This window comes from Mustela lutreola, chromosome 5, assembly GCF_030435805.1.
Source record: "Mustela lutreola isolate mMusLut2 chromosome 5, mMusLut2.pri, whole genome shotgun sequence".
Classification (NCBI taxonomy): domain Eukaryota; kingdom Metazoa; phylum Chordata; class Mammalia; order Carnivora; family Mustelidae; genus Mustela; species Mustela lutreola.
In genome coordinates this window covers 13,793,030-13,865,118 of record NC_081294.1, presented here as the reverse complement: position 1 = coordinate 13,865,118, position 72,089 = coordinate 13,793,030, and the positions used below count along the sequence as shown (strand labels likewise).

The 72,089-nt window shown below is 43.2% G+C and overlaps 1 protein-coding gene across 2 annotated transcripts; it reads right to left on the bottom strand.

Annotated features, from left to right (window-relative positions):
• Positions 1–14,221: 14,221 nt before the first annotated feature.
• BASP1 (brain abundant membrane attached signal protein 1) lies at positions 14,222–69,854 on the bottom strand. 2 transcript variants are annotated; one of them, XM_059173690.1, is made up of 2 exons: positions 69,733–69,854; positions 14,222–15,807 (listed from the first exon to the last, which is right to left on the bottom strand). In XM_059173690.1, exon 2 carries the CDS (start codon positions 15,796–15,798, stop codon positions 15,133–15,135), a length of 666 nt encoding a protein of 221 aa, XP_059029673.1. In that variant the 5' UTR covers positions 15,799–15,807; positions 69,733–69,854; the 3' UTR covers positions 14,222–15,132. The 2 variants fall into 2 exon arrangements, with proteins under 2 accessions (XP_059029673.1, XP_059029672.1); XM_059173689.1 differs by lacking the exon at positions 69,733–69,854 and adding an exon at positions 68,945–69,169.
• Positions 69,855–72,089: the final 2,235 nt, after the last annotated feature.

Here is a 72,089-nt window from a genome sequence, read left to right as displayed (position 1 = left end):
ATTAAAAAAAAAAAAACAAAAACAACCTCAGAGGGTCCGGTCTTATTTCCATTCTTGGTTCTCCTCTGGTTTAATGGGAAAAAAAATGTAAACTGGTAGTTCCAGAAATTACCATTAATATAGCAATAATTCTTATACTTTATGGTCTCAGGAAAGCGGAAAGTGATGGTAGCAATGTCATTCTTCCTCTGATGCACTGATGTCAATCAACCCTTTCTTGTGATCGCTGATGTCTTAAAATTATTTCCCATTCCTTCAGCCTGTTCCTTTCCCACCAACTTAAAAGCACCTATACACCTGCAGACATATGTATGGAGACCTGCCACTCCCCATTGTCACCTGTTTGCCCATATACTAAGTTAATCTAAAGTTCAAGTCCGAATCTGCAATGTTTCCATCCAATTTTTCTTTTCTTTTTCTATCTCTAATAAATGTACATATCAACTTCACCCATATCTGAACTCATTATCTATAAATAATGGCCCCTCCCAAACTATGTTAGTACCTCTCCAGGAATGTTGCCCTTTTAGAGGTCTGATTAACTAGACAAACAGGGCATGGAACTCCAGCCACATTTCCAACACGAAAAATAGCCTTTTGTTTTAAAATGTGATTTTTTTCTAGTGAAAATTGAATATGACTTATGGTGACCACGGAACAATTCCTCAAGGCAATAATTAAGAACCATTTTTTCTTATTCTGGAAGTCAGACTTTTTGAGAAATCCAGCCATCTTGAGCACAGATATGAATGCAGAAATAAGTTCGTCATTACTGTGGAGAAGTCCAGATTACCAAGTCAGAATGTATTCCTGACTTTGTATTCATGGAGTCACCTGCTTGCCGAGAATGCACCAACCACGTTTATGCCCAGTGCTTGTGTCTTCGCCCTTGCAGTAATTCAGACAGGAGAAAACATTACTTTCAAATAAAATGGCAATTCAATCAAGAACAAGTGGGGCTTTGAGGCAGATTTAAATTAAGACACTAGCCATAAATCCACAGAAAGTCAGTAATATAAAAACATGTGGATGCTGTCAAACATCGATTTGAGATTGAGATTTCTATGTAGTAAAAAAAAAAAAAAAAAAAAAAAAAGGCACAAAAATGTAAGCAGTACTTACCAAGGACCTGGCACTGTTCACTCCATTCGTCCCCACAGGACCCTCCTAGGGTAGATGTTATTCTCATTCCCATTTTACAGATGAGGTCAAGGGTAAGTGACTCAGCCAGGATAATCAGCATTTAGAACCAGAACTCGTAAATCACCAAGTGAATCCCCAGCCTGTTATTTACCCCCATACCATCTACTTCAAGAGCAAGAGAAATAAATCTTTTCTTTCCACCTGGCAATATGGCTTTTAGTAAGGACTTTGGAGTATTAAAATATGGTCTACGTGTTGTTGTTTTCTTAAAAACACTTCTGGTCTTATGTCCATGACGTTATATTTTACACTCAGGCAAGCTTCCCTCCTCTGCTATATAACACATGAGCTGATATTTAGGACAGGTCTTACCATCAGGCAAAGATGACAGTCCTCCTTTCAGTGGATTTAAGGATGTCCACTTCCCAAAAATATCTCTCCCACCCACTGATTACACTGAGTAAAATTGCATCCCCAGAAAATGTGTGGAAATGGCCACATACTGACAGCTTAATGTAAATGTGTCTTCAGCTTGATTTCTTCCATCCCAATTATTCTGCACCCATGGGCATGGTCGGGGGGATGACAGGTTCTTGTTGCAGCAGTGGCAGGTCATAGGCGATGTTTCAATCACCACCTCCTCACCTCCGGGTAAGGAAGGAATCCCCACCCAAGAGTCATGCAGGGGACCAAACACATGATGCTCAACACAGACCAGATGACAGCAACAGCAGTTTCTTAACGCACATATGCACAGCCTGGGAAAAGAGGACACCACCCGCAGGGTACACAGGGGAGGCACTTGGGAGCAGAGTGAACAGGCAGAGGTTGTGGGAGCCTGACACTGTAGTAACAAGGGGGTGAGGTGGCTCTCCCTTCCCAAGAAGTTGTGATGAGCTTGTTTGAATAACTCCGGGGACTTGCGGGGAAAGGAGCCTGCCACTCAGGGATAAGCAGGACCAGTGCACATCTCTATGATAAGGACTGGCTAGAGCACCCTGCCCAGGGGAGCAGAGAGCTGGGGGTAACACACTGTTTGACCCTTCAAGATGCTCCCAGATTCCCCTAGATGTGCAGGCAACACATAATACTGGTCCTTAATTTTAACCCTTACAGCACAAATGGACAAGTACAGAGGGAAATGGAAGAGAGATGAGGTCAAGTGAAGAAGTTATGGCCTTGAAACTGCAAAACTAGATGATTGGAAGAGTGGGCTGGAGGCGGCTCTTAGCAAACTCTAGAGAAGACATCTCAAGGGCATCTCAAGGGCACAGTCTGTATGGAGACAAAGTGAGTGGTGGGTTTCTTCTTGATCACTATTTCTGGGTTGAGGAGCATTAAGTTAATGACAAAGCCAGTGAAAGGAGTTCTTTGATGTTATTTAAAAGAGGACAGTGTGTGATTGTATTCATCTTTCACTTTTCAACTGATGGTATTGGCCGCTTCATGAACAGAAATGATGTTCAAGATAGCACAACCCTAGATGGCGTCCGTTGAGCACAGACACAGCTCGTTGTTGACAGTTGGGTCATTGTTTCTCAAGCAGTCTGATGTCTGCCCTGGAGACTGGCAAGATGGTGTTAGGTGCTCCTGGGACCCAACAGGAAATAAAAGGGGATTTCATAGTTGTTGCTTCCTCAGTGTTCTTCAATCCAGACTAAAGGCAGGTTAGAGTCTCCGCTTGGTTGCTAGGACTTTGTCCCATTCTAACTAACACTTACGGATCTTTATTGATCCAGTGTGCCTCTCATCCCAAGCCGGCAGCAGCCCACACTATCAGTCTAGAATTCAAGTGCCTACCATCTTCCGGTAGCTCCTATTTATGGCAAATTAGAATGGTTTTCTTGGGCAGAAAATTCTCCATCATAGTTGCTATGAGTTATCTTTAAATATACTTGTTAACTGGTAAAGGTAAATATGATAAGAAACTTCTTGTTTCTATCCTCCACCTCTACCATTTCAAAATGGTGAAAATTCCCTTATATTCAGCACACCTATTATCAGAAATACAAGTAGGATAAGGAAGGGTGCAAACAGCCGGAGTACACATGTTCCCACATGTTCAGGAAAAGCTCTGGAAGGCCTAGGGAAAAGTTAAAAGCTTAAGCATTTATGGTAGATGCATAGATGGCTCGGTGTTTCACTACATAAATCACAAAGATCTTTGATTTTGTACTTTGTCTACTGACTGAGTGGTAGACATTAGTTCTACCATTAGTAGACATTAGTTCTACTGAATGGTAGACATTAGTTCTACCAACTCATTAGTTTCCAGTTGGCATGCTCATTTCTGGGCCCTGTCTGTTTTCAGGCAGGCATCTGTCCCATATACAACTCTGACCTGAGGACGTTGGGTTTCACGAGTCCTCAGAGATCACACAGCACTGTCTTCTAACTTTTCTGTAAACCCAACCAGTCTCAAGGAACAGTGCAGAGTCATAGTCTAAAAAATAAAAATGAAGCCAAAATTCAAGATACTTTTAGGCTCAACTCAACAAAACCATCTGGATCATCAGCCGTATTTTAGGCCTCTTCTTGCTTTGGAAAGTTGTGGTGGCTTGTAGCTGGTATGAAATCTCTCATAACTATGAATTTGCTCTTGCTTCAGAGAATAGGGAAATAGAAAAAATTGGAAAAATTTGATTTGAGCATCAGGAGGACCTCATATGAGTGAATCTGAACTATGGAATATAGAGGGTTGGGCAGCCAACAAGATGGTGGTCTTCAAAAAAGGTAACTAAGATTTCATCAAAGTTAAGGATCACTGACAGATCCAGTTGTTTGGTTGAAGACAGAGATTATAAGACAATATTGATCAAGCTAAATAGCATGACTAGCCAGAATTTCTCCTTAAAACCAGAGGCCAGTTTACATGGAGAAATACCAACGTGAGTGTTTTGTTAATTAGAATAATCCATGTACTTTACAATCTTATACATACTGTTTTCATTGTATCAAAAATTTGATCATTGAACAAGCTTTAATACACTAACAGTAGTATTTTAAAGTGCAATATAGGTGAAACATCCTTTTGTATGACTTGTATAAATGAAGAATAGTAAGGACTTTTTTCTAATTATGGAAATATAATGAAGATATAGGCACATGTGTAGGTTTAGCATGTTAGTGGATGCTATAATTGATGGAAATCATGAAGACATTTTTTTCCCCATTAGGAAAAAAATACCATGATTCAGAAAAGAAAATCTATAAGAGAATCATGTATATTTCCACTGGAAGTTGACCAAATCACTGTGCATAACATAGAGAGAGGATAACCTTTATGTTACTTTACTATAGGGATTTTCCCAGAATAAACTTACTCTCCAGATACCTAAGAACTTTAAAGGATTGGTTCTAGACTTGGTATGAAAACCTTGACTTCCTTGTTTTAAAAAAGGTAAAGAAAATTAAAGATAATTATTTAATAAATATTAGTTGGTCATCTGGAAGACTTGGTGAGAACTAGGTAAGAAAATACCAGCTCTTCTAATCAGGTTAGAGCAGTCCATTGAACCTCCTGTGGGACCTTCAGAAAAAGACTGAAAATCAGACTCTGAAATAGTTGTCAAATTTCTAAGAACTCATGAAGAACCCAACAGTAAATGTTACTTTGTCCAAAGAATATTAAGCAAAATAAAGGCCTTGCTTATTGCTTTTGTCTTATCCAAATTTAAATTGAATAACAGTATTTTCAGCAAGATGGCTATAAGGACCTCGATTCAATGACTGCCCAACCCCATGTGAATACTGTTGGAGATCCACTGGAATCTATTCAGACATCTGAAGCTCATTGATGCCATTTCATTCAACATCTCTGTAAAATAATACCGCTTGGCTTCAGTCGGGGAGTCACAGATGTTTTTCATTTATAATATTTGAATTAGGACAAGCACTCACATTCCTTCTTTTCCAAATACGATTTACATTTGAAATTCATTAATAAGATAGTGGATGATGTTGCTACCGAATAAAGGATTGGTGCTCTTAATTGAGAGAGTCAAAAATGGCCAGGCATGACACAGTTCCAGTGGTTCTAGGATGATCTTCACTGATAATACTGCGCTGCCCACCCAATGTCACCCCACTCTTCCCCAAATAACTATTTCCCCTCTGCCTGACCATTTATCTGAAACTAAACAATTGGGAATCATTTTTACTTAAATTTTTTTTAATCTCATTTTAAAAGACAAATAAGTCCGGGAAAGAACATAGAGGTCATAGTATATGAATCATTTACATCTCATCAAATATTTTTAAAATACTTACTAAGTGTGAGGCAACGTTCAAAGTACTAGAAATAAGGAAATGAGAAGGAATGCCCTCACCCTCAAGTCACTCAGCCTAGTGGGGGAAGAATCACATGCCCGTGAGTCAATCTCATGGAATTTGATGTTGGCTGGTAGGGAGCTGTCTGCCAGCAACAAAGGGACCTCATGAGTTATGTCCAGTCTTCTTGAGTCAGAATGAGGAGAAACCTACAGACACTCAGTGATAGGGGGTGGTAAAGGCAAGAAACACACAGACATGGGGATTATGAAGGAAAAGAAGTCTAGGCAGATTCAAGGACAGAGCAGTGCTAACAGGTGAACTGGAAGAAGTCCAGTAAGCCTGGAGTTCTGGGAACAGTTGAAGAAACAGGAGGATACAACGCAGTATATTTTCTCTGGTCCCTTACTAGCTTCCAGGTCCTGTGCTTTAGATCCATTATGTGATCTGAGCTTGGGTAAGTGATATTATTATTGCCATTTTACAGATAAGAAGGACGAAGCAGTAAGAGGTTAAATAACTTGCCCAAGGTCCCTGAGCTCACGAAGTCTCAGAAATAGGCTTCAAACCAGGGGATCAGCCAGCATCTTCTAAATGCAGTTTGTGAGAGAGGGAGAGTGAAGAAGCATAAAGTCACCGGAAATCTTCAGAGAGATTTCAGGTGATTAGAAGAGCGTGCTTGGCCCATGTGCAAAGCAGGTTCACCCAGCTGGGCTTTATTTGAGTCCCAGACTACAAGGTCTCCTGAGGCAAAGTAGTGGACATCTTAAAGAAAATTAAGGGCTTCCTCCTTTCTACTCATTTGGGCAGCATCTGTTTCCAAGAAGTCACCACCCAGATCAGTCAGGAGCAGTATTAATCACCTCCCTGACCACTGCTTGAAAAGACCTCACACCAGGTCTTACTAAACAAAACCAATGGCCATTTGGGATGGAACTCACCGTCCTCAAAGGGAATGATAGAACCTAATCTCCATCTCTCATCTCCAGTCATCAGCCAACACCCAACTGTCCGCTATCATGGGCTCCCTCTTGCTGTGATTCCCTCATGCCCATAATGCCTTCTGCTTCCTTGCCCCAGCTTAGCTTGCTTTCTTCCCCACCTCCCAACTTCTGCCACTACAAGCCCTGAAACCACAGCATCATAGCCAGCGAACTCCTTTTTACCCTCAACGCTCTACTTGGAACACTCCCCTTCCACGTCCCTGCCTTAATTGAAGCCACTGGGCACATGTCATGTGACATACACAGAATGAGTAAAGACCATGCCAGACTTAACCCATTAAATATTATATTGCTTTAAAAGAGATATTGATCACAAAAATCATGGTGAGGGGAAGGATGAAATTGCCCCAATCTTCACTGTCACTCATTCAAGAAGGAAATGCACATCACGGTAGGACATCCATTTAATGAGCATTTATGTACCAGGCACTGTGCTAAATATGACCTTCATTTCTCACCACGAGCCCTGAGACAGGAATATTCTCTACTTCTCGGATGAGCACTATGAGGCTCCAAAAAGTTAAATCTGTTTCCAGGTCCCAGAGCCACCTGCATATACAGTTGGGACTCCAGTGACTTCATCTGCCATACGCTGAGGCAATTTGTTCTCTCTCCTTGATTCACACCTTAGCTATCTTGGTGATGTAATCTGAATATTCTCAGGAAAACCATCTTGAATCCTGATGTCCCTCCCAAACAGTTTCCATACATCATATATGTGTTTTATCATTTTCCTACAAACAAGGTTGTCTTCTCTAGGATAACTTGGGTCTCAATTCCATGGGCATTGCCTTTGCATTTCTAAAGAAACATGAAGAAATGTCTTCCCATTACATTTTCCTGTATAATTTCAGTAGATAATCAGGCCAGAGCTTACGATCCTAGCCTTTCTAAGGAACTGAAACCTCTGCTGTGGTTCATGGAGTATATGTCGTGAGCAGGTCACTCCTAGGTCCCACTGAGAACTTTCACAGCAACTCTATTATTGTTGCTATTCCCTTTTTCTCTAAGGAGGTCAGTGAGCCCCAGGATGTTAAGGAATTTACTTAAGGTGAGAGTAAAAGCCACAAAACCCAGATTTTAACCTTGTGTCTTCGCAATCTTATGCAAGTTACACTATCAAAGTGGATCCCCAGGGTGCCTAGGTGGCTCAGTCAGTTGAGTGTCTGCATTGGGCTCTAGCTCTGATCCCAGGGTCCTAGGATGGAGCCTTCCCTGATCAATGGGAAGCCTGCTTCTTTCTCTCTCTCTGCCTGCTCTTCTTACTTGTGCTCTCTTTCCCTCTCTCCATCAAATAAATAGATTTAAAAAAAAAAAAAAAAAAAGTTAATCCCCAAAGAAGGGCTCTACAAAACTCCACCTTCCACAAGAACTCCTGAATCAAAGCTATGCCTAGGAGCCTGGAAAGTTTTTATTTCAATATGCAAGAAGACTTTATGTAACCAGTTTGTATGGCATCTAGAAACCACGGCCCTACCTTCTAGAACAGAACTTCTTGGGGTGGAACATTCAAGATGTTCTTTTTTTTTTTTTTTTTTAAGATTTTGTTTATTTGACAGACAGAGATCACAAGTAGGCAGAGAAGCAGGCAGAGAGAGAGGGGGAAGCAGGCTTCCTGCTGAGCAGAAAGCCCGATACAGGACTTGATCTCAGGACCCTGGGAACATGACCTGAGCTGAAGGCAGAGGCTTTAACCCACCGAGCCACCCAGGTGCCCCTAAAGATGCTCTTTTAATAAGCATCCTACATAGAAAGTATTTCAAATTACCTCGTATCCTGAATACATCCTCCTAATCTCCCTGCTACAGACAAACCGGGGAGTGGGGGCAAGGGAAGAGAGAGGAGTCAAAGACAGGTAAGTTCCTTCATTTCATGGAAGACGGGAGGTTGATAAAGGGGAGTAAGAGACATGGGCTTCCGGTCTGGGAATGAAAGAGTCACAAGAATAAAAGGTACAGCAAAGGGACTACCGTCAGTGTATTAGACTCTCCCTGTGCGGTGCACATGGCGGCTACACTCCCAAGGTGACTTCAATCACCTTGTGAAACACCTGAAACTAATGCAACAATGTGTGTCCACTACACTTCAACAATAACAACAACAGCTACTACACATTTAAGACGGATGTCATTTCTCGAGTTCTGGCCCAGTGCAAGCGTTTGTGTCAAGGGAAGGAAGGAAGGAGGGAAAGTAGGAGCGCAGGAGCGGGAGAGGGGAGCCAAGCTGGCGGACATGACCACTTTGGAATTCAATTAGCTGACCGAAAAATAGGAGAAAACTTGACAGGGAAAGACAAAATGCAGAGGAAACAGAGTAAGGAGGAGAGGTAACAAAAGACAAAAAGTTATAATGAGGGGCTGACTCGCGCCAGAAATGTAAGCATCTCTTTTTGATGTATTCTCATTAGCTGGTCTCCAAATTGTAGTATTTGGGGTTTTGTTGCTTTTACATGCGTGTGTGTGTGTGTGTGTGTGTGTGTGTGTGTTTTATTTTGAAAAGGTAGAATTCGCTCTGAATGTCAAGGCAATTTCAGCTCCTGCCAGAGAAGGCAACTGAATAGGTAGCAAGTAAAATATAGTCTCCATTATATGCGCCTAAAAAAAAAGGAAAGAAAGAGAGAAAAAGAAGCCTCCAGGGAATTTGCATACTAGTCAGACTTCGGTACCCTGCAGTGGGTGGTTCCGGCTGAGAGGCAGCTCTATTCTTAGATGTCTGAGCCGAAGCAGGAGGGTGAAGGCTGGTCACCGCTGCTCAGGGGCCTTCCGTCACTTCCCTTACCGGGGGTAACGTGTCAGATCAAATGCCCCGACCCTGCGCAAAAGACAGTTGTCATCAGACACGTCATCCCCTTTTTTTTCCACGGGCGAATCTCAAAACAGGGCTGTTTCTGTCAGGAAAGTACTGAAATGTGGTCTTTCCCTGGCATGAATAATTGCACTTTCTTAGGAGCTAGAAGGTTTGTTTTGGGGGCTTTTTTGGTTTTGTTGTTGTTTTTTTAATTTTGTGTTTTTGTTATTTTTTTAATTTTTCTCCCCCATTCTTTTTGTTAACAAAATTTTATTACAAGGGAATGTATCTACCTCAAGGTAGAAAAAAAAGATGTGTGCTTTTCCTTTAAGTAACCACACGATGGGCCTGGCTTTCTGGTTGTGTGTCCCTTAACTACAATCCAGGCGACATTAAGAATTAATTTATTCTATTATGAGGCAAGTCTTCGGTGCCTCTTCCAAGATATTTTCTACTTCAATACATTCATAGCTTAAAAAGCCAAAAGATAGTGAGGTTGCCAGTAATAAGCCTTTCTTACTAGTACTGGAACTCAGTCTTCAACATACTTTTTTAAAAAATTTATCAGAATGTAAATTTTAAGAAATAGATTTCTTTTTTGAAGTTTTAGTTTATGTTTCTCCACCCACGGCTTTAGGGAAGCCTATAGCCTATCGGGCTTATACTCTGGTTTCTCTTCAGGTCGTATAAATCTTTCGCCTACCAGGCTTCAGAATCTGGAAATAGATGTAAAATCATATTTAAGATGAGATGTCCCCAAAACAGCATTTTTCTTGAGGCCCCCTTTACTCCTACCCTCTTAAGCTCTCTAAGCAAGAACAGATGTGAGGAAAACAAATATGCACTCTCTAAATGATTCCAAATCGGCGCACATGGCTTCATCATTTTGTCATTTGACAATTTAACACAATGGCCTGAGGGAGCGAACACAAAAGAAATGGATACATTATATGAGGCCAATTAATTTATAAATGAGTGATATTAAACGTGAACTTTCTGGACTCAGAGAGAAACTCAGGAGAAACATAAAACCACCCTCAAAGGAAAAAAATGAGGAACATATGTTATATTTGGACTTAAAAAATATGAAGGTCAAGTGTACATGAGATAGAGATATATGATATTGTTATTTGATTTTTCATTTTGGTGTGTACAGTTACCCTAAGAGTATGTTTTTAAAGATCACAGTTCTTTTCCAAGAAGATACTCACTCTTTTTACTTAAGTCTGTATGTGGATAGAAGAATACAGTTTCATAAAGAAAATTGCTGTCAATAAAATGAAGACTGAGAAAGACTCAGAGAAATGTTCCAAAACAGTGGTTTCTGGGACTTCAAGATTTCATACATAAGTAAAATTTCTATCATTAAAAAGGCATTAAACGGGGGGGAGGGATGTCCCTGGGTGCCTCAGTCAGTTAAGCGTCTGCCTTTGGCTCAGGTCATGATCCTGGGGCCCTGGGATGGAGCCCCACTTTGGGCTCCCTTCTTATTACAGAGCCTGCTTCTCCCTCTCCCTCTGCAGCTCCCCCTGCTTATGCTCTCTCGTGCACTCTCTCCCTTTCTGTGTCAAATAAATAAACAAAATCTTAAAAAAAAAAAAAAAAGAAAAGAAAAAAGGCATGAAATGTATAGGCTCAGGGTAAGGTATAGCTTTTATTTTTTTTAACCGAAGATCTGTATCTTCACAAAAAACTCCCTGCATGGCCCTTTTCACTTTTCTAGTAGCAGAGAGAATTTAAAAAATAATAAAAATAAAATAAAATAGTAAAAAGAAATTTAAAATTAAATTCAATTTAAAAAATTAAAAAACTGCAGTCTCTAAACTAAATGTTTAAAATATTAACTCTTTGGCAGACCAAAAGCCCTGTAAGCTAAAATGAGGCAAATGTTGCCTCCTTTATGAGGATGCATATAAAAACTTTATTGATTAACCTCACAACTATAGTGATAGTGTTATTTGGCCTGTTCTTAAATTATCTTCTGAGCATCCAACATTTAATATTGAGGGGATTAGTTAAAAATAATGATCAAAAGAATGAAGATTAATCTCATTGATTTTGGGACAAGTAGTTGATCACCAAAATAGTCATTTTATGGATAGTAGGTTTTGTCCCCAAAGATGAAACTTGACTGAGATTGGCTGTGTATCACAGCTTTCTATCGGTAAAGTAGCAACCTAAGATGTGTGTCCCAGCACCAACCCTTGACAGCGGACATTAAGTGGTATGTTGTATGTTTCAGTGAAGATAGCATGTTTCAATACACCATGATGTTTCATTGAAGAAAACTGTGGATTCAGGAGGCCTAATGAAAACGAACTTTGTATAGCTGCTGGAACTTACCAATTTACCCAACTTGGGGAGCTGAAGAATGTCTAGATCTTGTCAGCACCAGAACTGGCCATCAATTCCATCCTGTACGCTAGACCTTGGGTCTGGACCCCACTGGAAGATTCTCCAAGAATGGTGAATTTTGTTCTTGGATCATGGCCATGTGTGACCTCTGCCTCTATCAACAGGGCCAGGCTGAAGATGGTCTTGGTTGAGGCCAGGAAGGCCCACCCTGGAAGGCCTGGCTCTCCCCAGGTCTTGGGATTTGGGTCCATTTCCATCAGGCAGGGGCTGTGTCAGCCCTTAGACAGGATCTTCAAGATGGAGAGACAAAGCTGGTAACCTCGGACAAGTTCATTTCAATTCCTGTTTCCTCCTTACAGTATACACATTAGGTCCCCAACGAGTATTAGACCCTGGAACCCTCCATTCTTCATCGTGGTTGTACTCATGAGTTCATGGGCCAAACAGGTGGTGAGTTCCGAAGAGGGCTAACTTGCCTGTTAAGCACTGCCTGTGTGCCTCTTCAGCTTGGATTATTCACGAGGCGGGTATAATCTGGGTTAATCCAAAATTAATATGGATTGCCCAATTGTTCCCTTCCTGGCTGAGCCAATTACTCCCACACATACAATGTTTTCTGCTGAATATATGATTTCAGACATCTTAAGTTTGCCTAAGTATGGTAGAATTGAAACATGAACCACAGTTAGGTTCAAGTCTGACTTAATTTTGGTGACCACATTGATGACTTTAATTGTTTGAACATAATTCTTATAGTTAGGAGGAAAAAAAAAAGGCATACTTGGCTCAGGTTTTAATTCTCCCATATGCTACCTACCCAACACATCGAAGTGTACGTCAACAGAGGAAACATCTCTTTAGTTTCACTTACCCCTAAACAGTGATTTATAGTGATAACTCTTAACCCAGGAGGCTGATTTGATTTTAAGATTTTTAAGTAATCTCTACATCCAACATGGGACTCACAACCCTGAGATCAAGTCACATGCTCTTCCGACTGAGTCAGCCAGCCGTCCCTGATTTGACTGTTCTGATCACCAAAAAACCCAGTGAAATTTTTAACTCAAAGAAAGGGATGAAAACACAGTGAATGTGTAATGTATCACTTCCACCAATCACATTTATCTGTAAGAAATGCATAGCATTTAATATTAGTAACCATATAAATGTCCTCTAGGGTTCACTGAATCTGTTCTCTTCTTCCCACCACTAGCAACCTGCCCCCAGGCTATTTTATATCTGCCAGGACACACTGTGAACAACCTGGACATTCCTCTGCCATTTTCCTTACCTAAAACAGGTGGTTGGTGGTTAAGGTGTTTACATATTTCTTGTATGCTGTGCTTTCAAGCATTAAGAATTCAAATTCATTTCACTATAGAAACAAGAACCAGAAGTGCCAAAGGCGGTAATAGAAATGAATTGACCCCAACATTCATTGTATCTGCCCGGGATTCAATTTCACCATTTTTTGTTCCAGCATGACCCACTGCCAACATGTTAGGTGTGGTAATCACTACAGACCACTCAGGTTAACTGGAGCCAAGTTCTTGAACCCATAGGAACAGGACCAGGTTCATTTGCGGTCACTGTATCCCTCATGTCTCTTTGGGAATTAATTCCAGTGTACTGACCCTTCCCAAGTTCTCCAGAAAATTTTCTATGTTAGAGTGTGAAACTGTATTTATTACAGATTACCACCCAATCCCACTCCCCAGCAAAATCTGTCATTTATCTGATTCAATCACGAAAAAACTTTTTGTTAGGGTTGAGTTCATTTTTAAGACCTTTACATCTGAGATGTAGTTTCTAGAATCCAACTAGAAAAGACCCAGTGACTACCAAGAGATCCAAGAGACCATTTCTCCTTTTATGTTCCAGATCGATGAGCACACTCAGTAAAAATTATCCAGGTTCTCCACGCTCTTCCCCAACTACAGAATACGGAATCCGAGCAAGCTCTGGGGGAGAAACCAAGGAATGGAGGTGACGTAACATCTATCCATCCTATAAAATCGTCACCAGGTGTACACACAAACTACTAAATATTTCCAAAGTGAAAGGAGTCTTTCTCTAGCCATCATAAAGCCTTCACCCTCTTGTAGTTAAAACAGGGAGGCTTGGAGGTTAGTGACTTAGAAGCCATATGTCATTAGTGACAAAACCAGGACAGGGCCACTATGAGGTCCAGTTCCATGCTTGTTCTCACAGTGCTCTTCTGCCTCCTCAGAGCCCTTGGGTCCCCTTTCCAGGCTTTGCAGGAATATGGTTAAGTAACAGGATAAAATATCACCATCATCAGTGGTCTCACAACGCATGTACATAGGGTTATTTCTACAAGATCCTCTAATTCTCTTTCCAACCTTCAACTCCACTTATTGCCTCTTGTTTTATTCAAAATATCTGTTCTAAGTTAATTAATAACATCCATTTTTAGAGGGTGCCTATCCATAGCCATAGTCAGTTTTCAGTTTGGCCTCTCCAAGGTAGTGTACAGACACGGATCCACCGGCTAATTGTTGAAACAGAGAATGTTCGAGAAAATAGGAGCGCACTGCTTTCTACCCAAGTACCACCAGGAACAGGTCCAACAAAGCATTCTGTTCTCTACTGAGGTAATTACAGAGGAAAGGATGGGTGGTGAAATAAAACCATAGTCTTCGTTACTTTTTAATTGTTTGACTTTATTACTGTTGCACCATTTATACAATTACATATAATTTCAATGCATCCATTGTACATTTTTTTTGTTTTTTTTTTTAATTTTTATTTTTTTTCCATTTTCCAATGAGTGGTGTGTTGGTGTCTGTGACACAGAATGGAAGAGAAACCGGAACTGCAATGAACGCAGACTTTTTTTTTTTTTTTTTTTTTTTTTCATTTCCACTGACCAATAAACAGAACTACAGGTGCACCCAACCACGGACATGCATTAACTCGTCATGAGAAATCTAGGGAGGCTAAGTAGGATGAGAGAATGTTTGTTACTCCCAAAAGTACCTGGGGAGGAAGAATGGAGTATTGGCATCAAGATACACACGTGGACAGGCTAAGTGGGCTGTCTGAAAGTTGGCATTCATCCACAACATTAAAAAAATATCAAAATAAGAAAAGCTGTAAATGAAAAAGAACACACAGAAAATACTGCTCTCATAAAGATCTGATTGCCTTGGCATAGGCCCCGCGGGCAGAATCAATCGCATCCCTCCCGACCCCCCCTTGCAGAAGACAAGAACGTTCGGATCTTGGCGGCGGAGGGCGTGTGGCAGCAGTCGGTGCGGAAGATGTGCACTTTCAGACATTGATCTTCAAAATCCAGGACTGACTGGGAACGAGGACTGAAGGTATATTAGATATTTCCCCACAAAAATACTATTTGGATTCTCCCCACCCCCTCCCTCCCTCGATGGGACAGCATCCTTTTTAGTTATTATTATTATTATTTTTATTTCCTTGGGCAATACATATCATGACTTCCAATTGAAACGAGTTAGTAGAGGAGAGAGAGAGACAGAGAGAGGACACAGAGAGAGAGACAGCGGTGGGAGCGGGACCGGGCTCAGAGGTGTCCGTGTTACTCTTTGACCGCTACGGTTTGCTCGGCGCTGGCCGCGGGCGCCTCGGCGGCGGCGTCTGCGGGGGCTGCGGGGGCCGGGGCCTTGGCCGTGGCCGTGGAACTGGGCGCTTCCGTGGCTGCCGGGCTCTCCTTGGACGACGGGGCAGCCTCGGTGCTGCTGGGTTTTGAGTCTGAAGCCGGGGCCCCGTCGCTTTTCGTCTCCTGCGCGGCAGGAGCTGCGGGAGCCTCAGTCTTTGTGGGTTCCCCGGCCTCCGGGCCCTTGTCATCCGCCTTGGCCTCCGCGGGCGCCTCGGGCTCCGCCGCCTGCGGGGCGTCGCCGGCCGCGGGCTCGGGCTCGGCCTTCGGGGGCTCGGCCTTGCCCTCGGCCGCCGCCTCCGTCTGCTCGGGCTCCGCCTTCGGGGCGTCTTCCTTGGCGGCCGCCGCCGTGTCTTTGTCGCCTCCCTTGTCTTCGGGCTTGCCGGCCGCCGCGTCGGGGCCGTCCTTGTCGGGCTTCTCCTCCTTGGCCTCCTTCACCTCCGCGGGCTCGGCGGCCGCCTGGGTCTCGTTCTCCTTCGGGGTTCCCTCCTCTTCGGTCCCGGCTCCCTCGGCCTTCTTGTCCTTGTCCTTGGCCTTCTCATCGTTCACGTTGTAGCCCTTCTTCTTCTTGCTGAGCTTGCCTCCCATCTTGCGGTTCTGCAACACAGCACAACAGGGCACAACACGGACACGGGTTACTGCCGGCTCGCGCGGGAGATCCGGGGGGCCCCCCACCTCCCCCGCCCCCATTCCCGGGCCCAACTCCGACCCCCCACGGTGAGGGCAAGGCGGGGGGGCGGGGCCTTCTCGCGGGGACCCGGCCCGGAAGGTGGCGCGCGTCGGTCGGGGCTGGTGGCGCGGCGCGCCCTCGTCCCCGGAGGGGAGGCCCGGCGGGGAACCGCCCACCCGCGGCCGCACAGCCCTCACCGGCCTGCACCTGCACGTGCGGCCTCCCCGCCTGCGCGACCCGGAGGGAGAAACTTCCCCCTTAGACGCCCTCAAGTCTACCCTAGTTTGTTTCAGGGGCCGGCCTGGACCGCGACGCTGCCCTGCAGGAACACTGACGGCGGCCACTGCTGCTTCCCAAGCCAAGAGCTCAGCGAGCTGCTGGAGAGGGGACGCTTCCACCAGGGCGACCGGGGTCAAGCTGCTGTGGACGGTCTTTTGCCACAATCCAAAAATTCTTAAAAAGTGCATCATAAAAAAGTAAAAGAGCTCGAGTACACCGTGTCTAGCCGCAGCAAGCGAAGACAGAAGAAACGCAGAGCAAAGAACCCGTGATTAGATACTAAGCTTGGCCGTGGTAAGGGCCGGCGGAGCAGTGTGTGCGCGTGAGGTGCCTTCTGACGGGCGGCTCCGAGAGAAGCTGGAGCACTTCTGTGCGAAATGGCAGAAGCAGCCATTTTAGATCCACGGCAGAGCTGGAAAAAGCCTTCACAATCTTAAAATACTTTCCCGAGAAATGGCACAGCTGTTGATGAAAGCACAACCCCAAATTTCTAGAAAATAGTCTCTAACTACAAACTCCTCTGAAACTCCGTTATTCATATACCTGCTCATAGAAGCGCACATAGCTTCAAAGACCAAAGCAAGTAGTATTTGGCCTATCTCCTTAGTACAGCAGGACCAGTTTAAAGAAAACTGTCGCCCCAAACACGAAAACCCTAGACAATGTCTCTAGCTACATTTAGTTGGTTAGTTGTGTCCGACTTGTATTCATTGCTTTTTTAGAGGTTTTTGGCTTTAAAGATACTCTACAGCAATATAGAAATGTCCCTCATGGTCAATTACCGGATTCGAATTCAAACTAATAAAATGGTCATTAATGGACTTTTTTACTCCAGGTGAACTCCCCAACTTCTTGAAGGCCTTTGATTCTGACATCAGAAACTACAGTTGTATTTGAATCCTTGATTTTTCTCCTCTGGTATGAAAATGAACCCAAATACATAATGAATCCTAAAATTATGAATAATAAATTCATTCTAGAAACACTGCCAGAACTACATAGTCACGGTGTTTTTATTTTCAAGTGCATTTTGATACCATCATATATCAGTGGGAACTCCCGGAAACTATTGCTCTTCAGAGGAAAATCTGTTGCTTCTCCTTGATGAAGCATGGAAGAGATCCAATGCCAGTATTCTTTAGTCCCCACAATTAAGAAGAGACCAGGGGAGAGAGAGAGCCTTGCCCTGGGGCCCAGGGGAGTACAAGTGACAGCTGACCTGGTTCTGTCCTAGGTGAAGGATGACTCTGGGTTGAGTTATGAAGTTCTTATTGACCAGTAACCTTTTTTTTTTTTTTTAAGTCATCCATTTAGAACAGAAAATTTTATTCTTTACACTTCTTGGAAACATGCATGATTCATGAGAGTGAAATAATCTACATTTATCTTATTTAAAAGCTGGGTGTTAGGTAGGAGAGTGCTATTCTTCAGTCAAAATTTGTCTCTATCTGCTAATTTCTACCCTGTATGTGAATTTCCTGTCTGGAATGCCTTTAACATTGGAGGAAGAAAAAAATCAGTAAGCAGAAAGATGACCAAAATAATGTTCCAAGTCTGAAGGAAGGCCTTTATTATGTTCCGAAAGAATTTCTCTTACATATCTCTTAAAAAAAAAAAAAAAAAAGGAATGGTTTTTGGTCATAACCCACTTCAGACACCCAATAATGGTTTCTATTTGACTTAATTTTGGGTTATTTTTCCCTCAGAAGTGGGGGCAAATACATATGGTAAAATACAATTAAATATACTTTAATCTTATAAGCAATCACAAAGCAAAAATGAAAATACAAAAAGAAAAAAATTGGACCAGTGTTTTAAATAGTTTATAACTCAGTTAATTAGCCAGTGTGCAGGAATGTCAGAAGTAATTTCAGCTCTGACACTTTGAGATATATTCTGGTACATTAGGTTAGAGCTAAGAAACAAGAAAACCTGACAGCTCTGCTCTTTCTATATATTCTCCCATTCTACAGTAGAAAACCATACACCAACTTACAAATTACAGAATAGAAGACAAAGTGTAAATGTGGTGTGCATTCTGAACATAAAGGAGTGCCTCTTTCTGACACACACAGCAAGAAACTCTATACGGCCATCCCCAGAGGCTTAAAGTCATGTTGGTTTACAAACCTAAAATCTATGTTACTAAAATTGGTTTTTGGAAACACAGTCAGGGACACTTTCTATCCTTTAGGCCCAGCTGCGATTCATTTCTGGGTTGGAAATAAATACATATCATCAAGTTGTAAATAAGAAAGTCTCTATCCTTATCTGTTTTTCAAACACAAAGTTAATAAACACCCCTGCTTTTTGCTAATTTTCTTGTAGAAGTTGCAGTGGGGTATCAGAGGCAGGCTTATAGAATCCACAAGAACCCTGGAAAAGCAAGGTAGTCTGGTTTTTCCCAAGATAATATGGGTGAAAACCTTGCCTATATGCAATTTAACATCTATTAATGGTTTTCTGAGTGTCAAGCACAATCCTAATCCTAAACACATTACTAAATTATTATTTAATCTTCTCCACAGTACCATAAGGTAGTAAATTTACCATTAGCACGCTCATTTTACCCATATGGAAATTCTAACCAGCAGAGTTCATGGGGCAGTATCGTAAGGAAAAGGTCAAATCCAACAGAAATAAGGTGAGAAGGCATCATCCAGGAGGTCAAAGGAAACATCATTAACAAGCCGGTAACAGGACAGAGCTCATCTCAGGAATGTTACCCACGCTGGGTCACAAGGTTGGTGCACACAGATGTGGGGTGACTCAGAACTCAAGACATCACCAAGTGAATGATGAACACAGAACTTCAGGTACTCTCTGCCCCTAACCTTGTCATCACCCCATTGTCAGTGGAGCTTTGTATCCATAAGAAGTAAGGAGAGCAACGGGCACAGATTTTAACCATTTCTCTCGAATCTGTTATTTCTAATTTTGAAGGAAATTAGCTGGTATATAAAGTTTTAAGTTCAAACATCTAGGTTAAAAAAAAAAAAAAGGCAGTCAAAAAACAAAAACCCAGCAACAAATAACCCACCTTGGAAGTCACTTAAACCTCAATCTGAGCTACAGTGAAGGCTGAGACTACCTTTTGCATTTCTCCACATCTGGGACACTCACTAGCCACTAAAACGCGACCCACGCTGATGGACTGAACTAAGCTCCATGTGTTGATGATATAATAACCCAACACTTACGTTGATCTCGTAGTTAAAACACGTCAAAAGAAAGCAAACTCCAGAGCTGTCCTTTAAAATTACAAGAGAATCTGATGCCACAAGGACCAAAACTACAGACTTAGTTATTTTCTATGCCAACGCGAAGACCTAACAGTCAGCAACAACAGAGAGAGAACTTCACTGTCTATAATCTAGAAAATTCTGGACAAGAATTATTTCATGGACTATTTGCATGTTGCCTCATGGTTGACTCCTATAACATGTTGCTATGAATCCCATCTCCACAGTGTACCTGCCCTGAATCTTTGGGCAAGTCTATTTAAACTCTGTCCTCTTACTTCCTGTACAGCACAAAATGTCAACCTTATAAGAATTTAACATGAGGCATCAGGACAATGTTTGACATTTCATGGGCCTGCAATAAATGTTAATTCCTTTCCCCAACATTTAATTTTGCAATTCTTGGGTAGTTCTATCCTCGTAAATCCCAAGAGAATGGCAGAACATGGGCTCGGAACACACAAGCTCTATGATCAGGTCTGAGAAGCGCTGTAATTAAAAGAATATTTAAAAATATTTAAGTGTCATCATGAACATTTTTTCTATGTGTATCCCAAGCTTGTGCCTGATGACTGAGTGTACGTGGAAAGGAAGCTGGTGCATTTATACGCTGTCACCATGCTGCCGACAGTAAATTAGTCTACTGTAGACTAGCCAGCAAATCTCCATCCTCCAAATTTGAGCTGATACTAGAGCGACCACAGAAGAAGTATTTCATCTTCCCACTACCTCTTCATTTGTTCCAGAAAAACAAGAGAAAATCCATTTCAGTCACGAGGATGAAGATAGAACCCAAATTCTTCAGTTGAAACTCATTTACTGCCTATTAAATATGCACAAGGCAACAAGCCTAACCACATCTTAGCTAGTAAGCTAGACTTCAGTTTCTTAGGAGTGAGCTAACACCCTCAAATGCCTCCCCCTCCCCTTTTATCCAACTTTCTGCAGAGGAGTTTTTTCTTGTATAAAGTACCAATACTTTAATATTTTGAAGGTCCTAACTTGGGTCCCACAGCTGGCCTGTACTTATTCCCCCACTCTTAGAAAACCAGACCTTTTTCTGGTTAATTAATTCTATTGGATATAAACGAATATTCAGAAAAACTGAAGTCCTGCTTTTTGTTGAAGGGAGGAGAGAGAGGGTCACTCTGGCATTGTGCACTGATCAAAGAAACCTCGCGTAGGAAGTGGGAGTCCAGAAGGGAGGCCATGAAAGAGTAGAGCAGGGACCAATGGTGCTGATTCTCTAAGGTTCTCCTGGGTGGGGGAACTCAGAGCCCGTATCCACATCCACCACCTCCCTGTTGTTAGCTTACACTACACACTCATTTCTTTTCTTTTCTTTTTTTGGGGCGGGGTGGTGGTGGTGGTGGTGGTAAGGATTTTACTTATTTATTTGACAGAGACACAGTGAGCGAGGGAACACAAGCAGTGGGAGCGGGAGAGGGAGAAGCAGACTTCACACTGAGCAGGGAGCCTCTGATGCTAGGCTTAATCCCAGCACCCCTGGGATCATGACCTGAGCGGAAGGCAGACCCTTAATGAATGAGCCACCCAGGCGCCCCTACATACTCATTTCTGACACAACTTGCCTCTGTTTATTGGCAGCTAATGACTTTTCCTAATAAAGGACAGTGTATTCAGGAACTTTCATGAAAATTCCAACGGTGTGTTTCTCTAACATCTTCAGGTGGAGAAAGACACACAAAAAAGCAATTTTTTCTCAAAGCAAATATTCTGTTGAGCCTTAAAGCTGACAAGCACTTTTTTGGTTTAAGATATTATTTATCTGAGAGAGCAAGCAAGCGAGAGAGCAAGAGCATGAGCAGGGGGGAGGAGAAGTAAGAGAGGGAGGGCTCGATTCCAGGACCTTAGGATCATGACCTAAGGAGAAGGCAGACGCTTAACCAACTGAGCCACCCAGGAGCCCCAAGTATCTTTTTTCTTATAAAACAAAATCCTGTTTTCAAGCTAATGTGCAACTATTAAGTTGGGTACCATATTTTCTTTTCTCATTATATATATATATATATATATATATATATATAATCACTATATATATATAGTGATCCTATATATCACCACTATAGAAAACCTAAAAAAAAATGAATGACTCTTGAGCACTTAAATTTAACATGAAAAATTTCTTTGGGGGATTAATGGCAAGAAATCATCTGAAAGGTTACGTTGTAATCAACATACTCTAATAGATATGATTTCCCCTACAGAGTTCTTGAATTCTTTTTTACTTTTGCTCTAGGAAGCCTGCCAAGGAACATGGAAGATGTTCCTTAGCCACCCAAAATCATCTAAATCGTATTTATTTTGTAGACACAACCGCCAGGATACACGGAGCTCGGAATCACCTCTCTACAAGCTGAATTCAATCCAGAATTCATTCAACAACAATTCTTGCAGTGTGTGCTCTAATGTGATCAGCTCATCTAAAACTTTCCTGATATGCACCTAATTTTCTTACCTTAAAACAAACCAATCTAGGGGCGCCTGGGTGGTTCAGTGGGTTAAAGCCTCTGCCTTCAGCTCAAGTCATGATCCCAGGGTTCTGGGATCGAGCCCCACATCGGGCTCTCTGCTCCACAGGGAGCCTGCTTCCTCCTCTCTCTCTCTCTGCCTGCCTCTCTGCCTACTTGTGATTATCTGTCAAATAAATAAATAAAATCTTTAAAAAAATATATTTTCAGCATAGCCTCTGAATTAAAATTTAGTCTGAGAAATTAAAGGCAGAAAGGCAAAGGACAAATGTCATTTAGAAAAAAATTAAATACATCATGAATCTTTTAAGACGTGTCAAAAACAAACCACCTAGCACTCAATATGAAGTTTGCTAAAAATGGCAAGTATGCTGAGTGCTGGTCCCAGCTGTAAGTAATTTGTTTAAGACTCTGCGCAAATCACCTTCCCCTCTGGGTCTCGAATTTCCTACTCAGTAAAATGAAGATATTTAAAGTTCATTCTTGGGGGTGGGGGATGTTATGTGTGTGTGTGTGTGTGTGTGTGCGTGTGTATTTTATAAATGCTTGTGACACTAACAAAATACTAGTGTGTGTGAAAAATGTGTTATGCTCAATATTCTGAATGTTTGTATCCTCCCAAAATTTGTTAAGTTGAAAACTATTGCCCAAGGTGATGATACTAGGAGATGGGACCTTTGGGAGGTGCTCAAGTCGTGAGGGTGGAACCTTCATGAATGGGAGTGGTGCCCTTTTTTAGAAGAAACGCCACAGAGCTCCCTAGCCCCTTCCATAAGGGTAAGGACACAGCAAGAAGTTGGCATTTTCCAACTCAGAGAAGGCTCTTCGCCAGAACCTGACCATGCTACTTCCTTATCTTGGACTCCCCACTCCCAGAACTATGAGAAATAAATTTCTGTTGTTTAGAAGCCACCAGTCAATGGTACTCTCTTAGAGCAGCGGGAACATCCTAAGACAATCAAGTTCGAATGCCCGCGAATTATTTACCATAAAAAATTACACCTTGTGTGTAATCTTGCACCCTGAAGATGAAATCAACAATCAGCTGGCTTACTGATATAACTGGATTTCTTTCAACATATGTGAAGCCTGTTAAAAATTAGAAATAAAATTTTATTTTTATAAATCCAAATATTTATCAAAAAGTATTTTCTGGTATCTTCAATTCCATTATTTTAAAGATTAATTTCTTTTGGAAAGAGAGACAACAGGGGGAGGGATAGAGAGAGCATCTCAGTGGACTCCCTGTTGGGCGAGGAGCCCATTTTCGGGGTTAACCCCACAATACTGAGGTCATGACCTGAGCCGAAATGAAGAGCTGGAGGCTTAACTGACTGAGCCACCCAGGCGCCCCTTCAATTACATTAGGAAATGTTTTCAGAATGTTTCATCTCTTAAGCATTGAGTGAGAATGGAACTTAACACTGAAAACATGTCAGATAAAGACATAACTGTCTGAAAAATCATGTTTCTTTGGCTTGGCTCATGCAGAACTATTTTGTAGTGTTTTATTTACAGAAAATACTCTGTTGTTCCCCTTGACCTACTTTTGACGGGTCACCTACCAACCACTGGTGGTCCTGCTTGGCAAGATTTGCCCTGTGTCACACTCTAAGAAGGAGCATTTTCTAAAAATGATCAAATGCTAGCCATCTTCCCTTTTATGCAATGCTAAAGATAACTGAAAACTATCTTTTCAACAGAATTTAAGTCAGTCTACAGAGGATCGATCTCAAGTTCCTCAAGCTAACACGACATTCAGTTAAGTGTTGTGTAGAAATATTGAGAAAAACCATGTGGGAAGAGTTCTTGGGTCCAATTTGCTAGAGCAGTACGTAACCCTCAAAAAAGAGGTCAGTGACTTAAATAGAAAGACAGTGACATAAAATGATTACCAAGCCCGAGTTGCCAAATTAAACAGTTTCCTAATCCCATCCTGTGTCATGTGAAAACCATTCAAATATATAAATCCTGGGGCATGTGGCTGACTCAGTCAGTAGAGCTTGTGCCTTTTGATCTGAGAGTCATGAGTTCAAGTCCCATAATGGGTACAGAGCTTACTTAAATATATCACATATATATAAATTCAGCAGTTATCTAAGTCTAATTAAAGAACCTGTTTCCTGTATATAAAAAGCATTTATAGGGCTCCTGGGTGGCGCAGTCACACTCTTGGTTTCGGCTCAGGTCATGATCTCAAGATGATAAGATGGCGCCCCACGGTGATAAGATGGCGCCCCAGGGTGATAAGATGGCCCTCCATGCTCAATGCAGAGTCTATTTAAGACTCTCTGACCTTTTCCCTGCGCTCTCTCTCATTTTGAAATAAATAAATCTTTTTAAAAAAGTGTTTGTAAAACATAAAATTATTTTTTTGCCATCATCCCCATGGCCTCATCCAGAATTAGCCGATACCAACAGTGTTTGCAAATGCTTCAGGAACACTGCTCAGTGTAAATGGAGGACTTGCCTTCCTTCTAAAGCAAGATTATACTGTTTCACAGGACACTAACACTAAGCGCTTAGTCATGTGTGGCCTCCTGACAAAATCTATTTTGTCTGCCAGAAACCAGTTTTCACCCACTTGCTACGGGTGAGAAAAATGATCTAAGCAGTGATTAGATTCACTTCTTCTTCAGTAAGTGCTAAAATTCTCAAGCTCCTAACCAAACTCCCTCATACCCAAGAGCTGGCAAGAGGTATTTAAAATATACAGGGCAATTCTGCTTAAACCTAGGCTGATCTCATGGGGGTGGGGTGGGGTGGGGGGGAAGCTATCTTGAATTTTATGGAAAAACGTAGGTTTAATTCTTGAGACAGAATAAATATTAAGATTGTCCAGTACTTAAAAAAATGGTCTACATTTTGCGGGAGTTGAAGGTTTTCTCTGAAGACTCCTTCTCTTTTCCTTTCTTTTGAGAATCGGAAGAGCTTAACACATAAGCACTACCGTCACCAATCAATTATACCACTTACTTTGGGTAGAACCATTTTTGTTGTTTTATCTTTAATTGGGCACAGATATATGGAACATTTCTTCCAAGGGGAAAAAAAATTCAATTTGTTTGTAAAGGTCCAGATCTTTTCTAGATTCTCTTACATGCTCATAACTTCATTAAACAGTTTTATCTACGACATCTCTCATGAATAGCTCCCCCCCCAATTAGGGGATAATTCATTTCTACATTTATTGTCATGGAAAAGTCACACAAGACAAAGCCAGGACATACCACCACTTTTACAAAACTACCAGAAAGCAACATTTTAGAAGATTTTTTTTGGAGTCTGTAAGTCAGGGAAGAGTTCAGACCAGGTATAGATATTAAATGCCAACTCTGCTTTGGGAATATCAGCATGAGGTCATGGTGATTTTAAACACAGTAAGGGCCAAGATTCATTACCTTCACATGAAAGAGAGAGCTAGAGCGACAGTGAATGAGACAGGCAAGACAGAATATTTTTCATTTTGAATAAAGTCTCTCTCCAGCTTCCATATAATGCTTTTTCTGAAAATCTACTCCTCCACCAGATCCAGTTTCTTTCTGCATTTTTAACCTACAGAAACTAAAGCCAAATGTTCTGTCCTGCAAACTTCCCTAGCAGGACACCTCCAGGGCACCTAAGAATGAGAACACCCAGCTGTACAGGATTTATACCTTGACTCCATTATGCATGGAAGCTAAAGCAAAGGCCTTCTAAATCAGGAAGCCCCTTAAAATAGCTCCTCTGTTCTCTGGTGCTCAGAAAGGAGCACAATCTGGCAGACACCAGTTGCTTTGGTGAGCGGAACCCCTGATGTGACTTAGTGTTCAACAGCCTCCATAGACAGAAGACAGCTCTCCCTCTTCCAGAATTGAGGTTCCCAAATCCTATATGGCTGCTATCAAGAAAAACACATGGCTTCATCCCAACCATCTTCGATTTCAGTCAAGAAAAACTGCCAATGTTTTAAAACAAAGGAAGGCACAGCCCTCCTTACCTGGAGAGCATCTATCACTATTTTAGCCACGATGGAGCTGTTCCTATGGCTTCCCAGTGAAATGTCGGGTTTCTAGGGGCTATCATTTATGCTTTCCTGTCTTTAGTCCCTGATATTAAACACTTCCCAAAGAGTCTGGTTGGGTGCAGGTGAAAGAGAAAAAGAGAAATGTTAGATCAAAAGGAGTTCTAAGCAGAAGAAGAAGCAGGGCTGACTTCGACATTTTAGTCCTTTGAGGCAAGTCTAAGTAACATGCCCGCCAGCCACCCCAGGAGAGTCCCTCCGGACACCTGGGTCATCCTAATAGCTTGCTTGCTTTTTATTTTTTCCAGAACATTCTTCTCACCCTCACAGTCCCACTGCCATCAGAACAGAGTTCAATGATAAGAAATGGACTGCGTGTTTTCGGGGTAGCTGTGTCACCCAATGAATTCCTCTCTCCCAAGCTTTGCTTTCTTCCTCTACATAGTGGGGGACACTTCATCTCTATTTTGCTGTATTTTTTTTTAATTGAAAAACTTTTTTCTTTTTCATGCCTCAAAGTTCCCAGATGCTTTTTTTCATTGTAGTTGATAGCTGATATACAACGGTACATTAGTTTCTGGTGTACAACATAGTGATTCGACAAGTCTACACATTAGCTGTGCTCATCCCTTGTGTAGCTGCCATCTGCCGCCACACAACACGATTAACAATACCACTGACTATATTCCCAATGCTGTACTTTTCATCCCCAAGACTCACCCATCCAGTAACTGGAAGCCTGTATCCCCTGTGCCCCTTCACCCATTTTTGCTCATTTCCCACCATGTCCAAACAGCTTTCAAGAATCCGTCTGCACCTTGGTGGCAAACGAAATTATTGGTAGTTTAACTATTAATATTTATCTTTGCCCACTTACTGAATTTTAGATGTTTTGATATGCAGAGAGTCATCACTTGTGATCTTTGAATCTTTATTTCAGTAGCACAGTGTTGGTTATACTTATTAGTGTTGCACAAGTCTTTGGAACAAAAATGCATGCCCTGATTATAGCACTGTCTCTCTTCAGAAAATGCAACCTTGCATGATGACACAGTTTCCAGGCATTAACCACCTCAAAACCACGGGGGCCTACATGCACTGTATTCTTTCTACAATTACTACATACTCCATGTATCACCCAATTCCATGTCTTATTAGCATTATTTTCACACTTTTGTTGCTCTGCCAGTGAACACCACTGTAATTCTAGGACAATGAAAGTAACTGGTATACTTAACTGGTATAGAGAACCAAATAAAAAAAAAACGGCTAATATATATAAATTTTCTCCCATATGACCCCAAAGTTACGATATTTACAACTTCACACACTATTCTATTTATGTCTTCCTTCTCTAATACCCAAGCATCTCCTCTGTAGGACAGTTTGAATCACACAAAGGTCCCACCCACTGCCAAGTTTTGATTTTGAAAATGCAAGTGTGGATTAACTTACCATTTCACCTAGAACCAAGAGAAAAGGATTTCTAAGGATGACTGCAAACAGATTACAATGAAGATGACGACTCTATCCATACAGCAAAACAACAATGAATGTGCCACAAACGGGACTGGTATTCCTGCTTTGACTGCTGCTTCATGATGGGACCAGTACAAACCAGTCTCTTTTTTGTTTTGTTTCCATTTTACAATCAGAAGAAAATACATCTGCTTCACAAGGATGCTGAGAAAGGATCGATGTTTCCTGACAAGGATAAATGTATGGCCAGAGCGTACGAACATTGTATCCTTGAACAAGCAATTGTGAATTCAGGGCTGCAAAGCTTCAACAGGTTGATAGACAAAGCAATCCAGTATTGATATTTTTTTTTTAAAGGAACCTATAAAAAGTCAGAGCTGACTTGTGAATTGCATTTTCAAATGAACTCTTCAGGAGACCAACTGGGTTTATAATGACTCCGGACACACAAGTAAATCCAAGTTATTGGCCAAATCCAGCGGAAGCAAATGCTAGGATTAGAGGAAGGCGGGGGTGGGAAATGGCCCTTTAAGAAAGAATTTACAAAGAACGAAGAAACGTAACAAACTCAAAAGCTTTATTCAATAAGGAGAGAGGAACGAGAGCATTCACTTGGTTATGTCCAACAATTTTGAGTATCAACAAATGACTGTTCATTTTCTTTTAAATAGTCACAACTTTTATTCCAGAAGAGAAAAACTGAAATAAAGACCCTGGAGCCTATGTGCGTCTTTGGTATTCCTACCAGAGTGCGCTTGGTCACAGCTGATTTGCTGTGAGGCTTTATCAATGCCTGGTGATAATATACACTGTTGAAATTACTGTTCTTGGTATCTGGTTCAGCAACTGTAACATCACCACCATGGAGGTGATGTGAATGTCCTCTGGGGACAGGGAACTGTAGCAAGAATTGTCAACTTATGTCCCAAGTTTCTACAACATTTAAGATGATTTATTCCCATCATAATAAAAAGCACCAAAAAGTGTTATTATAAAAATGTGCAAGAAATATTTGGAAAAAAGGACAGACACACTCATAGTTTTACAACCCAATTTTCCCACCAAAGAGTTGATTAAGAAGAGTTGGACCTACAAAACCAGAACAGTCTCAGCTACAAAACAAAATGAACCACAAGTGACCTCTCCATTATCCTCCTTCATAAAGCACAGACTAGAAGCATCTTCAAGTTATCTTTGGAGATCGCTCACCAAAAACCCAACAGATGGGGCACCTGGCTGGCTCAGTAGCGTGCAACTCTTGATTTCAGGTTTGTGAGTTCTAGCCCCACGTTGGGTATGCAGAGATTGCTTAAAAATAAAATCTTAAAAATAAAAAATAAATCCAACATGCAGAGTGGCCTCTAAAACTTCAGATGTTCAAAAATTATTCTAGAAAAATAGACTTGACTTTAATGGAAAAAGGAAGCTTTTTGAAGTATAAACAAGTATAAGAAGCCATGCACAGGGACAAGTCAACAAAATGCCTCCTCTAGCCTTGCAGGAGAGAGAAGACATACAGAGACAATTAAAATGAGAGGATGTGAAGTGTTTTAAGAGAGTGAAAATTCCCCCAAAAGACAGCCTTTCATCCCAGTCAGGGCTCAGGAACATTTTATAGAGAAAAAGGGGTCTGAGATGGTAGAAATACGGAAAGTACTTACACACACAATACTTACTCTACCTAGAACTCTTACTATTTAATTTCTGTGTATATGAACTCATTATAGCTGCCTCATGAATCCTAGGAGGAAGGAATTCTTACTACCTCCACTTTACCCTGAGGAAACAAAAGCAGGGTGCAGGTGAACAGCTCACCTGGGACAATTATGTAATTACCCACCTGGACATGGGTACTGAGCCCAAGCGGGCTGCCTCACCTGAGGGGTCAGCCACCACGACAAATGGCCTTGAAAGATGGCTATGCTATCTGTAGATGAAGACGGCCATGTAGAAAGTATGTATGTGAAAACCAGGAAGGTCCACTTGAGATTTTAAGAAAACCCTCTGGAGATTTAGGAGATGGGGAGGATGTATCTACCAGGCCGGAGGGGGGGCGGCGTGGTGGTAGAATGTAAAACTATAAGGGTCGTCTAACAGAATGTTGGTATTTAGGTGGCAGAAAGTAGAACATGAGCTCTTAAAAGTAGCTGGGAAAGAAGGAAAAGTCTATGGCTCAGAAAGCAAAGGGACAGAGGACTTTAAGAAGCAGTCTGCTTACTTGTGATCTCTGTCTGTCAAATAAATAAATAAAATCTTAAAAAAAAAAAAAAAAAAAAAAAAAAAAAAGAAGCAGCCTGGAGGTTTTCTGTGCAGCTGCAAAGTAGTTAACAGAGATAGGACAGAAATTGTGCAATTTGATCTGGTGACGACTTGTCAGCTGCTAACTCTGGAGTGACCCAGGTAGAGGGGTGAGGACAAAGGTCTCTTAGGAAGGGCTCAGACAGTCTAGGAGGAGCCACAGACCACCCACAATGGTCAACACGAAAGAGTGCTGCTCAAGGAAGGGAGAAGTCAAGACAAGAATTTGCAATTTTGTCAAGATGGAGTTTACAAGGACTGGGAAGACCTGCAAATACCTAAGGGGAGATGGGAAAAGAAAAAGAATAAAGAAAGAAGCTCAAGTAGCAACAAGGAGGAGAAATCACTAATACTTCAACTTTCTGGAAGAGCCAGAAAGTTAGTCAAAAAAACCAAGTTTGGACGCCTGGGTGGCTCAGTTGGTTGGACGACTGCCTTCGGCTCAGGTCATGATCCTGGAGTCCCGGGATCGAGTCCCGCATCGGGCTCCCAGCTCCATGGGGAGTCTGCTTCTCTCTCTGACCTTCTCCTCGTTCATGCTCTCTCTCACTGTCTCTCTCTCAAGTAAATAAATAAAATCTTAAAAAAAAAAAAAAAAAAAAAAAAAAAAAAAAAAAAAAAAAAAAAACAAGTTTATTTACTAGACAGATGGGGAGGAAGAGAAAGAGGAGTGAGGGCAAATCCAAGTCCAACAGTGCGCCCAGACTCTGCATCCACATCACTTTCTTTCAAGTGAATATGGTCAGTGTAATATATTCCAGAAAAAAGATTCACTAAGATCTCAGTAAGATCTTTCTACCGTAAATGTTAAATCATGAGCATCTGAAATAGTTGTTTATCTTTCTAGCATTTCTGGTCTGTATTTGTCTAGTCATTTATCTTATCACTTAGCTTCTTTCATTTAACAACATTTAGGATTTCTCAAGTTCAAGGAGGAAAAGGACAGACATTTCATCAACTAAAATGCTCAAGGACAAACACAGTGACCTCTCAATCTGGGGAGGTCTTACTGCGAAATGATCTGATGGGCAAAAGTCAAGCAACAATGCTTGCTTGCTGCATTATAAAAGGGCTTGGGATATGGGAATGCACGGCTGGGTCTCTAGACACAGATTCTCCGTGGAGATGTAAAAAGGACATCAATTCTTCAGAACCACCTCGCCACACTTAGTTTTCCTGATCACGCAATCTGGTCTTGGGTCTTTAATGAGCCATCCGTCTGTGGTATTTACCAGAAACATCCCTCCTTACCTCATTTCTATTCTGTTGTATTGTGTAGGGAGTTTTACCAGTAGAACAGAACCAGCCTTACTTCAGCACTGATCTCAAAGGCTGTCTTTAAATTTATTCAACATAAATCTGAAAACCCCAGAACAAAGACTTTGTGTTAAGGTTAATTCACGATGGATGCCCGATAAGTATTGCCGACTTACTATACACCAAAGCATGCAATTTTCAAATTACAAACTTAAAAAAGGAAAAGAACCACGAGTATAAATTCAGTTCTATAAACTAAGCATTCACTTAGCAGTAGATCTAAGTATGCTGAATTGTAACTGAAACGTCCGTTCCATTAAATGAGACACGGCCAAGTTCCAGAGATCCTGCATGATGGCCAATTCTATGGAGCTAGCTGTCATCTCGCCATCAGGGAGAATACACAAACCACTGCAGTAACACTGGCCAGATTATCTTTGAAGCTGCTGTATGCATACTGGAGAAACCATTTTTTTCAAAGTATACCTCCTATTGATTCTACAAAGCTTAACCATAAAACCGAACTGATGCTGATGGCCCTATAAATCCAATAGATGATAGTTAAGCTTGTCTTTGAAAATCACATTGACCAAATGCAGACCTTCGGCAGAGAGGGCTTTTTTCCTCCCGTTTAAAACATCCTGCCACTTGCAGCAGACACTATCAGAAAACATGCATTATTCATTCTCGTCAATAGTCAAATACCTTCCTGCGTCTGCTGCGGATTTGTATCATTATTTATGTGCACTTAACGAGCAGTCCTTTCAAAAGCCCTATTTCCAGCATGCTAACATTGGACTTGATAGGAATCACCTGTTCTTTCGATCAATAAAGCTGGTAAGTGAACCCACAACCAACTCAGGACATGCAAACTAAGATCACTCCTGAGCCACACTCCTCCCATCCACAGACCCGGGAAACTAATATGTCCTATCGCTGGGACTAATTTCAGACTCTCAAGAGAGAATTAAATAAAGCGCAGGGAAAAAACAAACAAACTAAAAAGGCTTCCAGAAGTTGAGATATTTTTGCAGCCTACTGGTCAACTAGACAGTCCATCCTGGGCTTGGAGCCATAAGAGACTCACTCAATGGAGTCCGCCCCGGACAAAGACTGACTGGTAGCCAAGGGAAGGAGGAGGTGCACCTCCTCAGGGAGTAACCGCAGTTCTATTTCCAGGATTTTCTATCTCCAGTCATAAAGGGCTGGTTCACACTTTTTATGGCCGCTTAAAATGGCCACATATTGACATTTTAATGTATCTTTTGGTTCTGGCACCAATAGTGAATGTAGTATTTCCAATTCTGAGGTGATTTCATATCTTAATCATTTTCAAGGAAAACCATTCTAAAGTATTATATACACGTCCTTGATTTTTTAACAAAGAATTTGCTTTTTGTCTTGATGTTAGGCTTTAGCACAAAACAAATCAGGGTTTAGTAAACCTTTGGGGGAATTAAGAACGTATGTATTCATGCACAGATGAACGAGATTCTCTGGGTTTCAAGAGGCTACTACAATGCTGAGTTAATTTATTTTTAAGATTTGATTTATTTATTTGTGAGAAAGAAAGAGAAAGCACGCACAAGCAGAGGGAGAAACAGGCTCCCCTACTCAGGAGCCCAATGCAGGGCTGGATCCCAGAATCCTGGGATCATGAATTGAGGCAAAGGCTGATGCTTAACGGTCTGAGCCACCCAGGCATCCCTGTAATGTTGAGTTTAAACAACACAGTGTGACATTTAATGTGCTTTGTAATGTAGCCCCCCCAAATGGCAGTATATTTCCCCCCCACACACACACCCCAAGCTGTGTCCCCTAGGTGTTTTATCTCCAGACCCTTATGGATCCCAAGCATCAACTTTTTTTCACAAGTTGACCTGGTAAACCTGAAGCCAGTGGCTCCAGGGCCACTCACTGAGCAACACAGACAGACACCTTTTGACACTGAGTCACGGAAGGCTTTGCATCATCTGCATAAACTGAAACACGAAAATCCCAAAGACCAGTATGATTAAGGACTCATACCTAGCAGGGTCTAGCCTAGAGGTAAGGGTGTAGAGAACAGGGTGGGATCAGCCCCAAGGAAGTCTCCTGGACTCCTGAGCCATCTGAGTTCTCTGTGCTATCAGAATCAGGACTATGTCACAATAATCAGGACTTGGCGTCCCGTACAGAAACTCCCGGGCGGCCACCTGCTCCCACCTCCTCTAACCTCCTCATCCATAACACTGTTCAGCCACAGAGGAGGCAGCCCGGAAGAGAAGGGCAAGGCTTCTGCCCCAAGGGTGGGTTTTATCCATTGCAGAGAAGCCCCTAGGCCTCCACCACACCTCAGGGGCTCCTTTGTGGCGCCAGCAACTTCTGCCACAGGCTGGGGAAGAACACACTCCAGTAGCCAGAGGGCTCTGTCAACTCCCTTCTTAAGAGAACTCAGACTTCAGTTGTGGTTCAAGTTTGCAGCCCTCCCTCGGAGAGGGTACTGTTTTCAGAAGCATCCATTTTCTGTCCTTAGAAAATAGGTTTTCTCTTTTACTTCAAATGGACTTTCCTGGCTCACCCAGGAGTCCTGAGCCCCAATCTGATACCCTCTGTCAGAGAAACGTGGGCAACGGGTCAGCAGGCCAAGGCCGGCTATGTGAACTTGGACAAGGACGTTAGCCTCAGCAAACTCAACCTCCTCTGTGAAAGATTAAAAAAAAGGGGGGTGGGGGAGGTTGTTCATAGCATTAAACGAAGTATTTGCAGGACAGAGTACAGTTTGGTTCATGACACACAGTAGGTGTTCAGCAAATTTTCATTTACCTTCTTTTACCTTGTTAAAAAGAAAACCTCAGGGCCCAAAGGGCATCACTTATGCTAGGCCAAGTCCCCAAACCAGGCCTGAACACCTAAGCTAACTGCAGTTTCAACCTCCCCTAGAAATGTGGGGTTACCCCATCAGCCAGGAATTTTCTGATCAGCACCAATGAGGTCATCTGTCACATGGGCTCTCTCCAGGCTGGAAGGAAGATGAAGTAATCCACAGGACAGGAGCAGCTCCTCTCCCCCAAGCTAAGGGAAGGTGACCTTGCCTGAAACAATCCTTTTCTTTTGCTAATAACGTCCTAGCCCACCCTCTTTCCAGTGAAAGCCTTCATTTTGCGCACTTCCTTGGAACTACCCCCTACTTGCCAGATGGGAAGCCGCCTGGTTCGTGAATCCCTGGAGGAACCCAATCGGATCTTTACATTTTTGTGCCTAAAACCATTTCTCAGTTCTGTGAATAGGTAACTTTGAATTTCAAGATGCAGTAAAACACAGGTGGATCAAAGTACTGCATTCAGAACAGGCAAACGCATGGAAATGGATTCAGTTACGGTCCAAAGAATCACTTTCCCTTTCCGTAACATTTAAATCCTAGGTGAAAGCCTAAAATACTCATTACATAATCTGTAGATTTTAAGAGCAAGTAAATGTTACTAAAAGTGCAAAAACGTACAATGATAAGAACAGATGCCTCGTGTTGAGAAAAGATGAAGGCCAACTAGGAACACCAAATGACTAAGTGAGCCCAGTATATACGGGAACACGTTCCAGAAGAAAAAAAAATGTCTCAAGAGGGGCTTTACAGCAACTTTGGGAAAGAGTGTTTTCCAAACTATGTGTGTTTCCATCTTACTTGCTTTAGGTAGGTTGACAGGTTGTGGCAAAGGGCCACGCACAATACTCTGTTCTGCCCATTTCACCTGTCTGGAGTTCAGTCTTAGTTTTAAAATGGAAATATCAATAAACCTTTCTCCTAGAATATTTTATTTTCCACCACTGCTACAAAATAATTTATTCAAATACAAAGTAGAAGAATTACCAGATACCCTTCCCGAATCTTAGCATAAAATTCAGGCAAGAAGTCAGCCATTTCTTGTCCCCACCCCGAGCCCCCCCCCCCCCCTACAGGCTTAGAAAAAAGCCAGTCAAGGAAACAGACTGCCCAAATTCGTGAGCGGTTTCCTTGGAATTCGGGGGCCACGAGGAAAGAAGGCACTGCATTCCAAGCCACGCCAAAAGCACGTAGGGACTCGTCTGCTGACCAAATGCTAAATACCAGCCCTACACGCTATCGTAAAAGCAACACCTTATCAGTGCCTCAGGAGAGCCCCTCCCGGGGTGTCCAAGCCACAACACACTGACCCCAATCACTCCCCTCAGAAAAGGAAAGAACACCATTAACTGCATGATTTTGTGAACTTGAATCTTTAAACATGTGTTCAACTTGGGTTTGAATCTCATGATGGCTGATGTGAAGACAAGGTAAAATACAGAAAAAAATGAAACTTCCAATTTACAGCCTTGCCGAGGCTTGGACAGGCAGAGTGTGACTGACCTTCCCCCAGCAACTCAATGGCCTCCGTGTCAGCACTCTGCTAAAGGGCCCAATATCCAGGATCCTGTAAGTCTCCTTTAACATACAAAAATCCCCTTGGAAAATTCCTTTATCTCCTTCTCCACACGCACAAGATCCATGTTAGCAATCACCCTCCAAACACACAGCTCACATCTTCCATACATCTTAAAGGTCTCATGATTCGGGTTTTACTAGACGTAAGTACATGACCCCTCAAGGTCCTAGAAACCTTGCTTCCCAATTCCTTAGAGACCTATGCTATCCGTAACCCCCTCCCAACTGGCAAGCATATCATCAGTCCCTCCTTCCAATGCCAGTGCAACTTTTTATGCCCACAGGGCCTGTCTCCGTGCTTTAATTAAAATCACCTTTTATGCACCGAAGATGTCTCAAGAATTCTCTCTTCACGGTTCACTCCCAGACTCCAAAATCTCACATCAATGGCCACTACAAGCTGCTTATATTAAGCCATTTTTTTAAATCCCCCAAGGCTTGGTTATTTCATTTTTGATATTAGTGACTATGATTATAACCCTTAGGTCTGTAACTTTAGACCTTTGTACAAATGTGCAATAATCAAGTGTGGACTGGATAAGACCGTATTGAGCACTCAAATCCACTTTCCCATTTGTTTCAGAACCACCACAAACACCCAGGCACAGTCCTAGGTTGACTCCGAGTTCCCAGAGGTCTCGCTAACCCACATTGCAGGAAAAAAACGCCTCTTAAAAGTGGCCAAAGGTGAAATGCTAACCTGAGGGCTGGATTCTGACAGCATGGTTTTAAACAATTTTAGCAAGTACACTAAAATTAAAAGTCAGTTATTTCGCAGAGTTGGAGTAGAAAATGCATAGGCAGTGGCCCACATATCTGCTAACGAGGCTCTCTGGGCTCTTTTAGGGATGCCTTTCAAATTTGTCGTGCCCGGAGATGTGGAACAAGGTGAGCGCGGCTAACATGGGGTGCTAAAGGCAAGGGCAGGAAGTCATGCTGATCCCGGAGACCTGAGGATTCACTCAAACAGGTACGAATTCCTTCTGATACAGACGAAGGATCCATCCTATGCACTCAACCCTTGTCTCCTATGTGGGGTACCTCGGGTTCCCAGTCTACAAACCTACTCCGGTCTGTATTGCTAAATGGAATACACTGGTGACAGAGGGAGTGTTAAGTAATCCTGAAGTTTTGACAGATGTGTTTGAGGAGAGGTGTACTGTCTTAGTAAACAAGTCAAAGGCAAACACATAGTCCACTTAAAACAGAAGGCAGAAGCGACAGAGAAGACATTACTTAACGTGACAAAAAATCTATCTGATTGATCCAAGCTAACAAAACTTGGCCTCAGAAAAGACGGAGACTTCCACTCCTCATTCCCACCACCAACCGGTGCATCCCCACAACTTCCCACACTGTAACACAATTCCGAGAAGTGGGTTACAAATTGCAACACTTCCTGATTGACACTAGGCATCAGTGTGGGGTAAGAGACTGGGGGAAGAGATTTCAAAACAGAAGGCAGCCTTAGATATGCACAGTACCACAGGTTCCCTAGGACTCTTAGATGTGAGGAGAATATAGAAGAAAAGCTTGGAAGCTTTCCTTGGAAGCGACTCATGAGTTGGTTTTAATGGAGAAAATCGTAGCATACTTAACTGTAGTATTGAGTGGACAGATTATTTTACAATGTCATGAACATGAGACCTAAAATAGATTAAGTTGAATCAAAGGGAAAGAGAATACTCATTAGGACAGCCCCTTCTAACCCCAGTGACTAGAGACACCTGTCCCACGCATCTCTGGACCTACATTCTTCTGTAAAACAAAGGGACTGAGCTAAATCTTCTTTAAAATCTGAGACATGTAAGACATCAATACAACAAATGCCAATAGAGAAAAAATCTACAGGTCCGAAACTATTTACATGTTTGAACAATGGGTCCAAAATATTAAATATATAAATAAAAGGTGAGAATAAATTATCATGGAAAATCAAAGCTATACCTTTAGTCAGCTGGAAGGCCAAAAAAGATGCAGAGTGTGAATTAACGTGACCTCAGACCGCCCATAAAAGAGGGAGCATCCAACATCAGTTCTCAGAACACTGTTACTTTTTTTAGCATCAACTGAAACAAAATGGCCAAGCTGGCAAATTCGAAATACAGACATCCAGCAGAGTTGGTGCTTTAAGATTTCTTCTCTCCACCTTTACACCGGACCTCTTATCTACTGTAAGCCTAAAATGTCTTAGGAATCAGTGCCATGCATGACGTACAGTAAAAATTCATTATCCTAGATCACATGACTCATACTTTGTGACAACCCAAGTATGGGATTTGCAATTCTTCAACAAATTAAAAGAGAAATAAATGTAGGTCTTCAAAACTGTCACTGAGTTCTTGACTATTTTGACTGAGTACAGATTCACTACAAATGTAGCAGTTTTTATCGGAATGACTTCCTTCTACTTACTCACAGGTTTATTCCCCTCATAAAGTAACTCTGAAAGTAGATGATGCTAAAATCCCAATCATTCTCTAAGCCAGGCAAAATGGAGTCTTTTGACTTAGAATTAGCAAGACTTGGCCATCATGCGTGATTATCAGAGACTCTTAGGATTCCCAAATCCAAGCTCCAGCTCCTCCAGTCACTCGAACTTCGAGACCTTTTTGCACAAGGAGAAAATATTTTATTTCCACTAAGTCAGGAGGACAGCCAAAGGTCACACAGCTACTAGCACTCACAGGCCACGAGAGGGTATGTGGGTTAAAGGTGCCATCCTGTTGTGGGCCACCTGGGTGGTTCAGTCTGGTAAGAGCCCAACTCTTGACTCTTGATTTCAGCTCAGGTCATGATCTCAGGGTCCTGGGATCGAGCCCCGTGTCAGGTTCCCAGCTCGGCAGGGAGTCTGCTTGAGATTCCCTCTCTCTGCTCTTCCCCCAGCTCACTCAAGTCCTCTCTTTCCAATACAAACAAATAAAATCTTAAAAAAAAGAAAAAAGATGCCATCCTGTATTACTGCAATGCATGCAGCTTGCCTGGGAGGGACAGGGCGCTTTTAAAGGAACCCAAAAGGTGAACTAGAATTATTTTAACAAAAATCTGCTTTCTCTATTACAAACAAATGAGAACTAACAGCTGAAAAGAACAGAGAATCTGCTTATGATTCTTTACAAATTCATTATGCTCATTCTTCATAATCAGCACTAATCTGCATAAAAAATGCTAATGTCGTCTTAGTTGTTCTTTTATGAAAAAAGGTATTTCCCCTAAAAATCTAGTCTAGTTCAATTACTAAAAACTCTCAACAATGGTACAAATCAAAGGGCTGCAACTGGAACACATTGTAATATGCGAATTCACTTTACAATGCTTTTCCAAGATAGGTGTGGACATCTGCATAACACAAACCAAAAAACAGCAGATGAACTACTGTTGAAGAATTTTTCTGCTCTTTGAAGCCTCCTGAATGCACTAGTGGTCTTCTGATCGGTGGGGAATAAAAGGATGAAAATGTGCCAATAGTGTGAGTATCCAAGCCTCCCCTTCTCCAGTCTTTAACACCACAGGTGTTGGGGTGCAGACTGATGGTGCTCAGAGCAACTCAAGTCTCAGTTGGGTGATCAAGTGATTTAGGAGTTGACTTGAAAGATGTAGACTACTTTGAGTGTTTCAGAAGGACCCTGGTAACTCAGAAATCTGTCCAGAGTACACAGGAGAAAATAAAACAGAGAATATGACGGGAACTCCAAATTCCTACTTTGCATCTGTTCTCCCAGAATTACTGGCATTACACTTAACAAAAGATCACTACAGAGCTAAAGTCAATTTAAAAAACAAACCTAGCTAAGTATTTTTTGAGTTCTAGAAATAAGAAAAAGTAATTCACTATTTCCACAGTTTTGTCGAATGATTTTAGTTGCAGGATTAACAGCAGAAATTGTAGAAGTTAAGCATTCTTCTAGAGCAGGAGTCGGCAAACTAGGTCGCCTGCTTGTTGCTGAAAATAAAGTTTAATTAGAACACAGCCATGACCGTTCATTTACACACTGAGCTGTTTTCATCCTGCACAAACGGGCCTGAGTAGATCTGACAGAAATTGCATGGCTGGCAGAGCCTAAAACATTTGCTATCTGGTCCTTTGAGGAAAAGTTTGCAGGTCCCTGCTGAGCATGGAGCCAGATGCGGGGCTCGATCCCAGGACCCCGAGATCATGACCTGAGCCAAAGGCAGACACTTAATGGACTGAGCCACCCAGGCACCCCCTGTCTAGTCTAAGACAAACACAAGTGACCAGTGACTCAGTTCTACTATCAGATGAGGATGCGATTCAAGTCTGAAAGGTGCTGCAAAGATCAATCACGCTCCTTTTGGTTTGCAGTAACATTATCAGTAAAGAAGATAGTCACAGGGGAATGTTTTAAGATTGGGAAACAAGACCATCATCGTCATCAACATGGTCACCTTCTTTTTTGTTTTTCCTTTCTTTTTTTTTTTTTTTTTTTTAATTCTCATCACTTTGTGTATTCTGAACACTGAGAGCAAAGAAACTTAGTTTGTAGTTACCAACACAGCACTTTCCAGGTCAAAAACTCCTGACAGGTCATCGAACCCCTCAGGAGGCATGCATGGGACTGGAGCACAAAATCCTGACCAGAATCAAAGAACGTGCTTGGTTTCCAATCCCTCAGTACCATCCCTTTTTTGTGCACGGCAAAGAGACGGCTGCCTAACCTGTGTATGCCTGGTTTTCAGATGCATAAAATGGGGATAATAATACCTTCCTGCGAGGGAAGATTTATTGAGAGAAGATCTATTAATAATTAAATGAGACAACAAAGACTTCAGTGCTCTTCTTGAACAGACAGCGTGGTCTTGTGGTGGAGCCCTTTAAATTAGATCATACCTAACCTTCTCTGAAGTTAATGCTTGTCTTTTGATGCTTCCATAGAATCAAACAATAGTCCAATGGTGAAAGTGAAGCTAAAAAAAAAAAAACAAAAAAACCCCACAGCCATTGGGACACCTAGGTGGCATTTGATTTCAGCACAGGGTCGTGATCTCAGGGTTGTGAGAATGAGCCCCAAGTTGGGCTCCACGCTGGGTGTGGAGTCTGCTTAAGATTCTTTCTATCCCTCTCCCTCTGCTCCTCCTCGCCCCTCTAAAAAATAGTAAAAAAGAAAAACACAGCTACAGCTTCCCTCTGCAGACCGGTCCTTCTCATCTTCAGGCCTCTTTTCTGTCCATGACTTCCTTCAAAGATTCACGGAGGCATCACCCTTGGTGCTCATCACTTCACCTCTCTTGCTTTTCCTGAGAGATTCACCCACTTGCACAACCTCAAGAGCCTTCAGGGATGCTGGGGGTTCTTCTGTCTTGTGTCGATCGCTTACCCACTGTTCTTTCCTGAGCCACAAACTCAGCCATGCTGTGGTATACCAACGACCCAACATGGACATCCCTGGGTACCTCAAACTCAAGATTTCCCCCAAGTGAGCTTATCATCAACTTTCCCACATACCTGAACCTACTCCTTTTCCTGCGTTCCCTATCCAAGAGTAGAACCACCATCTGCCCCACTGTGCAGGCAGAAATATGGGGGTTTTGTGGTCCAACCTGCCCCACCAAGTTTTCCAACTGACTATGTCTTTCTTTTACTTAAATAGGTTCATGACTCCACTACTAAGTGCTGGGAAACAAAAGACAATCTAAAGTGTTAATAGGTACTTCTGAGGAAAAGAGAGCTCAGCATTCCAGCAGTCATTTTGAACCATGAGGGCAGAAGTCAAGATACAGAGTGAAAGCTGAGAGACAGGAGCCCGGTACCCAGTGAACTGCCACATGAACCCTGCTGCCCATCTTTGGAATTTTATGTAAAAGAGAATTAAACTTCTCTGCCATTTTAGCCATTATAACTTAAAAACTTCCGCTCTATGCAAAAAAAAAAAAAAATCTAATTCTACCAGTGTTAAATTTCTCAAAACCACTCTTTAGCACCAAAAATTCAGGTTAAAATATCTCAACACATTTGGCAATAGAATTATTCATAGGAGGGCTCCTTCCCCACCTGACCATCTTTCCAACACATGCACTTCTCAACAATTGGTGGTCAGAACATGGTATCACCTGAAAATACCAAATCTGAATGAATTCACCACAAAGAATATTACTCGTCATGCAAAATAAATAGTAACAAAAATCAGGGTGATTTTTAATACTTACTGTAAGGGCAATGCAGCTAATGTCACAAAGTAGACACATTCATCGAAGAATACATGTCCTATAAAATGCAGTTGTTACGAAGAATAAAGTAACATTTTAGACAAGTGGAACAAACATCAAATTGACATGGGCCTATTTTTCTACGGATGGAGCAAAAAGCACTAGCAAGAGTTTTAGCAGTAAATAAAAGCAAAAGCAAAATGGAACCCTCAAAACACATTCAAATGAAAAGCCTTAGGGATGCTCCAAAAAGAGAGAGAGAGAGAGATGTGATTGTCAGTTTTAAGAAAATTAGCGAAAGAGCAAGGTGCAAAGCAGGCAAAGATAGAGAAATGTTAGTACGTGAAAAAAAAGAGCCATTTACACAAAACATGAGAGAGTCGACACTGAAGGCTTAAAACTGTGTGTCACCAGTGATTTTAAGTAGGGCTTGAAAAAAAAGATGATGGTACTGCCTTACCACTGACAGAAGAGACTGAAGAAGCCTCTGGTAACGAATCTGGCTTTGCAAATTCCATGTCAGTGAATCACATCTATCTAGACTTCTGCTCGCTGCATAGCTCAGGAGTGAACAGAAGACCCTGAATGAAGACCCTGAACGTTGCAACGCGAGGAGGTCGACTCTGGACCTGCAGTTACGTGCAGGAAGAGCAGATGGCTGCTTACCTTTCGAATTCTCTTCTGGCTGAAAAACAAGGCTGTGCGAGTCTGACATCTGACACCTTGGCTTGCAAGGTCAAACCCACCCCCCAAGAGGTGAGGCGGGTCCAGGCCAGCAATAGGGAAGTCTCCTGCATCGTGGGGCCCCACAGGCATAAGGCAAGGGTGTCAGCTCTCAAGGGTCCTGTAAAATCTGAGTTTTGAGATCTCGAAGAAATAAAGCAGGGCGTCCAAAATATAAAGAGAAGGACTCCAGACTTGAAGCATGGCCACAGACTGAATGCTCCCCCACCAAGCTCTTATGTTGAAACCTAATCCCCAGTGTAATGGTATTTGGAGGGAGGCCTCTGGGAGGTGGGTGTTAGGTCATGGGGGTGGGGGGGGCGCCCTGATGGATGAGATCAGTGATCTTCTCAGACAGGTCCAAAGAGCATCTGTCCCCTCCACCCCAAGAGCTGAGGGCAAGAACAGAGTCCTCAATCAACCAGAGAGCTCCCACCAGACCCCGAATCTGTCGGTGCCTTGATCCTCGAAACCCCAGCCTCAAAGCTGAGTGAAATTAGCATTTACTGCTTAAGCCACTGACTCCAGAGCTGTCTGGAAGGGCTAAGACAAATGTTTACAGTAACAGTGATACCATCGAGCTTCTACATATCAACACATACAGATCTATCGTTATTGCAAAATAAATTTAATCTGAGATGTGAATTTTTTAAAGTTTAATATAATGTGGTAAAAGGCCTCCATAATTAAGAGATGTTCAGATTTGTGGAATGGTGGTTTGGGGCTAGAAAAAAGATAATCAAGGAACAACAATAGGAAAAAGCACTTTAAGAGCTTTAAGATACAGCTGTGATGTGGCACGTATTTTTTTTTTAATTTTTTATTTTGTATAAACATATATTTTTATCCCCAGGGGTACAGGTCTGTGAATCACCAGGTTTACACACTTCACAGCACTCACCAAAGCACATACCCTCCCCAATGTCCATAATCCCACCCCCTTCTCTCAAACCCCCTCCCCCCAGCAACCCTCAGTTTGTTTTGTGAGATTAAGAGTCACTTATGGTTTGTCTCCCTCCCAATCCCATCTTGTTTCATTGATTCTTCTCCTACCCACTTAAGCCCCCATGTTGCACGTATTTTTATCCAGACGTTAGTCTTCCAGGGTCCTCTTGTTTAATGTGGGCAACCATAAACATGCTTGCTTTAGGGCTCCGCGCTATCCTCTCGGCAAAAGGAAACTGACACGTACAGTGGAACTTGAGTTTGCAAGAACCCCTCAGTGACTGAAATTGGTCAGAGTCTGAACCTGGTTTTACAAATCCTCAGGTGTACACAATGAGAAGATTCCGTCATAGAAGACACACTGCGCTGTCCTTCTGGCAATGATTATGAACCACCACCATTGCCCAGAGTACTGTCCAACTAGAGCTGGAGGTACTTTTTGAGTTATTCTGGTGAAATGACCCCCTCACCCTGCTACCACTGAAATGTACACAGCGCAGTCAACCTAGAATTAACATCACACGTGCACTGAAATTCAAAATTTTGTTGCCTTATCCATCACATAGAGCAAACGCCCATGTTAAAAAATAACTTCTTTTTTTAAAAGATCTTATTTATTTGACAGACAGAGATCACAAGTAGGCAGAGAGAGAAAGGAGGAAGGAGGCTCCCCATGGAGCAGAGAGCCTGATGTGGGGCTTGATCCCAGGACCCTAAAATCATGATCTGAACCGAAGACAGAGGCTTTAACCCACTGAGCCACCCAGGAGCCAAAAAATAACCTTAAAAAAAGAAAAAAAAAGAAAGTATGGTATGATCATTTTCACTTCAGGATCAGCAGATTAGTAAGGTCCCAACGGAGGCTGATCGGCACACCTGTTGGTCAATTTCTCCAGGTAACAAACATCAAACAGGAACTTGTCTTTCCATCACAACAGTTTACAAACAGCGGCCAAATCGAAGTGTGTGCCAGAGAGACACTATTGCCATTTACAGTTGAAGAGAATTCCAACAAGATGACTACAGGTAACCATCTAAAATTTATTTACCAGAGTATTTTTTATTTTTACACATATACCTGTTTATTTTAGTGAGCTCAACACCCAGTGCGGTGCTTGAACGCAAGACCCCAGGATCAAGATCACGTGCTCTACCAACTGAGCCAATCATGTGCTCCGTATTTACCAGAATGTTGACTAGCATGAAACCATCTGTTCACTATCCCAGGTCTGGGATATCTCAGACCTATTTGAACTGAAACAAAGTCCTAAGTAACTGAGGAACAAGACAAAGTAAGACTCATGACCCTGGGGGACTGCCCAGTCCATGGCCAAGAAAGCCCCGTGGTGGCCCAGATGCAGAGATTCCTGATTTCTCTGATCACTAATGCCTTCCCCCCCAGGAAAACAGTGGGCCACTGTTAAAAGAGACCATAAAAATGTTAAATATTTTCCAAATCCTCTACCGTACACTTATCCCCTGATTCTCATAACACAAAGTCCACCAATTCTTTTAAGTTAAGTCTGGGACATATGACGGGCCGAGGACTGGGCGAGCCATTCTCACATACTTAATTCCAGCCACTGTCTTACATTGGAAGAGGTACAATTTCTTAAAATTAACTGAGGAGTTATCCCATCAAAGGCCAGCTTAAGTGCTGGGCGGGGAACTTTATAGGCCACATCAAAGTTGACTCCCAACCATGCCCACCTTTTGAAGGAGCACTCCCGATAAGGGTTACAACTTGGAGATCAGAGCACATGGAACATCCATCCAGTGGGCGGTCTGGTATTCAACTACTTCTTCCAGCTGAATGACGACAGAGTAACATTTATGTTTTTCAATCCCCTGCACCAATGAAAACATCACTAGAACTTACTTCTATGCAGGAAGTCAGAATCCACATCCTTTGGGGCACCTGTGGAACCCTTCTCAGTCTACGAGGCTGCAAATCAAAGGCCTCTCAGATCTGCATTTAGAACTTCAATCCAAGTAAGAATCCAACACTCAGAAACTGAAATGACTTTTATAAGGTGAGACAGGATGACTGATAGACGCTTAGTCCTTCTCTGCTAATGGTTGCTGCCAGAGTTCAGATCCCCCAGAGACTCAGGGCTGGGGAGCAAAACGCAATTTGGGTAAAAGTCTTGTATGGAAGAGTTTGTAAAGTAAATTGTGGAAAAAGGCAATTAGGGAATGAAACCCCTCTTTCACATTCCTGTTAAGTTACAAACAGCCTCACACACCCATGTCTAATTACAGAAATGTGAGTTGACCCAAAGCATCGTACCGTTTCTTTAAGAGTAAGCTGTGCTTAAAGGAATTCAAATTAAATTAAATAGCAATAGTTGAAATAACCACCAGAATCCCATTCTGAATCTAAAAATCCGCCTCACGCTCACCAGCCTGCATGCAGTTTAGTCCTGGCTCGGGGGTTTTTCTCCCCCAGCCGAGTCACCACACTGCGCTGGGGGTTGGGGGGTCCCCGTGCTGCTCTGTTAGTATGCACACGTCAATGAAATACAGGTGCACTGGCTCCCCATTGCCCTCACGGGGTTCAGTTTTCAACCTCGTTTCCAGGGTTGTCATGGCCACTGTGATCTAGAATTTCTACCTTTCCCAAAGGTCTTTTATGGGAAGGGTTCTGTTCTCGTTGATTGAGCTCAGACCGTCCTCTGAAGAGGCTAAGCCCATCCTCAAAGCGGGGACAAGTTGGGGCAATGTTACCTGGCTGCAAGACCTCTTCCAAATACTCCCCCCCCCCAAGACGTATTTTATTTAGTTGAGAGAGAAAGACAGACAGCACAAGCAGGCAGAGGGGCAGGAAGAGAGGGGGAGAGAGAGAATGTCGAGCAGACTCCCCACTGAGTGTGGGACCCAATGTACGTGGGTGGATCCCAGGACCCTGAGATCAAGACCTGAGCCGAAACCAAGAGTCAGAGCCTTAACCCAGTGAGCCACCCAGAGGTCCCATCCTTCAAACGCTTCTGAGTATGATGAAGCTCTACTATGAAGCTATCTCCAAAAATTCTAGAAAGATTCTAGAAAACATCTAATCCCTTTCTAGACTCTTCTTGACATTTTTTTTCCCTCTATCCACACGTTTCATCCATACTATTCAACTTACCAGTAATTCACCACATTTCCCAGTTTTATGTACCAACTCTAAGAAAGCAAACACAGGCTGAAGTGTCTCACGTACATCGTTCTAATCCAGATGCTTCCAAACGATCCATCCTGATACCAGCTGAGTTGTCCCACACGATGAATTTATTCCTCATGATCTCAATTCCTTCTTTCTCTCCTGGTCTCTTCTTCCCTCCCTTACCCCTTTATTTTTTTGTCTTTTCTTACCTCAGCCAAGTTTTCTCTGTATTTTCCTAATTTAAGGAGACAGTCTGCCTAGAAGGGGGAAAAGAATTATGTAACTTTCTATGCAGAGCCTAGTAATTTCTAAAAGTCTATAAAATTATACAATTTATTTCTCATTCATCTCAGAATTTAGATTTGTACAGATTTATATATAAAATACGTATTCAGTATTTACACTTATCACTTATACAATGTGTATTAACAGTTTGAATATAATAGTGAAACCAAACAGTGTTAATGGAATAGCTCCACGGAACAATGATAAAATACACTCCCCACCGTCAAAATGAGAGCGCAAAAAAAATTGTTTTCTTTTTAAATTCCATTTTAATTTAAAAATAATTTTAATACTATCAATGTTAAATAAGGAAACAATTTAATGTAATTTATTTGATAGCCACTACAGGGGGAAATGTCTTACTTCAACAATGACATTTAACTACCTTTTAAAAAAACTGTCATTATAGTATCTTCAATGCACATCAATGCAAATACATATTCAATAATATGTCTCTATCAAGTCCTACTTTGGTTACAACATCACTTTAGTATCTGACAGTACATGCAACAGCAGTGCATGCGCGGTTAACTCAGAGTCCTCTATCACGAGTTCCCTCTTCCTTAAAATGTGGGTTGAGGGGACACCCCCCTAGAATTCAATGTTGGACCCCAGCTTGGCAGGAGTTACAAACTACAACACAGGTCCCCAGATGGTCACAGATGACAAATTACTAAGCCAGACTGTGTCTTCCCGACACTGGAGAACACTCTTAAATTCTATTCATGTTTAAGGGTCAGTACAATTTTTACCTGTACACACAGAGCAAAGCAAACAATAGTGACGGGAATATAAAATTCAGTGGAAGTTAAAGCAGCTCACTCCCAAGCATAAATCCAACTACACTAGCATGTGTTAAATGTTAAACACAAACACACCCCCACACACAGTGCTGGACTAACCTTTCCTCTTACCATTCTGTCCTCCAGACCCTGGGAATATGTAATGTACAGATTTCTTATCAGGGGAGTATATACTGGAAATATTTAATATGCAGATTCCCATAACATGGAAACTTATCTTCTACTATTTGAGAACCTAAAATATCAATTAGAAATCTTGAACCCTGTTCACGGTGTACAGTGTAAGCATCTCTCTGCTAAGAATGCAAACCCAATCAATTAGACCTCTTTCACGTCAAAGTAGACACAGAAGGTAAGATGGTTGGAGGCAATGGCCTGAGCCGACGACCGTTCACACAAATAAGGTGTGACCTGAGGATTTAAGTCCAGGTGAATGGACCACGACACACCCCTTCATCACCCAGGTGGAGGGACCAGGGGAGGAGCTGTCTGGGACACCAGCGGCTCTCAGGGAATCTCATGCAGAAGGCAGGCCACGGGCACTGGCTCTGCTCCAGCTGCCGGGCAGGATCTATGCGAGCTTAGGAATCTAGTTCATTTTCAATAACCGCACAACATGGACAGCACTTAAAGAGTAAAAGTTACCCAAATTAGAAGCAACAAAGTCAGTCTTCCTGCTGAATGGGAGTGCTCCCGCCAATTACTAGCATGGAGAGTGGGCCCCGAAGGGCGAAGTCACACTGACTGCATATACTCTTTCTTACTTCTCTGTGTCAAAATTTCATCATCTGTGCAATGGGTAACAGCACCTACTTCATCAGGTGACTTTTCCTTAGCATGTCAGTCTTTGTAAAGCTTGGAACACTGCCTGGATGGCACATGGCAAGCCTGTGTTCAGTTGACCAAAAGGTTTTATTCTGTTATATTGCCATTAAAAGACATTATAAAATGCTGTAAAATACTATTAAAAAACAAAATCAATCTCCGCAGTTTTTTGTCTTCCCTGTGATGAAGGTTTTACGCTGTCAGCTTAGAGTCGAAATCACAATAATCCAGGCTTTTTATTTAGCAGTCTGTGAAATTACATCTCTATTAACAGTTCCAACTACAGACTACAGACTGAAGGAAGAAAGGTAACCACCAGCACACCACGGGAGTGACATTTCCGAAGACTCCGCCACCACCACGGTAGTCAGCGGTAAAAGGGACTTCAAATAAGTACAAATTCACAGACTGGGGGGGAGGGGGGGAGCCAGACTAGAAGAGCTTTGCCTCACAAACTAGAGCCTGGATTTTCAAGCGTGAGAGGACATTATGAGATGCACATATGCCGTACATATCTGAAATCCTAGATGGGCCCTAATGAGAAACAGCCTTGTTTTGCCAGTCCTTGGAAGAGAGACAGAGGAAGCTGTAATTTGGATCGACAGCCCGGGCTATCTAAACACATCCTCGGGACACTGAGGCCTCACCCCAGGATGAGTGTGAGGTCAACCATCACCACCAAACATATGGTCTTCTGTCACATGTACCAACACTGACCCATGTATTCAGACTCTGAATTTGGTGGCTTCACAAATGGTTTATCAAGCGGAAAAAACAAAAAACAAAAAAAAAAAAAAAACACTGGGGTGCCTGGGTGGCTCAGTGGGCCTCTGTCTTTGGCTCACGTCATGATCCCAGGATCCTGGGATCGAGCCCCGCATCGGGCCCGCTGCTGAGCGAGGAGCCTGCTTCCCTTCCTCTCTCCCTTCATCTCTCTCTGCCTGCCTCTCTGCCTAATTGTGATCTCTGTCAAATAAATAAATGAAAAATCTTTTTAAAAAATTATTTTTAAAAAAGGGAATGAGAGGCCTTTTCATATATGCTGTATTTCTTTCTAGGAGGAGCTAAAGGCCATGTGCAGTATTGTCACGTGTTGACGGATTATCCAGGTAAGAAGGTGATGGATGGTTCTATCTGTCAACTCGTTTACATACTGTTAGATAAAGCCAACTCCACCGGCTTCCAATATGGGTAAAATGAGCAAGCACTAAAGCAATCCTCCTTCCCTAGACATTTATCAGACCTGGACACTCCTCACTAGGGTGGAAAGAGACTTAAAAGACACCAAAGATTACCAAACTTGAACAGAAAGCAGGTGATTAACAGTTTACACTCAAACAGAAATTTCCACGTATTCTTTGAAAAGTCACTGTCACAACAATATTTAAATGCAATTCATACTGAGTCATGTTTCAACAGCAATACCGCTTATGTCACACTTCAGTATTTACCAGAAATTACGAACAGTTCCTGGTGCTAGAAAACACGGTGACAAACCAGAGGTGGCGTGAGGCAGTCAGAGACACAGCAGCGGATGAAAAGGAAAAGGTGTGCCAAGGTCCAATGATATAAGGCCTGTGGCCACCCTCCAGCACGTCCAGTCGAGCCCACGTCGGGGGCAGGCAACCCTTTTTCCTTCTCGCTTTCATGGGATCCGCAGAAACCCCTGACCACAGAGCATCAAATGCTCAACACAGAATATTAAAGGTTTCGGCACACCGTTCTGAAGCTTGACATTCATCTCCATTAACACTTAACTACACGTTTCAGCAAATAAACATCAAATTATTCCCAAGATAAACACTGGTAGGTGTTAGTTGAAAGGGAGAGACGGGAGGCTCAAGCTTCGGCAGTTTCTTTGAAGTTTTATTTTGGTTTCAATAAAAACTCGGAAAGCCAGCTATGTAAACTGGGTTGGCTGGAAACAGCGACCACTCTTCCCGTGTAAGCAAGCTGAAATGGCGAGAACCAAATGAATCTGCTAAGATTTTAAGGAGAAGGAAAAGTCCCGAGCTGTTCTTTTTAATTAAAAAAAAAAAAAAAAAGGCAACTTCAATAAATAGAAAACAGAAGGGCTCCTGGACAACAGAGTAAGTAAATTCACACAAAATATTTCAAGTCAAAACCAAATAAAGTGGCAATCGAAGTGCCAAGTTGAAAAGACAGTAATTCCCCCCTAATAAGCCTTTACGGAACTACACAGCCTTCTCTCTCTCTCTCTCACACACACACACACAGAGTGCTACGCTCTGGTTTGGGGACTCGAGTACCCCGACTTGAGAAAGCAGCATCAGGGAACCCCTAGCCAGAGTCAGGTGACAGAATCCTCATTCCCGTGGGTCCACACCTGTAATGCCTGCAAGTTGAACCACAGACTTCAGCAGTTTTCCTTCTCCAAAACGAAAACTACCCAAGTCACTAAGATTAAGGACTATGTAGTCTGTCTTTTACTTCAGAAAAGCATTCCAGATGAGCTCAAATGAAGGTTCTTCATGTCCCTAATCACATAACCTTATCAGTCCTTCAGTCTTTGTTTCAACACTTTCATGAAGAATCCTTGGGTGTTTCTGGAGTATGGCTGGGAGATTCCATGAACAAGCTTTCAAGTTCTACAGAAAAATCCCAGCCTTTGAAAATTTCAGGGGAATTACACAATAAGACACCAGCTTTTTGGATAACCAGAATTGTAATGTATTTGTATCAAGACTGCCTGTTAGCAATTTTTTCTTAAAATATCGACCTAATGGGAGGTGTGCATTAATCGTATTTAACTACTCAGCCTCTAGATACCAGAATCTATGACTTCATATAAATCTTCAATTCCTATTACTAAAATATTTGTTTTTTCTTTAACAGGTTTTTAAACTGAACCCGTAAGACCCACTTTCAGAATATATTAAGCAGCCACTTAACGATTTAGGACAGAACGTTAACACAAAGGAACAACGTATTTCCTATTTACCAGCCGGGAAATTAGCTCTCTGAATAATGTGCCCAAGATCACCACCAATGTATACACTGGTTTAATACCTGTAATAAGAAGTCACTTTTGCTTTTCTCCCTGGAAGGTGGAATAACCTCAAGGATTAATACGCTGATTCACATTGAGGAATTACTCTGGGCCACCTACTGCCCGAAGTTCTAGAAAGACTGCACTGAAGCAGACAGGGTTCCCGAGACAAGTCATCACTGGTCAAAGAGCCATTACAGATGGCAGGTGTACAAATCAGATGGGAAGCTTAAGGCCAGAGGCATGGTAAGAGACTGACTACCAACCCTGCCCTAACTTTGTTGAGATTAAAAAGAAAAAGAAAAAAAAAATCACGTTCGAGAGTCTCAGCTACTTCTGTAAACTCTTTGCAATTTAGGAGTCCATAAAAACCAGCACTTTTGGGCGAAAGGGACTATACATGGAGGGAAATAGAATTCCTGTAACAAAATATTAAGGGAAAAATAATCTGTTGCCCTCCCTAGCACTACACACTTACCCAATTCATGAAGAAGCTCTACATGTTTTCTCTGTACAGAGATACCCCTTTGTATCACAGGTGATGTGTAATTTCAGAGTTGTTTCCATGCACCCCCAATTTGTGTTCCTAGGGGTTACTTCGCTCTCCGGAATAAAGGACAAACACCACTTACACCTTAGATTCAAGAAGTCAGCTTCCCTGGAGTAACAATTTGAAGGATCCTGCACACTGCCGTGAGCTTTCCCTAGAATCTTCTGGAGAGAACAACAGTAATTCTTCCCTCAGTGTCTCCAGCTGAGTACCCACCCCGCCAGTGCGGTTAGACAGACAGGTCAGAGTGCCCTGGGGACATTGCCCCAAGAGGTCCTTCAGGCACTGCAGGGTAAGGACACAAAGTATATTCTTACTGTGTTTTAATTACTAACTTTTTGGAAGGCTCTTCCTTCCATTTCTAATCCTTTGAGTGCTTTATTTTGGATGGAAATGTAGGATACATAAATGTCTTTTCTATCTTTAGAAAATTAAGACCTTTAAATGAAACAAAATCAATCCTGAATTCCACACGCTCACAAGTGATATTCACAGAAAACTCAGCAGTTGCCAACTGAACTTGGGAGTATCTCACATGGCTTAGTCGAGTGAAAGAGGCGGGTCCAGAGACACACAGGTAGAAAAGAGAAAAGGTAGAATCAACGGCTGTCTCACGCATCTAGAGACCAACACTTGTCTCACTGTGATTACTGGTGTGCTTGTTTGCCTTCCCCAGCTCTAAACTCCTTCAAGGAAGGACGCCGGTCTTTGCATCTCCCAGCTCATTCAATAAACAAACAGTAATTCTGCAACAGTTGGATGTGGTTTGCATTTTCCCATGTTGTCTTTAACAGCAGATGAATCCCACATCGGTTGCTCATCCGAAGGGCTTTTCAGGAGCTTGGTCTCCACACTGATCTTTAAATAAAGGATACATTCACCACAAAAACAATATTTGTATGTTTTAACTATATATATGTGTGTGTGTGTATATATACATTATATATAGTTTTTTTACTTATGGCTGCAAATGTGTCAGCGTGCATCACGTGCCATCGACCCCCAAAAACATGTTTACAAAGCAGAAGAGGAGGGAGGGGAAGTATGTACTCACGACAGCCAAAGACCGAGGCCCACATGAATTCCCTGGAGTTTGAAGACGACCAAATCTGAACACCCACAGCAATACTGCTTGGGCTTCCTTAACGCAAGTCACATCATCGGGATCAAGGAAAAATAAAGGATGGAAATACCATCTAGGAAACTGTTCGGAAATACACAGCAGCCAGTTTGTGTCAGGACTCCTGCTCAACCACGGACACCACGTCCTGCCAGCTAATGCCACCTTCTGAGCACCTAACCTACAATGGGGCCAAGGGTTCCAAACAGAACATGAAGTCAGGGGGCCTCAATAGTGCCTAAGATAAAAAATTTACTGCGAAGAGTGACCACTGCCCTTCCTATTCCACTACCCAATTGAAATCTAACGGGCTTGACCTTAAGGATGAGACCACCTCCAGCTGTGCTCTCCCTTTTCCTGATGGCTAGCTCCTCTTGATGGATGCAGAAGTGCCCTTCTGGATGCCGAGCTGAGGGGCGTTAGGGGAAGGAGGTTACAGGTGCAGAGAATGCCACTGGCTAATCCATAAACTGAATTCATTCAAAATGAGACCCCTTAAAGATGAAGTATTGATTTAATAGCATTAGTAGCAAGTGTGTAGGGTATAAATCACACAGAGGGTCTCGCAGCCCATCCTCAGCTCACAAATGTAGGCAACGAAGACTGTGATCATCTCAACTATAGCCTTTAATACGTAAAAAGAAACCTGTTACAGGAAGAATTTTGCAAATAAAAGAACAATATCCAGAAACATTTTAGGATGAGTAAATTATTTCTGTCAGACACAAGTTTACCGAAACCCTGCATTATTATTTCTTAAAGATTGATTTGAAAATTGATTTTATATCGATGTAAAAAACTACCAACATTTTTTTTTATTTAATAAGAATCCCATCAGTACAAGACTCAGCTTTAGGAAACTAGGCACAGATCTGTGAGAGATCTCAAGAGTTGACGGTATTTATTGCTCTAAACATCTTAGTTTCAACTAAAGCACAGCGCTCCTGGAGGCGGCAATGACAGTTGAATGTTGACCATCAAGCAGAGTATGAAAATGAGGAGGGGAAGGGGGAATTACAAGTGCTTTCTTAACTGTGTACGCCCCACCCCCTAAAGGAAACACTATGATGTTTGCTAAAGGTTCATTACCAGCTGGTTCCTGGACTTGAAGGCAAAACAAATAATATGAAATATGCCTTATTTGTTTGTATAGAATGACTGATGCCAAGTGGCCAAAGGAAACATGCCTTTCCATGCATTCAGCCCTTCCTGCAACCACATGTTCTGAGCCAGAAACTTGACATCCAACGAGGAACGAAGCAAGCTGCAAGCTTCAAGCTTGGAGGATGTACAAGTTAGAGTAAGTGGTTACAGCACAGAATCGGGGCTGAACTCACTTTTACTTATTATGATCAACTAAGGCGTGAAGATTTAAAACCACACACCATCTGGGGGGCCTAACACGCCCAACTTCACAGGGGCTGTTAGGTAATGCATTAGTTAAGTTGTTCAGTCCTGACCGATCCAGTGCGAACCAGGATTCCATCCAGGCACTTGGAGGAAAGGAAGAAGAAGGTACCTGTAATCAGCCCCAGCTTTCCCCCGCTGTGCTGTATTTCCAGAAAGATTCCACAGTGTAATGGTGCTTTTTTTCTCACCAATAATACAGTTTCATTCTTCCTTGGAGACCCTACCTAGGGAGGAGGCGTACAGGGCATAAGCCATTAGTACCAATTATTCGTAATGTCTCAGGGCTTTAGAACAATTACTACTAAACTTACTGCCTCGAAACAGGATAATTACACTAATTGGAGTTCATCAGATATTCATCTTCCTAGTAAGCACAACAGATGAGGTGAAATTTAGTGTCCATAAATGAAGCCCTTTCTGCTGCCAACGGTGATTTTCAGAAGAAAGATAATGTGCAGTAGGCAACCTCGTACACTGCACAAACATGGAGTGCCTGCCATCAGAACTGTCCTAGAACACGGTTATGGGTCAACAAAACCAATATATTCCTGCCTCCTGGTCTCTTCATCCAAAAGAGTGGAGATACTCAATAATCACATCCGTTTCCGTCAATGCAAGAACAAAAACACCAAGTGCTCCAAGAGATGTGGGGACAGGCAGGGGAGGCATCTCTGAAAAAGCGGCATTTCACTGAAGAATACTTGGACAGCGGGAAAAGAATATTCCAGGCAGAAGAGAGTAGGCAAGAGGCAGCATGCAGCACAGGGGGAACCACGTGGGGGGCCATATGGCCGAGAACAGAGGGCGGATGAGAGAGAAGCAGGAGGGAGTCTGAAGAGGAAACTAGAAGATAAATGTGCGGGGACTTGCAGATCAGCAAGGATTTTTATAGTTTATTCTAAGTGGACCAGAAAGTCATGATATCAAGTCTTTGGCAGAGGGATGCCATGTTCAGATATAGACGAGTTATCAGGGCGGTCATCAAGGAGAGGAAGAGAAGCTTCTGCGAGGTTCACGGCTTAGAGTAGAGGCTACTGAACAGACGGAGAGACAGTGACACGGCGCACTTCAGAGCTTTGTTACCAGAAGAGCCCAGTGTTCAGCAATGAGAGGAGAAGGGACCGGCCAAGAATGAGCGCTCAACTGCGGACCACGGACATCTGCTTGGAAAGAGACGTTGCATAAATTAAAGAGTTAAAATTAAAAATTCTACTACTTATGGCACATTCTATGCAGAAAGTAATCTAAGCTTTTAAAAAGAAACTAAAGAGCACCAACTTTCAATTATTTTAGGGCCCGTGGTTTATCCTGTCTGATAAAACGGAATTATTGTGGATTAATGAAGTAATATTTTTATTGCTGTAGTTAACACAACATGACATGACCTGAAATTGTCCTGGTCAATGGCTGAATCATTCCAGAGGGTACCTCAAACACGGCACATTGCTTTTGTAGAAAGAGTCTCTCCCAAGTGTGACATTCAGCGGAGACAAAACCCCACCCCACACCCACATTTGTTGAGAATGTCCCTCAAAAAAATCCCCTCAGTATCACTACTTGTTTTACTGCTTGGAAAGACCCAAAATTTATCAGCCTTGATGTCAGCAGTCATCAAGACTTTGTAGGATTCCTGACACTTCTTAACTTTCCACCTGCTAGAGTCCCACTGTATGGTAAATCTTTCATTAGATCTCTACCCACTCCTCCCACACCTGCCTTTGTTAACACCCCCGTCTCCCATCACCTCCATCTATTAAAACCTGCTCCATGGTAAGATTGTGTGTGGTGAATCCCTACCAATCCCTACGAATTGGTAGGCTTAACCCTACCAATAAGCCTTGATGCTAGAAGAGGATTTCAAGTTGGCCAATGCATCTGTTCAACTCTTCCGTCTACAGTAAGGTCTCTCTGCCACGGTCACTCTTGGTAGGAGCTTTCTAAAGAGAGCCTTCCCCGAATAACTCCATCTTCATTTACTCAAGACTAGCTAGTTCTTTACACTGTTCTAAGGAAATCTTTTTCTCACTCCTTTGTTCACTCTCTTGTCACATTTGGGTATGTGGACATCCAAATGGGAAAGCCTTCGGGCAGAGGCAAAGAATCATGATACAAGGCTGTCTGGCCACGCGCGAATGGTGACCAGTTGGTGGCAACAGCTTAGGGCACTGTGTTGAGGATTCATTCCAAGGCCCCTGGCATGGACCCAAGTCCATCACGCACACAACAGAGGGGACAGGATCTGCCTACACCCTTTGCCGCCCCCAGGACAATGATGCCACAGAAACAGGACTTTCGAATCTTATACCAGGTTTGCCATTCTCTGGTGATGTGACTCTTGGGGAAGATTAACTTCTCTTCATCTCATGTCAAGTGGAGGCTCTTATGTTTGCCCCCCATGGGTTGGTGAGGACCAAGCCAGGGGCTCAAGCACTGTTGATTCTCTCCACTCTCCTCCTCGAGGGTAGCAACCGGTGAAGCAGCTTTCTGCATAGGACTTTCAAACGCTCCTCACTGTTTCTTAATACCAAGCACGAGTTGTTACAGGTTGAGCTGTGCTTCCACACAATCCATCCACTGAAGCTGTAACCTCCAGGACCTCAAGATGTGAATGTATTTGGCGCCAGGGTCTCTCAACGGGTGATGAAGCTAAAATGAGGCCACTGGGGTGGGTCTTCACCCAGTGGGACTGCTGTGCTTGGCAGAGACACAGGGACAGGTGTGTGCCCTCGAATGCAGGAGGCCCCAGCAAGAGGGCAGCTCTGCAAGCCAAGGAGAGAGACTCTGGAAGAAACGAAATACACCGACACCTTGATCGTGAACCCCCAGCGTCCATAAACTGTGAGAAGAGCAATTTCTGTTGTTTAAGCCATGCAGCATGTGGTATTGCATAATGGCAGCCAGAGGACATAGGCAGGAGCACAGCACTGGTGTCTCCTACAGTCCCCGGTACCCCTTCCTCTGTCACATGAACCTCAGACCGAGGGAGCAGTGGGGATCCACTGACAAGGCGTCACTGACCCTTGACCTGCCACAATGTAGTTTTGCTTACTTTTTGTACTTACCAGAAATCCTGCCCACACACAGGGAATCCAGACACTTCTAGAAGCAGAAAAGGATTGGGTGTTTCCCCTCTCTCCAGCCAGACACATGGCTGCAAAATGACCGAACAAAAAACTTCCAAGTACAGCCCCTTCCTCCTTTTCAGAACCATCTTATGCACCATCAGTATTTAACAAGTGCCCCCCGCCCCCAGTGCTCCCTGCAAGACCGAACTGCTTCCTTGGGTCGGGAGATCCTTCAGCAGGTTCTCAGAATCAGATTTAACTGGAACAATGAAACCTAGCACTCACCACAGTGCATTGCAACATTCTAACACCTTCCTGTAAGCAGTTAGATGATTTCTCTACCAGGTACACTATGCAAACAAGTGCTTCCGTGCCAGGGTCTGCCGAGTTAGCCTTGTCACGTGCAAGACTACCAACTGTCTACATGCCCTAAGGGGTTGGGTTGGGTTTGGTGGGGTTTTCCACCTCTATCTCCCCCAGGCTACATCCTCTTCCAACACTAATCATGCCCAACTCGAAACTGCCTTCCAGTTTTGGGGTTTTTTTTTTCCACTCCCCTTAGCGACCAGAGTCACATTTTTTGCAGTATTACATCATTCTGGACTTCTCTACCCTTTATCTGAGATTCCTGGCTACCTCACTATAGAAAGGAACGACAAAAGATTCTCCTTTGGTAGAATGCCTAGCCTATGGCAATCAATACAGGAAGGAGAACTGAAAATAGGAGGCATTGGCTTAGAGAAGGCAAGTTAAAGGGGAACATGAGTTCATCTGTCCTAATTTGCCACCTGCTCCCTCTAACTACTACCTGCTCTCCTGAGCATCCTAGGATTTGTCGCCGGAAGCAAGGATACAGTCAGAGATTGTGCTAGTATGGACAGCACTCAAGTTCAATGTCTAACAAAGTGGTATTTTATAAAGCAGAAGGGCTAACGGACAGGGTTGTTTGGATGTGGGGGAGCGAAGTGAAGCCTATAAACACTCATATTCACTTTTCCAAAAATTCACTTTTTGTAACATTCCCTGCACTCAGAGTTGGTAGAAAGTTAAACATGAGGTCTTAGAGATACTAGGAAAACTTCTTTCCCACCGTGTTTGTTCCACTGAAAACGACCGCTCTTACCTTACTGAAATCATGTGTTTTAATTCCCTTGGGGCCATCAGGGGTCTCCCAGGATGACCTCCACCCTAAGAGACTGTAGTACAGGTGAAATAAAGCTAAACTCTCTGGATGGCGGAAACAAAGCCAGTTAGAACACAAAAGGCGGAGGGGAATGGAGTGAGCTATTAATGTTTTTGTCTCTTGCACCAAAGAAACCTTCGGGGTGGCTTTTCGATCTTGAGCCCACCCCTGCATTGGAGGAGGGAGAAGAGTGACATTCAGATGGTAGTCACGTGAAGAAACACTTAACCTGAGAAAACATTATTAATCTTGTATTAACCACCTTGTGAAGAACAGTGTTACAAACACCTGTTCCTATTTGTCTGAAAGCCAAGCACTGGAAATTCTAGAACCGCGTGGGTTTCCAAAGTCCAGTTGGGTGAGCCCTGGGAATTCAAGGCTTAAGGTCTGGACAAAGGATTATCAGGGCTGCCGAACAAATCTGAGCACAGTCTAACAAACTTCCCTGTCAACAGGGCGTTACTGGTTACTACTCATTGCTCGCTGAGGTTGGGTGACCAGGAGAAGCCTCGGGAGCTATTGTCACCACCAACTGTTGAGATTCTTTTTTCCTTAAGAAAATGAAGCATCCAGAGAAGATTCCACCTTATTTAATCATCTGAATGTCTTTAGTAAACGCCCACGTGGTCACGTCTCCTTACCCTACCTCCTTGATGAAATGCAGGATAACGGAAGGCAGAAAGGTATCTCTCATCTTCCCGCCTACAGATCACTGACTTCTCTAGATCTGCCTTTTCCACAACCATCTCAAATATGCCCAAGGCGAATACAGATGCTGCTATTCTGTACTCAACAGCTGAGAACATCTGTAAAGGTCAAAGACAGCAAACATTCCTCCAGCCCCTACAGATTTCTACAGGCTGAGACAATACAATACTCCAGGAAGACCCAAGACCTTCCTTCTACATATCCTGAAGTAAGGCGGGAGGTTCTTACAGTTACTAGATGGCTGCTGTTGTTTTCTCTTTTGATACAGTGTTTCCCCAATTAATTGGTGTTACTATTTAACTTGGCTATTCCATTAGTCTGTGTGGTAATGGTGTTTTGAACAGAGGTCAACAGGTAAGTGAAGTGGGTCTGTTCAAAATCGATTTGCCAAGCAATCTAGGAAACTTGTAATTCAGAAGCTCAACCAGCAAAGCCTGGTCTCTAAGGTCTGTTTCTTCGAGAACTTAAAAAAGAGGTTTTCACTTGGATTTATTCTGGGACTGTATTTCTGACCTACGAAACTGTAGTAATTAAAAGCACTACTAAAACTGTGAAGTCACTTCCATATTGCGGGCTTCCCTGGGAAGAAGAGAAATTCACCAAAGCTTATTCTCCACTTATTGAAACGTCTAAACAGATCACTTAAAATAGGAGATGAAAACTGCATCTCATCAGAGGTAAACTTACCACGGTTTCTCGGAGTGCAAATCCACGTATTTTTACAAGGCTGACAGAAGTTTCAAAAGCCTGATTATTAAGCCTTACAAAATGTTTGCAACAACTTAAGTACCATATTAAGTGCCGTATTTTCATGGCTACTTCAGAACCTTGCGGCACTTTCAAATCCTCTAGTCGGTCCCAATACTATAAATGGTAATTCTAAAGAAAAACAATTAAACCTCGTGTTTTATGTACCTCTCAAACTAGGAGGCCAGATAACACTAGTAATAAAAGCTGGTGTCCATCTTTCTCCACAACATTGTACACTGGATCTGCCAAGACACTCTCAGCATCCCCAGCGTCCAATTCTGGATTGTTCCACTCATTTTACAGCACCCCCCCCCCCACCACCAACCATGAGTCTAAAGCCAACTGGCTTTCTTTTCAACTGTGTACCCTCTCTCTGCAGCCCCCCAAGCTAGCACCCGGTTCATTTAAGGAGGGAAACAAAGATATTGACACCAAAATTTAGTTTTATTAACCAAGTTATTTTAATGCATGCCATAAATGCTTTGGCCTATGAAGGAAGTCACGTGCCTATGACGCAAGAAGAAAAAAGAGATAAGCTGAAGAGGAAAGAGGGCATGCAGCTAGCAGAACAGCAGGGACTCTCCGCAGACAAGTCCCATCAGTGGGTCCATCAAAGGCAGAAGAGATGGTTTCTGCAGAGGCAGGGAGAAGAGGATGGGCAGGAACAGACACCCAGGATCAGGACTGGATTTTCAAAAAATGGTACCAGGGTACAAGCATGGCAGGAATTTAAGTTGCAGAAATTGAGTAAGAGTTTGACTCAATTCCACAGAAGGGAGGGGCAGCTGGAGGAAGGCTTTGTTGGGAAATAACCTGGTTTTCCACCCGCCACTAACCAGCTCAAGACTTCTGAGTAAGCCACCGACTTTTCTAAGATCCTTCTGAGCTCTAAAGTGTCGGTCATGAGCTTTCAAACATTCTGTTAGGATGACACAAGGTATTTACAAAAGGCTGAGGCTAGGGTAGCCAGGGTAGTAGTATTTAAAAGCAGCCACCAAACTCCCCTAAATGAATCCTGCAGAGGCAGAATGAAATGGGTTCACAACGTTGGGATTCAGTCTGTTTCTCGCATCAGGCAACGCTAGGTACGGAGCAGGAAGGGGGTCAAGTAGTATCTTGATTAGTATCTCAAGGGCAGAATTACAAGGAAGGCATTCGAGCACTTATTTCCACCAGTGAAGGGTAATAAGGAAAGTGAAGGGGCCAACCAAAGTCACATCCATCTAAGAGTCCTTATTAGGGGCAGCCGCCGCCACCATCGTCCTCACCACCACCACCACCATGACCATCGTCATCATCATCATCGCCATCCAAGAAAAGGAGGACTTAAGGATATTAGCTCCTGTTCACTCTAACAAGAAGCATTTCTAATCTACAGGTCAACTTCATGTATTCAATGACTAAATATTTATTCTGCATCATATCTCTCCTAGATAAGTAATTTTTCACTGAAGAACTTAGGACAACTCTCTCTAAATCCAAACTGAAAATGCTGATATGTTAGGAGGTCACCCCTTTATCCCACGTCCATCTGACGTAAGATAAAACGTCCAAGGCTTAATGGAAAGTACAGTGTAGCACTGGGGAGGAGAGGGCTATCAGACATGGATTTGAATTCTAGCACTTTCTATTCGCTTTACAGTCTTACCTACATTATGGAGCCCTCCATTTTTTATTTACTTCTGGGTAAAATTCATTTTATGGTTTGTTTCAGGGGATGAAATTCAATTAGAGAATATGATATACAGGAAATACCAACAAATGTCCTCCCCCATCCTTCAACTTCTCCAGATTAACAGCAAAAAAAAAAAAAAAAAAAAAAGCTTTCACGGAGGAAAACTTTAAAAGACATAACATCCGTATCTAAAACCTTTCCTACAGTGAACACCTGACAGAGGAGAAAATAAAATTTCCCTCCTAAATCCCTAAGATTCAAAAAACTGTTTTTAAAAAAACTAGAAAACGATTTAACTAGGACACCTGGGTGGCTCAGTAGGTTCAAGTTCCTGCCTTAGGCTCAGGTCATGATCCCAGGCTCCTGGGACTGAGCCCCACATTGGAGTGTCTGCTCAGAAAGGAGCCTGCTTCTCCCTCTCCCCCCCACTACTCATTCTCTCCCTCACAGATATAATCTTAAAAAAAAAAAAGAAAGAAAGAAAGAAAATGATTTAACCAAAATGACAATGACTTTACCTTCACCTAACAGCAAAACTCAGTGTCCAGGAGGAAAAACACAAACCACTTGGGCAGAGAGCCCTGAATTAAAGGCCTGAAAGGGTCAGTGATCCCAGGATTCACCAAACCCAACTTCCTTTTTGCTTTTTTTAAGAAGCCAGGATGACAGGTCTCCATGATGGTAATTTCAAAAATTCTGTGACCAGGTAGGTGACAATAATAATACTTCCTGAATAATACACATTTTACTCTTGGCATGGGGTGGTAGGGATATTGGCCAAGTGTAAACCATGTGTCTTCCCAATTTTAAATATCAAGATTGGTTTATGTCGATCTTTGTACCAATGACTAAAACCCTCCTTTCAAATGCAGACAAGTACATCTTGTTCAGGACCCAACAAACTTCCTACTTCAAGGAATCTGAATGCATTGTGTCTACTTCGCAGGTCATCCAGTGTTGCCCAGATCTCAACCTTATCAAAACAGTAAACTTTTCTCTGATGCTTTCACTTTTTTTGGCCCCATTTTAAAAGCAGTTCAATACGGAGGCTGGGGTTGTCTTCATCGACTCAGTTTGAACTTCCGAAACTAGGCAACATATTCGAGGTATCATGGCTACACCTGGCGTGTTTTCCTAGACCACATACTTCTACGTTCTACCAACGTTCTACCAACTTCTGTCCAAGACCTGTTTGATGACCTCTTGGACAAGTATGTGAATAGCTAGAGACATAGAGGGAAAGCTGGTTTGCTCACCACTTTATGGTGACTGGGCCTTACAAAGTCATGCGGAATACATGAGACAGTGTCCTAGGTGTTTGATGATTTCACTTGATCCCTACAACAACCCAATAGAGTAACCCCCATTTTACAGATTTTTGAGGGTTGAGGCACAGATAAGTTAAGCAATTTACCCAAGGCCTCACAGCTAGTAAACAACCCAGTGAAGTCCAACTCTACCATACCCAACCCTCCAAATCAGGCTTTTCTAAATATCATACCCTTCACACCCTGTACAAGCAATGGCCGAAATATATTTCAAAGAGAAGTTTAAGCAACAAACCAGTGAAATCCAGTCCCTTTGAAAATATGAAGAAAAATAATTCAAAAAAAGTTCATAAAATGTCTAAGTGATAAGGAGGAAATACTGTGCAAATGCTTTGCCTTCCCCACTAAATGCCGTTTTCTATATTATCTTGAAATGTTTTCTTATGGCCTGGGCCCCTGGTGTGCATGCAGATGGTTTCTATTTCTAAATCTCCAAAGCTTTCAGGAATTTATTCCCAGACTCTGAAACCTGCTCAGTTGCAACCTCCCCTCACCAACAGCCTTAGCTAGTCAAAAAACTCTCTGCTTTCCTGTTTTTGTTCAAAAAAATCTGCCGCCTTTAGAAAGCCTGATTTTTTAGGTTATTTAAATCCTCAGGTTGCGGAAGAAGGAAAATCCACCACAGGACTCTCTCTGCATCCGTGTCAGCCGATTTCTGACTTCCAGGGGGGGACAAGAGAAAGCTGTTTAATCAGTGTTGCTAAGGCTTGTGCCTTTATTTTTTATTTATTTATTTATTTTTAAAGATTTTTATTTATTTATTTGACAGACAGAGATCACAAGTAGGTAGAGAGGCAGGCAGAGAGAGAGAGAGAGAGAGAGAGAGAGGAGGAAGCAGGCTCCCTGCTGAGCAGAGAGCCCGATGCGGGACTCGATCCCAGGATCCTGAGATCATGACCCGAGCTGGAGGCAGAGGCTTAACCCACTGAGCCACCCAGGCGCCCAGGCTTGTGCCTTTAAAACTGCAATTTAACTATATCCTGGTAAGAACTGGATTCCATATGGTCATCTACTTTCCATGTGGTTCACTGGACACTTACCTAGATGTCTGTCTTAATAGTGACGGAGGGAACAGCATTCAACAGAAATCTTCCTTTGGCAGGCTGGGAGCATCTGTGGCTCTAGGACTACCCCCGTATTTTCCAGTAAGAATGTAAATGCCATCTCTCAAGTTACGTAAGCAGCCATGGGAAATTCAATGAGGGTGGCTACCCTGGTTTCATTCAATCCACTTTTGGGCAAATTCCCATACAGTGTCTCATTAAATTTCAAATATGTACATGTATGAGAACAGTAGCTAGTAATTATGGTATTTGAGCATCTTTGAAACTGAAATATCTGATTTCCAACTGAATACACTGAAACCCACAGGTCCTGACTAATCAGCATGGGACAAAAAAACAGCTCAACATACAGAAAAGAGTTAGTGATGACAATCACACAACCATTGAAAATGAAGAGTAAGAAGTCAAGTAAGAAGTCAAGAAGCCTCTGAGAGCTAGCCATTGTGCTTAGGCACATTTTAGCTCTGTGTGTGGTCCTTATTACGCGAGAAAATAAGAATTATTACCCCAACGGTACAACCAAAGTTAAGTTAAATTCAGAGAGGCTTGAAGTCATTTGCCCACAGTGGTTTAGTCACTGTCTTTAAGTGCTTTCAAACCAGCTCCTTTCCACTGTGCCTTAGGGTACCAATCCCAGATGTACCTTCTCAAAACACACTGAGTACTTTATCTTTGGGGGAAAAAAAAAAATTCTGGGATCATCACAACTCAAAGCTGTTTCCTGACTATTTATCTACCATAATTAAGCCAAAGAATAAAGTTCATGTTGCACTGGGTTATCTGAAGTCTTAAGACACTAGAATAAATGGAAAGGATTGGGTGGGCTGAGAAAACTTGATGGAAGCCTAGATGCTGTGGCACCCACTTCCCAGAGAACAGCTTGCCTACGTCCTCCAATTTCCCTCAGCCGCAACTTGGCTTCCAGTTCACCAGCTAACATGGTCATTGAGATGTCAACCTTTGATAAAGAAGATGTAAAATGAGTAGGTATAATTCCATGTAAACTACAGGCCTACGCACATCAGAGTATTTCTTTCAATAGAACCAGACACCAAAAGCAATGGCTTCTGACACGGTAGTTGGCAAAAAGGCCTTTTCCAGATTTTTTTTTTTTTTTTAAACAAAATTTTAAAAGAGGTCAGAAAAATAAGACAGAACAATTTCATAAGTCCTTTATTTTGTAACCATTGTTTATTACAGCTTTTCAAGTTCAGTGGCGTTTCACCTGAGTTTTTAAGCCTGTAAATGAACATCTTAATTTAAGATGTTCGAGGCAACCCGTATGTTTTACACTGCTAGAAACTGGAAATGAGCTTCTTAGGACACTTGCTACCTAGGCTCCCACATTGACATACGTGTTTAGAAAGACCAAAAATTGATTATTTTCCAAAGACCAGTATGAAGCACTATAAAGTACCCAAAACCATATAAAATTCTACACCAACTAGTTTAGCTTATCATTAATAAGATTTTATTTTACCACATGTGTATGTATATATAATGTGTATATATGAGCATGTATATAATGCATACACCCATGTGCACTTATGTGGCACCTTAAAAAATGTTTGGATTTTTTAAGTTTTTACAAAACTACTGTGTATAACACGCAGACATCCATTTTTACAGCATTTCACAGTGACCCAATCTCCCCCAAACCGAAGCTTTCCACACTTTGCTTATCTGACCACGGAATAAAAATGGTTTTTAAATTGTTCTTAATGTGAATTTGTTTAAAAAAACACACACACACACACACACAAAACTAAAGAGGCAGAAGACATCACATCTTCGACTATAGTATTATGTGTTCTGGTAAATCCAGTGAAATTGTAAAGATGCCTCCAATGACAGAGAGCCACAGCCCTTGGCCACAGCCCTTCCATTGGACATTCAAATTAGGGTGGTCCAGCAGGAGAGAAGATTCTCTTCTGTTCGCCATAATGAAAGCATGAGCACCAGTTAAAGACAAAAATGCCACTGCCCATATGCTTCTTGTTGGCACATTTTGTCAAAAGGCCCATTAGCTCCCTTGCTCCACCTGCTAAGGACGGCCAAAAAACTAACGAGATAAAAGAATAAGGTAACTGATGTTTTTTCCAAGTTCAGTTTAAAAATCAACTTGCTTAAAAACCTACGACTCTCTGAATTTGGAACATATTAGCATATATTTGCTATCCAAATCCATCTATATTCCAACTCACTTCTCCCTCAAAAACATAATCTAAAGGGGAAAGAAAAAGAAAAAAAACTGCAGATACCCCCCTAAACCGTAATAAGCCACCCAATACGAAGGAACAGAGCGGGCACCAGCCAGCTATCCTACCAAATATAGGTTCTGATATATTAAATGTGATCAATATCAATATCCCCTTATTAAAAGGAACAAAAGAGATGACTTCCATTTGCCTGCTCGATGTCGTCCCACCAGGATGTACGGAGAATACTTAAACAGAAAATTCTAAACGGGCCATTGCAAAAATACCGTATTTAGCTATTTTATATCCGTAAGTCACCTTCTGGATAGTAGACTAAAGTAGCCCCCAAAACCCAAAAGAAATCTAAATGCGCATAATCTGGATAATACACCATTTTTTTTTAAAGAAAATTGACCATCAAAGGTATATATATCATGGCTTCTTTTAGATAGTACAGAAAAGAAAAAAAAAGGAAATAAAGAAAAAAAGAAAGAGAAGCATTATGAATTCCATCAACCATCTTCACCCCATCAGCCCTAGTTGCCTTCTTCCTCCTTTCTCCCCTACCAATGATTTTCACCTCCATGGGGCTGGCCTTTTGGGATCCCTAGTGAAACAATGAGGCAAGAATCAAGAAGAAAAACAGGGTTAGGATTCTGACAAGGTAACCATTTTCTCTGTTCTGGGTTTTGTAGGCCATCTTGTTCCTATAAACGCCAAAATGTCTTAATTTCTCCCAAGCAGTGACACTAGGGGCAGACAGCCACTGTCAGTTTTGAAACCAATGTCCCTTAATCAAAGGATCAGCAGCAAAAAAAATCTGTCAAATGGTTAATTGATGCAAATCGAGGGCCACCATCACTGCAGTGCAATAAGCTACAGAAAAAAAAAAAAAAAAAAAAAAAGGACAATGAAGAGTACTAGGAAGGAAAGTTAACAGGGTTCGGTCACAAAAATATTTAAGCCACAGTGTGCTCTCATCACCAAGGACCATCTTATTTTTCGTCAACTGAAATCACTAAGAAAGCAAAAGACGCAAGGTGACCTGGAAAAGAAGACACACACACAGAGGGGGGGAAAACTGTCATTTGTGTCCAAGGATTTCACGCAACATTTAGGGCAACCGCCTTTGTTCCTCGGCTTCAGAAGGGAGTGGGTGGGTGGGTGATGGAGAGATCAGACGCGGCTGCCGGGGCCCTCCACACCCTGCTCTCCGGCGCATGCGCGAGGCCAAGACAAAGGAATAGGTAATTACAGTCCCGATTCATTCATTTTGCCCGCAGTACTGAGATCGGTTATCCCTGGCTGTAATCCCGGGGAGGGGAATCCACACCCCTACAGCCCAACGACCCCCTCGACGCTAACCTGTTCGGTTTTAACCCCCCGTACATGTGCTCGCGGCCTCGCGGGAGACCGAGGTGTGTCAACCCCGCTCAAGGTCCTAAAAAAATGCACCCGCGCGCGCGGGGCTGACTCCGGCCGGGTGAACACTACACCGGCCGAGGCTGTCCGCGGAGCTCGTTTCGCGGCGGAAATGTCTCTGGGGACGCCGATAAGGAGCCCGGCCGAGCGTTCGATGAATATTCATGAAAAGAATGCGGTTAGTAGCCGCGCGTGGCGTGTGCGAACGGATCCAGGGATTCGCCGCTTTTCTTTTTCGGGGGCGGGAGGCTGGAGGGAGGGCGTGGGGCGGGAGGCAGGCACCGGGCGTCGGGTTTCAGCGTTAGCGCTTTCGGCAAAACCTGCTAAACCCCAAACCTTCGCTCGCAGCGGGGCTGCGCCGTGGGGGCCGGCGCGCTGTCAGGTTCAAGCTCACACCCTCCCCGCCGGGGCCGCGAGGGGGGAGACGCCCAGCGCATCTCGGAACCCAAACCTCCGTAAAAATGAAGTGCTCAGACACAGCCCACAGGTTAGTGGGAAAGCAGGGCGGCCACGTCCGAGGCTGCGGCTCGGCTCCGCTCCGATGTGCTCCGGGAGGCACGTCGTCGTGGGAACCTCGCGCTCCGTGGCCACCGCAGGCCGAGAGACAGGAGTCCCCCGGGTCAAGGAACCCCATTTGTGACACCAAAGAGGCACCTCCCTCCTCCGGATCACACCAGATCCCCGTATTCTCTCTCCCCCTTACTCCCGCCCCACCCCACCCCCACCCTCCATCTCAGGCAGCTGCGCCCCGCGCACCGAAGCGCTTTCTTTCGGGCTGTGAATGGTTCCGATGACAGATACGCTCCCTTCGGCCGCACACAACCGTCTTTTCGGGACTCAGTGCGTTTAAAGGGGTTCGCATTCGCCAATTTCCTCCTTAACGAGCAGCTTCCCTCCCGTTACCCACCCCCCAACTCCGTTTAGCAGACTCGCCACCCCCACACCCTTCCCACCCTGCAAGAGGCTGAAGCCACCCACCTCGGGGGGCCCCCATCCCCCCGAATCCCCGAAGTGCGGCAGGAGCCTTGCGGAGGGTCCCCACGGTGGGCGCCGTCTAATCGGGCCCGCAGCGCCCCACGCCCCCGGCCGCGGCGCGGAGAGAACAAAGGGCCTCGAGGTGGGGCGGCGGCGCACGGAGCCCCCGGGCTCCCGGCACCTCGGGTCCGCGGGGGCGGCGGGGCCTCCGGGGCGCGCCTCCTTACCGGCTCTGGGTGCCTGTGCCGCCCCTGAGTGAGCGCGGTGGCGCCGAGGGGCCCGGGTCGCAGGCGTCGTCCGGCGGGTGCCTGGCCGCAGGCGGAGGCTCTCTCCCCGGCTCGACGGCGGAGCCCGGAGCGAGGAGCGAGTTGGAGCGCTGCCGCCGCCGCCGTCGCCGCTGCCGCTACTGCCGCCGCCGCCGCCGCTGCAGCCTCTGCATTTCTCGCGCTCGCGCTCCCCCTCCCCTTCCTGCCCAGCGCCCTCCCCCGGCGCGTCCGCCCGCCCAGCCTCCCTCCTCCCGCGTACCCCGCCCGCCTCCCTCCCCTCCCCTCCCCTTCCCTCCTCTCCCCTCCACCTCGGGCCCCGCCCGCCTCCCTTCAACTGCCCTCCATCCCGCTCCCCTCCTTACGTCCCGGAGGTCCCCCTTTCCCCTTCCCCTCCCCTCCGTCCCCCGTCCCTCCTGCCGGTTCATCTGCCCTCCAGGAGGGCTTCCCACGCCCTCCCCAGCTCCCTCCCCTCCCTCACCTCCTGTCCTGTCCTTTCCCGCGGCCCCCCACCCACCCACCCAGCCCTGCGCCGCCTCCCCTCCCCCGCCGCGCCAGGGCTGTATGTGGGCACTTGTCTCTTCTCTTTCTCTCCATCTCAACCCCCTTTGGAATGGTTTGATAGGAAGTGCTCCGTCTCGCTCAGTCTTAAGGGGCTGCCTCGAGGTGATGAATGACGCCCCCTGCCACCTGCTACCCTTCGCAGCACCCTAATCCCGCTCGCGCGCGACGTCCGCCTGAGATTGCGATACCTGGACGGGCGGTGAGGGTGAGGGTGACCTGGTGGCTCCCCTCAGCCCATCGAGGCAGACGTCCTCGGGGTTGAGGGTGGCGGCTAACGGCAGGCAAGCCCGGGCGGCGCCCCGGCGGACCAGACGAGCTGGGCAGGCGGCGCCTTCGCACGCTGGGCTGAGAGCCTGGAGGTCTGCGGCTGGGGACTAGCGCGACCGCCGAGGTCCACCCTAGTGGGGCGGGCGGCGTGCCCCTGCAAGAATGCTCTCGGGACTTGGCGAGAAAGGAGAAGGGACAAGAGCCCGAGGAAAGGAACCGTCGGTGTTCTATGTCTGTGCTTTAAAAGGGGCAACCAATTCCCGGGAAGACTGGGATAGTGGAGGCAACCCTTCCCGGGCCGCCTAGAAGCGCACAGGTCAAAGCCGTGGCCAACCACCTACGACGTGCCGGGTGGCTTCAAACACTGCCACTTTAACACCGGGACATAAAATAACCGTCAGGGTGGCGTTGCATGCCCACCTTGCTTATCTATTGGCAAGAAGCAAATGCGAAAAATAACACGACAACGCTTACCACCGCAGCTGTTTCATTAGACAAAAGCCAATTTTACCTTCCCGCAACCATCTGAACCTTTGGAACTTTTATTTGCGGCATTTTGGCGCCCTCTGGCTGTGCTTGGATTGCTTTCCTGTTTGCCAGCACCCCAGCAAAGAAAGCGGTGGAGTTGCAAGTCCTCCTTCAAGGTGGATCGAGCCCCAGACCTGTGCGTGGATTTGGGGGTAAGGTTCTCCTCCAGAATCAAGAAGACAAAATGCCACCATATTTAAAAGGCAAATTTGGCACTTGCCAAAGGCAAGTGCGTCCGCATTCCACTGAGGAAAGGTAAGTCCATTTTCAATTAACGGGAAAAAACTTAACAGAACTTAACTATATTTTAAATTTAGTGTCAACCCAATACTTCAACTTTGCTAGAAATTATGCAGGGGAAACACTAGACTACGGCACTGAATGGATATTTACAGTTCATATATGACCACAGCAAATTAAACACGTGTAAGCTGGAAATGTTCACTTCTTAACCAAAAGTGGATTTTAAAAAATGGTGATTTTGTTTCTATGTAGGTTTTTTCCCCCAATTTTTTCCTTTCCTTTCCTTTCCTTTTTTTTTTTTTTTTTTTTTTTGCCACTTAAATGAAATAGCAAAGAAGTAAATATAGTACAAGAGCAGGGAAGAAAATTTCAACTAGGGTTGCCTCCAAAGCATTTTATATATTTGAACATTTACGCTCAATAATTTCATATGTTCGATATATGTCCCTCATTGTAGAACAGCATTTGTGAGGCTATATATTGGTTTTCTCAACCTCCTATTTGGGGCCAGTAATTTTTTATTTTGGAGGGGGTGGGGGGGGTTGGGAGGGAACTGTCCTGGCTCTGTTGGATGCTTGCCTCACTGCTGGCCTCTAACCACTAGTTACCAGTAGTGAGTATACATGCATGCGACACATACCATCACCACCACCACTAGCGTGACACGAGCTGGGACAGCCAAAAATGTCTCCAGATATTGCCACATGTCCCCTGGGAGGCAAAAATCACTGCAGTTTGAAAACTGCTGGGCTGTAAAATTTTAGGTCATCCCAAGCAGGCCTCTAAGTTCTTACTTTACCAAACCAAAGTTCTTACTTTACCAAATTTTATTAAAGCTCAAGACATTTACTGAATGTATTTGTTAGGACATCTGAATGGTCATTTCATTAATATTCAGTTTTTAACTCTGTGATCTTTCAGATAATGTCAGTCATCCACAAACTAATAAAACTGTTGTGTTTGTGTGAGTGGCCTCTGAATGTTATCTTCTATTTTTCCTTAGTCCAATTTTTCAAAAAAAAAAAAAAAAAAGACAATACAGAAAGAAATGTTTGTTACCTTCAGTGCTTCTGGTCAAATGTTCCTGATGGAGAAAACAAGCCTTTCAAAGGAGTGATTGGAAAACAGATCACAGGTTACTATAGAAATGGAAGGCAGAAGCTTACTCCAGTGAGACTGTGTCTTGTCAATTTTATCTACCATCAGATCTAGTTGTCCTTTTAAAGGATTTTTTAAAGGAATTCTTCTTTAATGAAACAATGATGTAATTGGTTGATAGGGCTATTTATTAATCCCAGAATTTGTACTCATGTATCACATGGTGACCGAAATGTTTCATCTCAATCCATTACTACATAAAATCCAATATGGTGATGTTTTTAGTCTGATTTTTAGTCATTTTTCTAACATCTTACATTATTAAGGTGCATGCTCTTGAAAAATTTTATAAACACACACCTAGGGAATTCATGAATAAGCATTTGAAGCTCTGGAGTTTAAAAGAAGT

Bases quoted from the DNA above. Each gene is read 5' to 3' on its own strand.
- BASP1 (XM_059173690.1), bottom strand. From the start codon at position 15,798: ATGGGAGGCAAGCTCAGCAAGAAGAAGAAGGGCTACAACGTGAACGAT.